This window comes from Microcaecilia unicolor, chromosome 14 (genome assembly GCF_901765095.1).
Source record: "Microcaecilia unicolor chromosome 14, aMicUni1.1, whole genome shotgun sequence".
Taxonomy (NCBI): Eukaryota; Metazoa; Chordata; class Amphibia; order Gymnophiona; family Siphonopidae; genus Microcaecilia; species Microcaecilia unicolor.
The window spans coordinates 40657023-40729111 of record NC_044044.1 but is presented as its reverse complement, the minus strand read 5'-3'; the positions used below and the strand labels follow the sequence as shown (position 1 = coordinate 40729111).

The 72089-nt window shown below is 44.2% G+C and overlaps 1 protein-coding gene across 1 annotated transcript; it reads right to left on the bottom strand.

Annotated features, from left to right (window-relative positions):
* Positions 1-29634: 29634 nt before the first annotated feature.
* Positions 29635-66473, bottom strand: GOLPH3L (golgi phosphoprotein 3 like). The gene is made up of 4 exons (XM_030186999.1): positions 66094-66473; positions 37160-37291; positions 33827-33941; positions 29635-32732 (listed from the first exon to the last, which is right to left on the bottom strand). The coding sequence occupies exons 1-4, from the start codon at positions 66265-66267 to the stop codon at positions 32305-32307; spliced, it is 849 nt and encodes a 282-aa protein (XP_030042859.1). The 5' UTR covers positions 66268-66473; the 3' UTR covers positions 29635-32304.
* Positions 66474-72089: the final 5616 nt, after the last annotated feature.

The window sequence follows — 72089 nt, the reverse complement described above, 5'->3', positions numbered from 1 at the left end:
TTCACACAAGCCCCTGGCTCTGGTGACCTCTGAACTCTGCCTGCTTTCCCCTATGGACCAGCCTCCATCTTGGATGCTGCAGTTACCCTGGTAACTGTAGCTGAGCCGGCTGCTCCTGGAATTGGTCTTATTGATCCCGGAGCTAATAAATGGACAGCCGCAGTTCTCCATCCCCATTGCAACGTACCTCCTTCCTGTGGCTCCTTGATGGATCGTCAGCCTGAACCCCAGGCCCAGGAATAATTGGGATCAGTTGTTAGGAGCTTTGGAGCTCAGGGCTGCTGGGGTTTCTTGTGGAGGAGCAGGCAGAAAATTCCTTGTCTCAGTCATGGAGATTTAGAAGGAGCAGCAGGGGGTGCAAACTGTTGGAGCAATGCTACCCTGCTGAAATTAAAATTGCCACCATGAAACTATTGGAATAACGTAGAGAGGGATATATGTATGGGATCAGGGGAGCAGAAGCCTAGTGCTTAGACTCAAGAAATGATTCAAGAACCATAGAAACTGGAGTTCAAATCCCACCTCCCCCACTGACATTCCTCGTGATCTCGGACAGTTCAGATGATCTCCTCTTGCCTCAGGTACTTATATAGACGCTAAGCTCTTTGTAGTAGGCACATATTGTACCCAAATTCTAATAAACATTATACAAGCTGATGGCTGTTTCTGGCAGGTGTATTTTGGCTGGATGCCTACCGGTAAGTCTTATGTTCCAATGGTGCACGTATCATGGTATCTTCAGACAAAAGGTCTATAGCATCCTCTTAATGCAGAGGTTCTCAATCCACTCCTCAGGGCACACATAGCCAGTCTGGTTTTTAATATATCCACCATGAGGAGTATGCATGAGATACATTTACCCACCCAGCATTCACACATTTCTGATGTGGCTGGCAGGGCTCTCCAAGCCTCACCAGATGAAGACTCCCAGCTTCATCCCCTCCCCTCCCCTCCCTCGCTGACGTACTCGTGTCTCTTGACTTCACCCTCCTACCTTTTAAACCCTTTAGTTCTTTGCCAGCAGTGAGCAGCGACTCATACCCAAGGCTCATGCTGGCCTCGATCATTCCCTCTGATACAACTTCCTGTTTCTGCATAGGCAGGACCAGGTCAGAGGGAAGGCTTGGGGCTGCCACAGGAATGAGTCGCTACTTCTTCCTGGTGAAGAACTGAAGGGTTTAAAAGGTGATGGGGCAAAGGGAGGGAGAATTGAGAGACAGCCAACCACAATCACGTGGAGGGCAGGGTTCTCATACCCACCCACTTTGGGCTCAGGTCAACCCTAAACTGGATGTCTGGCTATGCCCACTAAGGAGCAAATTAAACAACACAGGTGGCCAACATTGAATCCTGAGTAACACCAGTTGCTTGTGGATAAGGAAGAATCCATGAGGACTGGGAAAGTTCTCTCTGACAAATATAAAGTAAACTACCTATGAACATCACCCCGAATACCGAATTCAGACAGTCGGGTCAGTAGAAGATGATGGTTGAGCAAGTCAAAGGTAACTGGCAGGTCTAATGAGAAAATATATCATGGATATACGATTTTGTACTCATTCCAGAAGTACAAAGACTAGGGGACACATGAGGAAGTTATATGGAAATACTTTTAAAACAAATAGGAGGAAATATTTTTTCACTCAACAAATAGTTAAGCTCTGGAACTCTATGCCAGAGGAGGTGATAACAGCGGTTAGCGTATCTAGGTTTTAAAAAGGTTTGGACAAATTCCTGGAGGAAAAGTCCACAGTTTGCTATTGAGACAGACATGGGAAGCAACTGCTTGCCCTGGGATTTGTAGTATGGAGTGTTGCCACGATTTGGATTTCTGCCAGGTACTTGTGACCTGGCTTGGCCACGGTTTGGAAAACAGGATACTGGGCTAGATGGACCATTGGTCTGACTCAGTATGGCTACTCTTATGTTCTTATGATATTCATTATGGATACCCTGAAAACCTGACCAGTGAATCCCGAGTCTGTTCAACTCACAAGAACGTGTATGCAGGCAGAACAGACTGCAGAATCTGTCATGCAATCATATGTGACCACAACAGATCTAAGCTGTGTGTAAGACTGGATGTATCAGGGGCTGTCACCTCACCCTCGAGTCCATCACATAAGCTGATCCTGTCCTGGGCTTGTCTCATTGCATGCAGGGATTTGTAGTTCTGGTTGACCTGAGCTGAGGTGGCAAACCTTAAGGTGTAACATACATTTCTTTAATGTCCCTGTGTTCATACAACAGAAATTAGAGAAGGAGTCACACACCATTGGGAATATTAACTGTCATTCAAATATCAAGTTTCAGAGACATGTCTTCTAAAAAGGACACCCTGGGAGAGTCTGGCTGCATTCCTTCTGGGATTCATTTCTTTCCCATCTTGTCTTCCAGGAAAGCTGAAGAGAAGACTGAATCCTTTAGCAGCAGAAATCTGCAGTGAACTCAATACATCTTAATGATAGGAAGAGCATCACAGCTGTGATCGATTCCTCAGGACTGCAACAGCCAAACGCCTCAGCTCACAGGGAAAGGCACTGGAGGGTCTTAGGCACTTCCACTAATCCTACAGCATCCCTAACAATGCAAGAAGTCCTGGCTGCCAAATACTGAGCTCCCTGCAAATGTCAGAATTCAGAGTGAAGCTAATTTTATCAGCCTGTAGACATTCAAATAGCCACATAACATTGCCCCAAGACTATAAGCCAGGGATATATGCTATGGCTACTTTTAATGTTCCTGAGGATGGAGAGGGGGTGGGGATCAGTACTTATGTGCGTATTTTTAAAATTGGGGTATATTGCGTCAATTTCTGCTTTCACTTATTTCCACGACGTTACTCCTGGCATGGCACAGCACAGCAGCCTTCGGGGCAGCTATGTTATAAAGGTACATTTACTCACAAACATTTTGGATTTTTAAGTGTCATTTCTAGAGCCATAGAAAGCAGGTGGCTGATTCAGATGGAGTGGAGGAGGAATGGACTGGAAGCTCACAGCAAAACAACCTTTTCCTTCTTTCCTAGCTTTCATTTGTGAAAATATGTTACTTTCATTTATGGCTTCTCTCTCTATCGTTATTAGCTAATATTTAGTGATTGTAAACCACTTGGATGAGTTATCAATGAGTGCAATATCAAATATTACATAAGTACATAAGCATCGCCATGCTGGGACAGACCAAGGGTCCATCGAGCCCAGCGCCCAAAGAAGAAGCAATTTGTCCCGCCCCTCCTAGAAATAGTATTATTCTCTCGTCCATTCAATAACATTCTATGGCTTTTTCCTCCAGGAAGCCGTCCAACCCTTTTTTTGAAGTCCGCTAAGTTAACCGCCTTAACCACCTTTTCCGGCAACGAATTCCAGAGTTTAACTATGCGTTGAGTGAAGAAAAATTTCCTCTGATTCGTTTTAAATTTACCACACTGCAGCTTCATCGCATGCCCCCTTGTCCTAGTATTTTTGGAAAGTGTAAACAGACGCTCCACATCGACCCGTTCCATTCCACTCATTATCTTATAGACCTCTATCATATCTCCCCTCAGCCACCAATGTTCAGACGCATGGAGAATGGGGTCATTTGAAACACTTAATTACAAATCATTCAGCAACATTATTCCTTCGAGCAGGTGCTACTGAAATTTTACAGATAACTTGGAACATGTAAGTTGGACATTTCAAGTTATACCTGCTATTTGGGTGGCTTCCTAGACATTTAGGGGCATAGTGATCAACATGGGCTACCATTAAGACATGTTATGTTATGACTAATTTATGATAGTTTAACACAGGCCCCATTTTAAATAATGAGACCTACTTACTAATAGCTGGTGTGAACAGTAAAATAACACATCTTGATTTGATTTATTTATTTGATAAACTGCTTAATACACTAAAGCGTCAAAGTGGTTTACAATAAAAATTTTAAAACAAGTGAAAAAAAAATGACACACACATATATAATACAACCACTAAATGCAAACAAAATATTACATAAAAATTATAAACTTACTTTCTAGGGAGCATAATTATCAACATGGGCTACCATTATTTTACTGTTAACCCTAGTTATTAGTAACTATGGCTCACTGCATAAGCTAAAATAGCATGTGTTAGTGATAAAATAACACATTTTAATGGTAGCCCACACTGATAACTTCCCCCTTAATTAAAGAGAATTTCTCCAGAAATCAAAATCACTGCTGTATGTAAAAAAAAAGTGAGTCAAGTATAGGACAATGAAGCTATTGTGACATTACTGATGAGGTTGGCTGTTATTGGTGGATGAGGCATTATGACTTCACATCTCAGCTCTAGTTACCACAAACTGAAACTCTTCATACTAGGGGGAAGTTATCAATGTGGGCTACCGTTAAGAGGGATTATTTTAACATTAATTCGTGCTATATTAGCACAGGTCCCAATTTATGCAATGAGACCAACTTACTAATAGCTTGGGTTAACAGTAAAATAACACTTCTTAATGAGAACCCACAATGATAATCGTGCTCCTTAGAAAGTAATTTTATAATGGTGTCATGGGTAGAGGCCTACAGAGGCATTTACATAAGTGCTATTTTATAAAGAAAAGTAAGAACCTATTTATAAAATACTAGTATAAGTCACTAAATTGCAGGCACGGACATTTACACCAGCCCTAGAGCTGGGTAATTGTCGTAAGAACATAAGAATAGCCATATGGGGTCAAACCAATGGTCCATTTAACCCAGTATCCCGTTTCCAACAGTGGCCCATTGAAGTCACGAGTACCTGGCAGAAACTCAAATAGTAGCAAGATTCCAGACTACCAATTCCAGGGCAAGCAGTGGCTTCCCCATGTCTATCTTAGAACAGACTATGGACTTTTTCTACGGGAACTTGTCCAAACCTTTTTTAAACCCAGATACACTAACTGCTGATACCACATCCTCTGACAACGAGTTCCAGAACTTAACTATTTGTTCAGCAAAAAATATTTCTTCCTATTTGTTTTAAAAGTATTTCCATGTAACTTCCTCGAGTGTCCCCTAGTCTTTGTACTTTGTTGACAGAATGAAAAATCAATTCACTTCTACCCGTTCTACACCACTCAGGATTTTATAGACCTCAATCATCTCTTTTCCAATTTGAAGAGCCCTAACCTCTTTAGCCTTTCCTCATATGAAAGGAGTTCCATTTACTTATCATATTGGTCACCTTTCTTGCACCGTAGAGCAATACAGAGGCATTATAATATTCTTGGTCTTCTTTTCTATCCCCTTCCTAATAATTCCTAGCATTGTGTTTACTTTTTTGTCCACTGCCACACACTGGGCAGAAGATTTCAGCATATTGTATACAATGACACCTATGTGTTTTTCTTGAGTGTTGACTCGTAAAGTGGACCCTAACATTAGATAACTCTGATTCGGATTTATTCTTCCCAATGTGCATCACTTTGCATTTGTCCACATTAAATTTCATCTGCCATTTGGATGCCCAGTCTTCCACTTTGCTAAGGTCTTCCTGCAATTTTTCCACAATCCTTATATGTTTTAACAACCTTGAATAGTTTTGTGTCAATCTACAAATGTCGTCACCTGAGTCATCATTCCCATTTTCAGATCATTAATAAATATATATTAAATAGCACCAGTCCCAGTACAGATCCCTGCGGCACTCCACTATTCACCCTCCTCCACTGAGAGAATTGGCCATTTAAACCCCGCCCTCTGTTTTCTATCCATCAACCAATTCCTAATCCATAAAGAACGTTGTCTCCTATCACATGGGTTTTTAATTTTTTTCAGGAGTCTCTCATGAGGGACTTTGTCAAATGCTTTCTGAGAATCTAGATACAGTACACCAACTGGCTCACCTTTATCCTCATTTATTCACACAGTAAAATCTCTTCATACAGCACAGAATGTTGCTGTGCAAGTAATTAGAGGACTTTCTAAGTTCACACGTTACTCCTTCACTCATTGCTCTTCATTGGTTACCAGTAGAATATCAAATTCAATATAAAGTATTAATGCTGCTGTTTAAAGTATCGAGCGGTGTGATTTTTCCTATTATTGCTTCTTCATTATATCTTCATCATCCTGTACGATCATCAGTGTCTAATGTTTTAGATGTACTTTCATTTCATTCAATATTTTTGGATGAACACAGAAATTCTATTTTTTTTTATATAAAAGGTCCACAATTGTGGAATGCACTCCTTGATAAAATTCGATCTTTTCAAGACCTGAAGGAGTTTAAATCTATACTAAAGACCTTGCAATTTCAGGAGGCATATCAATGTATGGTAACTCCAATGTATGACTGTATTGATGGTCCAGTGATGATATATTAATGTTTGCTTGAAGGGATAAATTAGATGTTGGTTTGTTGATGGAATGATATGTGCTTTATTGTAATATATTTATTGATGGAGATATACTGATGTTATTTTTGTTTTTAAGAATGATTTTTATTTTGTCTTTATGTTTTATATTTGATGTTTTTGATAATTATGTATGTACAGTGGTGGAAATAAGTATTTGATCCCTTGCTGATTTTGTAAGTTTGCCCACTGACAAAGACATGAGCAGCCCATAATTGAAGGGTAGGTTATTGGTAACAGTGAGAGATAGCACATCACAATTAAATCCGGAAAATCACATTGTGGAAAGTATATGAATTTATTTGCATTCTGCAGAGGGAAATAAGTATTTGATCCCCCACCAACCAGTAAGAGATCTGGCACCTACAGACCAGGTAGATGCTCCAATCAACTCGTTACCTGCATGACAGACAGCTGTCGGCAATGGTCACCTGTATGAAAGACACCTGTCCACAGACTCAGTGAATCAGTCAGACTCTAACCTCTACAAAATGGCAAGAGCAAGGAGCTGTCTAAGGATGTCAGGGACAAGATCATACACCTGCACAAGGCTGGAATGGGCTACAAAACCATCAGTAAGACGCTGGGCGAGAAGGAGACAACTGTTGGTGCCATAGTAAGAAAATGGAAGAAGTACAAAATGACTGTCAATCGACAAAGATCTGGGGCTCCACGCAAAATCTCACCTCGTGGGGTATCCTTGATCATGAGGAAGGTTAGAAATCAGCCTACAACTACAAGGGGGGAACTTGTCAATGATCTCAAGGCAGCTGGGACCACTGTCACCACGAAAACCATTGGTAACACATTACGACATAACGGATTGCAATCCTGCAGTGCCCGCAAGGTCCCCCTGCTCCGGAAGGCACATGTGACGGCCCGTCTGAAGTTTGCCAGTGAACACCTGGATGATGCCGAGAGTGATTGGGAGAAGGTGCTGTGGTCAGATGAGACAAAAATTGAGCTCTTTGGCATGAACTCAACTCGCCGTGTTTGGAGGAAGAGAAATGCTGCCTATGACCCAAAGAACACCGTCCCCACTGTCAAGCATGGAGGTGGAAATGTTATGTTTTGGGGGTGTTTCTCTGCTAAGGGCACAGGACTACTTCACCGCATCAATGGGAGAATGGATGGGCCATGTACCGTACAATTCTGAGTGACAACCTCCTTCCCTCCGCCAGGGCCTAAAAATGGGTCGTGGCTGGGTCTTCCAGCACGACAATGACCCAAACATACAGCCAAGGCAACAAAGGAGTGGCTCAGGAAGAGCACATTAGGGTCATGGAGTGGCCTAGCCAGTCACCAGACCTTAATCCCATTGAAAACTTATGGAGGGAGCTGAAGCTGCGAGTTGCCAAGCGACAGCCCAGAACTCTTAATGATTTAGAGATGATCTGCAAAGAGGAGTGGACCAAAATTCCTCCTGACATGTGTGCAAACCTCATCATCAACTACAGAAGACGTCTGACCGCTGTGCTTGCCAACAAGGGTTTTGCCACCAAGTATTAGGTCTTGTTTGCAAGAGGGATTAAATACTTATTTCCCTCTGCAGAATGCAAATAAATTCATATACTTTCCACAATGTGATTTTCCGGATTTAATTTGTGATGTGCCACTGTTACCAATAACCTACCCTTCAATTATGGGCTGCTCATGTCTTTGTCAGTGGGCAAACTTACAAAATCAGCAAGGGATCAAATACTTATTTCCACCACTGTAACTATATATTCTGCCTAGAATTGGCAAGACACAGCTGAATATAAATGCTGAAAATAAATAAATAAATGAAGCAAATTGGTGAGGCTAAACTTCCCTTGGTTGAATCCATGTTGACTCTGTCCCATTAAGCCATGTTTGTCTATGTGTTCAGTGATTTTATTCTTGATAATAGTTTCCACTATTTTGCCCGGCACTAATGTCAGGCTTACCAGTCTATAATTTCCTGGATCACCTCTAGATCCCTTTAAAAAAATAGGTATTACATTGGCCGCTCTCCAATCTCCAGGTACTATGGATGATTTTAATGACAGGTTACTAACAGCAGATCTGCAATTTCATATTTGAGTTTTTTCAATACCCTGGGGTGTATACCATCTGGTCCAGGTGATTTACTACTCTTTAATTTGCTGACTTGGCTCAGTACATCTTCCAGGTTCACCAAGATTTCTTTCAGTTCTTTGCATCGTCACCCTTGAAAACCATCTCTGGTACAGCTAGATCTCTTACATCCTCTTCAGTAAAGACCGAGGCAAAGAGTTCATTCAGCCTCTCTGCTATAGCCCTATCCTCCCCGAGTGCCCCTTTTACTCCTTGATGATCTAATGGTCCCATGGATTCCCTCGCAGACTTTCTGCTTCTGATATACCTGAAAAAGTTATTACTATGAGTTTTTGCCTTCAAGGGAAGTTTCTCTTCGTATTCTGTTTTGGTCTTCTTTATCAATGTTTTGCATCTAACTTGACAATGCTTATGTTGTTTCTTGTTTTCTTCATTTGGATCTTTTTTTTTTCTATATTTTGAAAGATGTTCTTTTGGCTCTAACAGCCTCTTTCACTTCAACTTTTAACCATACTGGCTATTCTTTGCTCTTTTTTCCACCTTTATTAATGCGTGGAATACCTCTGGTCTGGGCTTCCAAAATGATATTTTTAAACAATGTCCATGCCTGATTTATAGTCCTAACCTTTGCAGCCAAGCCTTTCAGATTTTTTAAACCATTTTCCTCATTTTATCATAGTTACCCTTTCGAAAATTAAATGCTGCTACAGTAGATTTCCTTAGTGACTGCACTCCAGTGATTAAGTCAAATTTGATCATGTTATGATTACTGTTTCCCAGGGGACCCAACACTGTTACCTCTTGCACCAAGTTCTGCATTCCACTAAGGACTAGCTCTAAAATAGCTCCCCCTCTTGTGGGTTCCTGCTCCAAGAAGCAGTCATTTATTACATCTGGGAATTTTACCTCCCTAGCACTCCCTGATGTGGCATTTAACCAGTCAATTTTGGGGTAACTTAAATCACCCATTATTATACTATTGCCAAATTTTGCAGCTTTCCTTCACACATGGAATTTCTATCCGTAATGATTCTACATTGTTTGTTTCATACAAAATTTTTATTTTGTTTGACTCAATCTCCCTCCCATCCCAATTAGATCCATCTTATCACTGTGATATCATTTATACCCTGGTAACACAGTGTCCCATTGATTGTCCTCCTTCCACCAGGTCTCTGACATACCTATTATATCTACCTGTTCATTTAGTGCTATATACTCTAACTCTCCTATCTTATATCTTAGGCTTCTAGCATTTGTACACAGATACTTGAAAGTGTGTCTTTTCCTTGCATCTACAAGCTGCTTAGAAGTTGATAGGGATAATTGTAACCTTTGCTCTTTTCTACCCTTAAACACTCCTGGCTTTCTTTCACTTTTACTGAAGCCTCACTATTGGGATTCCCTAAATGTCCTGTTATAATAGTATCCTTCAAGGATACCTCACTCCGAACCATGCACTCCTGAGCAACTGTCAGCTCCCCCCCCCCCCCCCCCCCCACACCAGTTCTAATTTAAAAGCTGCTTCATCTCCTTTTTAAATTTTAGTGCCAGCAACTTGGTTCCATCCTTTCGGAATAGACTTCCCCTTCCCCAGAATGTTGCTCAGTTCCTAACAAATCTAAATCCCGGTTCCCTGCACCATCGTCTCACCCAAGCATTGAGACTTTGGAGCTCTGCCTGCCTCTTGGGTCCTGAGCATGGAACAAGGAGCATATCTGAAAATGCTACTCTGGAGATTCTGGATTTTAGCTTTTTGCCTAAAGCGCCTAAATTTGGCTTCCAGAGCCTCCCTTCCACATGTTCCTATGTCATTAGTACCCACATGTACCAAGACAACCGGCTCCTCCCCAGCATTGTCTAAAATCTTATCAATGTGTGAAGTCTGCCATCTTCCTACAGGCAGGCAAGTGACCAAGCGATCAGCCACCCAACTATCTACATAGCAAATGATTGAATCTCCAATTAATATGGCCATCCTTACCCTTCCGTCCTGGGCAGAAGCCCCTGGAGTCACACATCAGTGCGAGAGGATAAAATGACAGACACAGCCGGCCTCAAACCAGCGACCTGAGTGCTCCAAGACCTATTCTATTAACTCTGTCAGACCTTCTCTTTTAACTCTCTGTACAATATCTAAAGGAGCTCAGTCCTTTAAGAGATCCTGCTGTACAATAACCCACAGTCCCTGCTATATAATAACCAAAACTACTTGGTCCTTGTGACGTCTTTCCAGGAGCAGGAGAAGAGGCCACTCTCTGCAGTGTTACTTTGCATGTCAACTGGGAAGCATCTCTTCTACACATTCCTCTCTTTGACTCCAGTGGTGAGCTGCTGCTTTTCTCCAGGCTCCCTTCACTCAGCTGCCTCCCGTAGCAGTCACCTAGTACTTTTTGCACAGGGCTTGTTGTGATCTTAGGCAAGTCACTTAACCCTCCACTGCCTCATGTCCAAAATTTAGATTGTGAGACGTCCAGGGCGGGGAAAAGCCTAGTGTACCTGAAAGTAACTCACATTGAACTATCACTGGAAAGATGTCAGCTTTAAAAAAAGATCACCTTGGTCGCCCTGATCAGAAAGGGGGACGGAGGCAGACGTAGTCCAAATGTGCATACACAAATTATTCAGAGACCTGACTGCATGGTTAAATCACCAGGTCCTTTGAGTCACCTGCAAACACATGTGGATATAGCTGTATGCTGAATTCAATCCACTAGACGTGGGCCTTTGAAAGATTCCTCAGATGCCAGAAAAAAACAACAACAACAACGTATATTGAAGTGAAATGGCAGAAGCTAAGATTTAAACTGCTATTTGCACCTGGCTCTTCGTTGTGACTCAGCCTTGCAAGTGGAGATAGGGAAATCCATTGAGCAACCGCCATCCTTGTATTAAACTGATGCAGCTTGTTAGCTGTGTGTCACCATGTTTCATATAACTGTGCACTGAAATTTCAGATTGTTGAACACGTCTCAGGAGTTAAATTAAAGGAGCGAGAAGAAGATCTGCATCAATCCCCTCGTTGTATAAAATTGCTGCACAATCCAATGCTGCATACAGAAGTTATAGAATAGCACCAGTAATAAGTACATAAGTAATGCCACACTGGGAAAAGACCAAAGGTCCATCGAGCCCAGCATCCTGTCCACGACAGCGGCCAATCCAGGCCAAGGGCACCTGGCAAGCTTCCTAAACGTACAAGCATTCTATACGTGTTATTCCCAGAATTGTGGATGTTTCCCAAGTCCATTTAGTAGCGGTTTATGGACTTGTCCTTTAGGAAACCGTCCAACCCCTTTTTAAACTCTGCCAAGCTAACCGCCTTCACCACGTTCTCCGGCAACGAATTCCAGAATTTAATTATGCGTTGGGTGAATTTCTCCAATTTGTTTTAAATTTACTACACTGTAGTTTCATCGCATGCCCCCTAGTCCTAGTATTTTTGGAAAGTGTGAACAGACACTTCACATCCACCTGTTCCACTCCACTCATTATTTTATATAATTAGCGCCAACAGTCATTATTGGTTTTAATTGGAGTTAACTGGTGCTAATTGGCCATGCCCTTTTCATGTCTAATTCCTTTAGCATGCAATTGTGAGGGGGGCGTGGACACGGGCGGGTCAAGGGTACACCTAGCACTTACGCGCACACGTTCTAGAATACTATCAGTTACGTGCCTAACAGAAAGCACTTAGACACGAGGATTTACAGCAGCCATTGAGCTAGTGCGAGTGATCACGCCTAAAGTCAGGTGCATAATGGCAGACTTACGCTAGCGTTCTATAATGACTGATACAGAATCCACACTTAGCACCCAGTATCGATGTGTTGAGAATTCCCCCTAACATTGCCTGACTTTTCAGCTCTGTATGTGGCTATTATTTATTTTAATTTTAAGGACTAGGAGCATATAATGACAGTCTCCTCTCTCTAAGATTCTTATTCATAGTGTAATAATAGGGCACATGGGGGGAGGGCAGCACCTCCTCAAATGCTCCAGGTGCTAATGCTCAACTGGCCTCTCTCCCCCCTCCCCACCAATATGACTTATTAAGCCCTCCCCCCACCCCCCCCAAGTAATCAGAGAACGTACACCAATGCTCTCATTCTCAACTCTACCTCCCCCCTGCACAAAACATCTCCAAAGTGCTGAGATGTGTAGAGAGACAGGGGCACCAGGGTAAAGAAAACTTGAGGATGTCCAGGGGCAGAAGGGAGAACTTCTGGGCATTGTCCCTCATCTCTTAACGGAGCAGACAAAATCCATCAAACACTTTAGCTAATCCCTTGATGGAAAGCCTTTAAAAAAAAAAAAGAAATATATATAGATATATAAATTTTTTTGCATGTTGTTTTTGCTTTATTTCCACCTTTTCTTCCCTGGGATGAATATTGAACAGTGTTTCAAGTGGCTTCAGAAGCATATGCATGTCATATCATCAACCTTTTATCATGCAATCTTCAAACCCCCATGTCTCGGCACCTCGCCTCTTGTGTCTTGTGGAGAGCTCCATTAGTCTACTAAGATTCATTTTTTTCTTTAATCTTGAGAGCAAGCTCAGTGCGCAGGACTCTGCCATTACGCTTCTAATGACATGTTTTCCACCCTGCCGGCAATGCTTTTGTGACTAAGTGGATGGTATGGTGATCCTCAGTACTTACCCACAAGAGTATTAAGTGCTAAATGCCATCCGCCTAATAGATCTATTTTACGATGTAGCACCCCCTCCCCCTCACACTTTTTCCCCCCAGCATTGATGTTAATGAATTACTGAGACCTTGACAGAAGCTGTGACTTTCACCACTTCTAGATTACCAGTTGCTGTGCTCTTGGGGCTTCCGCAGTGTCTCTAGCTATCCACGGAAGGTTCCACGCTCATCACGCTGTGCCACTGCCCAGTTCTTCCAACAGATGATCTCAAGCTTTGAGTTTGCATTATTCTGTGGAGGACTCCAGCCCGTAGCTGAGCTGACAGGATACCACAGTCTGCTTAAATATGCTGCCATCCCTTTATCTCACTTTCCTACTCACGAGAGAAGCCCCCTTCTCCCAGCAGGATTCCACAGCTGCCACCAATGATGGATTAAGAGGGAAGTTAGATTAAGATAAGGGTAAGCAGTACTTACACAAATCATATGACAAGAGCAAGACATGCATGGGGTGTCAATAGCTGATACCAACCAGAGCTCAGGGCTTTCTTAATCCAGTCCTTGCTGCCACCATGGCCTGTATTATAGCTTCCCCACGTTACAGCTGCTTGTTTCAGCTAAGCAAAATATTGGAACAGACTTTCCAGCTCAGGCATCTCTTCTTTCATTTGTACTTTATTTATTTATTTCATTTTATACCACTTGCAAACCCAAAAGCTATCAAAATGGTATACAGTCAGGTATTTTCCCATTCTGATGACCTTAAAGCTTTCAAACAGGTAGAAATAGTGACAGCCAAAGCCAGAAGGATGCTTGGGTGCATAAAGAGAGGCATGACCAACAGGAAAAAGGAGGTGATAGTGCCGTTGTATGTCTCTGGTGAGGCCCCATTTGGAATACTGCATGCAGTTCTGGAGACCGCACCTACGGAAAGATATAAACAGGATGGAGTCTGTCCAGAGGGCGGCTACAAAATTAGTAAGCGGTCTTGAATGCAAAAATTATAGGGACAGGCTCATGAACCTCAACATGTATAAGCTGGAAGAGAGGAGGAAGAGGAAGACATGATAGAAACGTTTAAATATCTCAAGGGCATTTATGTACAGGAAGAGAGCCTTTTTCAAATGAAGGAGAGCTCTGGAATGAGGGGGCATACGACAAAGTTACGAGGGAATAGGCTTAGGAGTAACCTACGGAAGTATTATTTCACAGAAAGGGTGGTGGAGGTGTGGAATGGCCTCCCGGTGGAGGTGGTGGAGTCAAGGACTGTTCCAGAATTTAAAAAGGCATGGGATAAGCATGTGGGATCGCTTAGGAACAGGAAGAATTAGAGGTTACAGAGGATGGGTCATATGGCCTTTATCTGCCGTCATGTTTCTATTCCCAAATGGTTTACAATCTAAGGGGCCCTTGAACTAAGCCTGCGGCAGAGCGAGCACATCTTTTGGGCAAGCGCTGGGCCAGTTTTAGCTGCGCCCGGGACCTTTTTTAAGGGGCCGGAACATGGATGTGTGACAAAATAACCAGCGAGCATCTATTTTCAGCCTGAGACCTTACTGCCAGATACAAAGGAATTTTTCACAGAACAGCAAGGATCTCGCAGTGCTAGCCACCAAAACCCATTCAAACCAGTTTGGTTTGATGAGGAAAGTAAACAAGAAATATGCAATACCTACCTCAAAATTCCTAAAAGTTAGAAGTCAATGCTAAAAGGAAAATTTTGAAAACATGGGGGGAAGAAGTATCCGATAATAGGGAGGCTGTTGATAGCAAGTCCTTCTGGGACAGATTTCTACGGTCTGTGTCCCAAAGTTGGCAGGGAGAGATAGAGATTAAGCATACCAGTGTTTAAACATAAAGAAGTGGAAACTGGGCAGAGTGCCAGATTGAACTCTGGCCACCTTGTTGGGTAGAGTGGATGGACTGTGCAGGTTTTTATCTGCTGACATTTACTATATTACTATGACATGTGGAAGGGACTCAAATGCAAAACAAGCCCAGCGTGAACAATTCCAAATGGTAAAATTACAACTGGACACTATGAAGAGATCAAACCTAAAGATCTCACACGGGATCAAAGAGACACTCAAGAGAAACTAAATTTGCTGGAAAGAGTAATTAAATGTCAAACCCCATTAAACAGCCATAGTACAGGAAATCAACAAATGCCTGCAGTTTTCCTGCCCCTTAGCCTCCTCATACCCCAATCCCACTTCCTTATACCTTTCCCTTATTTCTCTGAATATAGCCACCTCCATTTCCTGCTTATTCAGTTTCTACTGACCCGAACTCCTCTGCATCCCTGGCCCCTAGGTGTGACTGAGCTGTGTGTATCCCGCAGTACATTTGCAAACCTTGCACACACGCTGACCACTAGCACAGGGATCCTCCATCCTTGCAACAGTGAGAAACACTTGCCTGAATTCTCCCATCTCTGGATCTTTCTGTATGAGGAAAGTGATTTCTAACTCCTGAGCTTGTGGCCTCTCTTCTCCAGCCTGTTCCCCTCCCCCTAGCCCATGGCCTTCTGGACAGAGCCCCCATTAACCTTTACCATTTGCTATGTTCAGGAAAAGCTGGGCCCAGGTGGGAAGTCCAGTCTTTGACCCCAGGGACCTGTGGTATTAAATGAGCACCAGGGACCCAGCTGTATGCTGCCTGACTTGCTGACCTCTACAACCTTGTACCAAAAGGACTGAATTGGATAGCGAAGGACCACATTGCGTTTATCTAGGGTTCTGGTAACAGGCAGAAGAGATGAGAACACAGTTCCTAAATCCAAGATTGTGCTATTAAAGTGTGACTAGCAGAGTTTATCGTCTGTTATTTCCTCCTGGAGAGAACATGTCAGCCAGCTGCAATAAAAATTGCACTATATACAGAAATTCAACAGTCAAGGGAAGTCCAAGGAGAGAGCAGTTTCTCCTTAAAACGAAGAAAAAAAAAAAAGCAAGAGGAAATGTATGGAAAATGCTGTAGGGAATACAGTAAGGAATCTGGGAGTTTCTGATCCTTCATTTTGATCCTATCACATACACATCTGGGCTGAACTCTCAGGACTGAGTACCTTTGGTTATTACTACTACTACTTACCATTTCTAAAGCGCTACTAGACGTATGCAGCATTATACAGCAGAACCTGACAGAGACTGAGCATCTGTAAGTCCCTGTCAGTTCCTGGCATATGATAAAAGAGCAGGATATAAGTTTAAAATTGGATTTGATTAGAAAACTAACAGCATGATGTGGGTTAAAATCCTAGAACAGGACTGGAGACCTGACGGGAGCAGAGCAATCTGGATTGATTGGAGGAATCGTGGTTTTGAAAACCTCTTAGACCCAGGTACCTTTGCTCTCTGGATGCTGAGGAACAGGATGGCATTAAGCTGTAGTCTTTTCGAGTGATTTCACAGCTCTCTCAACAGTAACTGGTGAAATAGATGACAAACCAAAGTGCATCAAATTTGCAAAAATTAGAATCACAGGTTGTCTCATATTCAGGTGCTCCTGAAGTCCTTCTTCATGAAATAGGTCGCCTCCTCTCTAAGAGACTCCATCTGCTTTAAGCTTTACATTTAAGCCAAGCTTCTTCTTTTGCTGCGGTTTTGGAAAGTGCTCAGGGTTGTATTATGAACAGGTGTCTAGGTATTGGATTTCACCTGCTGCATGTTAATATGACTTCCAGCTCTGAGGGGAAGAGCCTTGGCTTTGAAAGAGATCAGCAGCAGAGGCAGGGCCCTTTGCCTCATTCCTTCAGGCTGGAAAGGCACAGAGCTTCTGAAGTAGAGCAAGAATACTCAAACAGCCTGGGGTGGGTGTTTATTAAAATGCTTTTCACTGCAGTTCAGCACCAAGTTGCGAACAGCTCCAGGGCCAGACAGCTTTTAACCAGCCTCTTAAGAATTTTTGAGGCATGTTGAAAATTCTAGTCCCTCCACACTTTCAGCACCTGTTCCTGTAAATTGTTCTCTAATGTAAGTGCTTTTGGGGATGGGGAGGGTAGTATTATAATGCTGAGGAAATAACCAATTTTCAGTGATGTTGCCATCTGATTTGCTACTACTACTTATCATTTCTATAGCGCTACTAGACGTACGCAGTGCTATACACTGACCGTGTAAGAGACTGTCTGCCTTGATTAGATTGTAAGTTCTGTTGATCAGGGACTAACAGGACAAATAAGGGATAAGGGAATTCCCACCTTTGACTGTCCACTGCCAGCATTCAACCCGGATACCCAATGCCAATCAAAACATTTAACATGTCTCTGTCTGATGGATTCTACTGCTACACATAATTCAAGATTTTGGCAGCTTACAGCACAAACCTGTGAGCTCCCCTTCCTGTCTTTACCCTACTCTTGATGAACTCAAGAAGGTGGAGAAAAGCCGCTGTGTTAAACATTCACTGGTTGCTACTAATGGCAGAACTCTGCTATCATCACAAGGGATTCAACATTCAGCTCAGCCACTCAGCTGGGAAAATACCCAGTCCCCTTGGCTCTGACCCAGCCGGTGTAGGCAACTGCTTCTGCTGCCAAATTCTGAAAGGGAGCAGAGCGGCACTGCTGTTGCCAAGCCTTGATCCCAACCAAGGCTCCACTATAATGAAGAGCATCCAGCAGCCCCTGAAGTAATTTCATCTTGAGCCATGCCAGCCACCCAGCACTGGCAGGATCTGTGGCACGTTACCCCTCACACAGGCTTCCATGGTGGCAGCAGGCCTCTGTGGAAGGAGGGAGTGGATTGAACAGGGTCTGAGGCAAAATTACTTCAGAGAAGAGTTGCTGCTTTGGGTCCAGTCGCTGTCCAACATAGTAGCATTGCAGAGGCATTAGGAAGAGAAGTAAGGGTCTAGGCCAGGTGATCAGGGGGTATTTCCCCTTTAAATGTGGTGCTGTATGTTTTATCTCTTATTTATTGTTGACACATTTATATATTTTTAATTATATTCCTATTTTTATGTGGATTTACAGACTCCCGACAAAAGGCATAAGTGCTGAAACTTGGCCAAGTCGGGTCAATGATCAATAAGTCTATTTGTGAAAGCCTCGAGTCTGCTCCTTCTCTGGACTACTTCTGCTTTGTGCTGGTCTTTGTGTTGAGTCTGCAGCGTGTTTCACTTCTGTTGGGTTGTGCTGTGACATCAGGAATCTGGCTTTTAAAGTTAACATAACCATGAAATTCCAGCAGTGACATCACTGGAATGACATCGCTGTTGTTCCATACATGGATTTCATCACTGCGGGTCTATATGTTCCTATGATGACATCAGCAGCCTCCCCCCCATCCTGTCAACTCAGCTACAAGCGGCATTTGAGAAAAATCCATGCAACAAATACTTTTTCCAAATGCACAGCTTCATGGTCAGAGGCTGCAGTAGCGTTCTTTAACAAAGTCTTCTCAGCTACCAACTTCTGTTAAGAAGTTTTGATGTTTCTATATTATGATATAGATTGTTTTAGAATATATACAATTTTGCAGAGATGAATTTTTACATGATTATTTATTGGCACCCAGTCGTAATAGCCCCGACAAAAAAAGCACTGACAAAACAGCCTTGTAACAAAATAATCCTTGACATTTCACACCTTGACAAAATAGCCCCTACACAAAACAGCCCCGTAAGAAAAAATAACATCAGAAAAAAGATGATAAACTACTACTGTAATCTTCACTGATAAAGGCTCCTACCAGCATTGCATTGTATAAAACATATAAATAAACACAATTCTATAGCTACCAACTGGTATTCATGATCTGTTCTGCTGTTTAAGGAAACTATTCTTCCATCAACATGCTAATTTTAAAAAAATGCCAATATTGTCATTTTTTTTTGTTACATTTATACCCCGTGCTTTCCCACTCATGGCAGGCTCAATGCAGCTTACATGGGGCAATGGAGGGTTAAGTGACTTGCCCAGAGTCACAAGGAGCTGTCTGTGCCTGAAGTGGGAATCGAACTCAGTTCCCCAGGACCAAAGTCCACCACCCTAACCACTAGGCCACTCCTCCACTTTCATAGTCTTACCAACCATATCCTGTTAGGTAAGGTAAGATTATTAGGAAAAAAATGCAGTGCCATATTCTGGGCAGCCTGATCGGGCCCGTTTGTCGGGGGGTGGGGGGGGGGGGCTAATTTGTCAAGGGCTATATTGTGGGCAGGCCGTTTTGACAGTGGCTGTTATGTCAGGGGCTATGCTGTCGGGAGCTTTTTTGGCCAGGTACCTTATCTATTGCATATTTAGAATGTCTTTTCAGGTTATAATGTTGTTCTTGATCTTTTATAAACCGACCAAATGCACAAGAGTGAAACATAAAACCCCACCGCTGAACCCTTTAAGATTGCCCCTCTGAAACTAGTTTATATTTTTACTCTGGGATATCTGGAATTAACCAGTTAACGGTATTCTGCATAAGGCCTGTAAGGAGAGATGCTGCTCCTTTAAGAAGTGGCCTGCAGTGGCTGCATGGGTATTGATTGCCATTGGGGCAAATGACCTCTGTGAGACCACAGGGGTTAAAGGTCAACAATCCCTTCTGCTGCCCTGCAGGCCCCAGCTCCCAAAAGAGGAAGAGTCTTTCTGGCTGGCTTGGACTGCGGCAGTTGTGCGTGTGTCCACGCATGACGCGTCATCATGTGGAGGCAGGGTAGAGAGATGTCTGTGTGTATTGTGGGGGTAAGGGTAACAAAGAACACACAAAGGAGATAAACAGAAGAAAGGATTGTAGATTTGTGCTTATCTGTTGATAGGTAAGGTCTGGTGTTTTCAGTAATACACAGGTCTGTGCTGAGCTGGAGTTTTATTTGCTGTTAGAATTTTCTTACTGAAAGTTGTGTTTTCTTTTAGCATGGATCTTTCTTGCCTCAACTAGAACATAGTAATTCAAATACGGTTTGAATTTATTTACTTCCTATTTACTTGGATTGTTTTAATTACTCTGCCTGCCTTTCTTTCTATCTCTTTTGAATATGTTTTCTAAAGATTATAAATAAATAATGAAAACAAAAGGTCAGGCGCTTAGCTGGTGGTCTCTCTGTCCCCTATTTACAAATTGCAGGGACACAGGGTTGGGATGCCATCATGCTCCTGGAAGATGGTGCACAATGAAGGAGGCCACCAGAGTGAAATGCGATAGTGAACCTTGAGTAGCTTTCATGTAGGAGACACTGGCCATCTTTGACCACAGAAGGTCACAACCGAGCCTCTAGTCTTTGAGAGAGGAGGGGGAAGGAAGTGATGAAGGAAAGCTAGAACAGTCACAGAGGTGATTGTGCTCCTAGGGTCTAGCAGTGCATGCCAGATCCATCATGTTGGATACTAATGTTTCCATCTGTTGAGCTCGTAAGATAATTGGAGTCACTTGTAGAACCGGATAAAGTACTGGACAGTAATAGCATTAGCAGCAGTCAGGAACTTTAAAGCCCATCTCGTATCCCAACCCACTTTCTGTACAATGCCCAGAAAAACCTCAGTTGCTCTCGCTCTTTCCCATCCTGGCATCCTCTTTGTTTATCCCAGGCCTTGCGCAATTAGTTACTATTTCAGTCTCCATCAGCTTGGCAGAGTTTAAAAAGGGGGTGGATGGTTTCCTAAATGACAAGTCCATAAACCACTACTAAACGGACTTGGAAAAATCCACAATTCCAGGAATAACATGCATAGAATGTTTGTACATTTGGGAAGCTTGCCAGGTGCCCTTGGCCTGGATTGGCTGCTGTCGTGGACAGGATGCTGGGCTCGATGGACCCTTGGTCTTTTCCCAGTGTGGCATTACTTATGTACTTAAGTAGGCTGTTCCATACACCCACACCATTTCCATGAAGACAATGTTGTGTGACATTGCCTCTTGGAGCCTTATACCATGACCTTTACACTGAAGAACGTTCGCTTCTTGTGCATTTAAGCTGTTGAAACACTACTGCCCATACTTTGAGCTAGTGCCGTCCGAGAGGGTAACGTTCAAGTCTATTTCTAGTCTTCTAAAGTCCTCAGAACCTCAGAACTCTTATGACATAATTTAAGATTTCAAAACCAGTGTGTGTCTGTGTTTTAAAACGCCGCATCTACATGTATGTTCCTATATGAGCACATAGGATAGGTAGATACAGGCCTACTACAGTCAGCACCTAAAGACGTGTAAATAGGATTCTGACCCACAGTGGAAAAGCCTGCACTAGGAATGAGAAACTTCCCTGAATATAAACTCAGAGATAGGCTGGGTGGTGTATATTTAATACCATTCTCCCCCCTCCCATTTCCTGCTATTGATCAGTGTGAAGGGAGAGCATAGGCAGTGCACAGAGCGGCCAGTCAGGCTTCTAACCCCTGGGCCACAATCAATAGCAGACACTCTCTCTCCCCCTCTCTTCCTTTGAGGTCTTTCTCAGCTTGGAGCTCATGCTCTGATTGGAGACAGGGAGCCCTGCGAGCCTCTGTGGCTCGACACACTCAGCTTGGAAAACAGGCTGGAAAGGCAACAAAGCAAAGATGGTTTTGGTTTTGTCTTTTTTGGTTTCTGATTTCCTAACGCTTTTCTGCTGTGGCGAATATTGATTACCTTCTCACTACAGAACTCCATGCATGCTTAACATATTCCCAATGTTTCCCCATAGAATACATCACGCATGTAGCAGTTAGAGCCTGCATCTCCCCCTGCAAAATTGCATGCATGTAGCGTATATACCCTATATTTCCCCCCTGCAAAACCCATGCATATATCACATAAACCCTGCATTACCCCCTGCAACATTCCACACATGACACTGTTTGATGATACATTTTCTCTGCCTTCCACTCTATCTAGCTTTGGAGTTTATTGTATGTTAATCCTTGTGGTTTTAGGTGTATTTTATACAGTGTATGAAGAGCTTTTTAAAATTGAGTGGCTATCCCTACTGCATTTTGTGCTTCGTCCCCTCAGGCAGACATGCTGAGATCCCACTTCCTGAGAGATGTGGATCTTTCCTGTGTCAGGCCTACATTTAAACATAGACTCTCGTGTCCGAAACTTGACAACATCCTACTGTAAGGAGTTGAAACTCTGACCCTATTCTGTCATGGATTCCCCCAACCATTAATTTTTTGCTGATAGCACCATAAGACTGGCTGGGCTAAGGTCCGTCCCGCCCCTTCCTAGTGCAAAACATCATGAGAGAACATTAGGCCGGCTTGTCGATTTTTCTCCTTCTTCGTTCCAGTGAATCAATGACATAGTTATTAATAAGTGCGGTGGGAGATGCTCTTTGGGCAGGTTCGCACACATGTTCGTGGCGGGTGACTTAATATCCTCCCAAAGCATGAGGGGTAGCTCTCATAGGTTTTGCCATTGTTCAGGGTAACAACGCTCAGAATCTCCCCCCCACCCCACAGGAAACGAGAGCATCTGGACGCTCTGCTTCAGCTGCTGTCGATCTGCAGAGAATAACTTGTTTTCCCATTCATTTTCCTCTGCGCATCATGTCAGTTATCTCTGTGTGCCGCTCAGATGCGTGCACACTTGTCTGCTTTCTCAGTGGTAGTCTGTGCCACGTTCTATGCATTCGATTTCTACTTTTACTGTAGCCTCCGGCTGGTGTTTGCCCTGATGATAATTAATTACTTTAGTATCTGTCTCAGAAACCTCTCCAAACACCTAATGAAGATATGCTCTGTTCTTGACAGACACAGCATAGTATCACAATGGGAAATACCTGACTTTCCAATGCCCATTATACATCATAGACTGCACGGTTGAGTTAGGATGTGTCATTATAGAGGCAGGGGATCTGCAAGCAACAGGAAATCCAGCAGGCTGCTCCAGAAGGGACTAGATCGGAAACGCTAAGACTGGACAGCAAGACAGCTAGAAAAGCCAGACGGCCAATCCAAGACCTTTGTGACAGAAGGCTTAGGTGGTTGGCACCTAATTAAGATGGAGAGGACTGGGTTTTCTGCCTCTGTTTCCAGCCTGACTCCAGTGATCAATCCCAGTATCTTATCTAAATGAAATGCATTTTTCCATCCAGGTCAAACACATGTCCAATCACCCCCTTCCTCCTCCTCTCCCCTTTGCATGGGATGTTTTCTTTCTTATACTTACGTATATTAAAAAAAAAAAAAAGGAGGGGATGACAACATTCAAATCCAACAGCTGGAAAAAAAGAGCCCTAATACATTATTAAGCAAATTAAATGCCGATCCTTTGCATCAAAGGATCATATGGTAATAACAGGCGGGGTCTCTGGAGATGTTTGGGGGGGGGGGGGGGGCTGGAAGACTTGGTCCTTCTTTTCTGCCGCTGTTGCCATGGGTTGCAGAGTAATTCCGGTTGTATTGACATTTGCCATTGATCGGTGGGCTGGTGCAGGGCTCAGCCATGAGGCAGTGGGTTATTGTTCTTCAGTACCTGACAGACACAGATCAATAGAAGCCCAGCCTTGCCTCTCTTCAGCCGCCTGGCTTTGTTTTCATGCTGTGGCTCTTCTGCCTACTGCTAGAGCCGACCATTTCTAATACATTGCAGATACATACGTGATGCTGTACAGCAGGAAAGTCCCTGCTTCCTGGAGCTTATGATCTCGACACAGCAAATACAAAATTTCAGGTTAAAATTAATAAAAGGCATGAGCAGGAAGAAACAGGCTTTTAGATTTAAAAGCAGGCTCATGAAGGAAGGTTTATAGACAGCTGGGAATGTGACCCACTCATGTTGCCTTTGTTGAAGGGGGGGAGGGAGGAAAGCCCATTTATTTTCCCCAATTTATAAATGTTTTCATGAACATCAAGAATATTGAGGGAGGGAAATGTGGCTCCTGAACAATTTCCAAGACATCAAAGGAAGGTTGAGCCCATCTTGATGTTAAATTCTGTTCCAAGGAAAACTGGAAGCCCACAGATGGTATTGGGGACAAAACCAGGGCAGATTCATCCAGCCACCAATGACTTGCAGGCCTCAGCTAACTCAGGAGGAAAACAGGAGGCCTAAAGGGGAGATAAAACTTTCAGCAGAGCCACTCACTGCTTGAGAAATGCAGAGACTTACATCTCTTTGCCCTGGCCCCTGTCAGAACCAGGATGCTGGGCTTAAAGGACCTTTGGTCTGATTCAGTGAGGCTGTGCTTATGCTTTTCTTTGTTGTCAATCAATTTGATTTTTTTGCCAGTGGCTTCCTGGGAAGACACCGAGTTAACAGGACCAGCCTCAGACATAAGTACATAAGTAATGCCATTCTGGGAAAAGACCAAGGGTCCATCGAGCCCAGCATCCTGTCCACGACAGCGGCCAATCCAGGCCAAGGGCACCTGGCAAGCTTCCCAAACGCACAAACATTCTATACATGTTATTCCTGGAATTGTGGATTTTCCCCAAGTCCATTTAGTAGCGGTTTATGGACTTGTCCTTTAGGAAACTGTCTAACCCCTTTTTAAATTCTGCCAAGCTAACCGCCTTCACCACTTTCTCCGGCAACGAATTCCAGAGTTTAATTATACGTTGGGTGAAGAAAACTTTTCTCCGATTTGTTTTAAATTTACTACACTGTAGTTTCATCGCATGCCCCCTAGTCCTAGTATTTTTGGAAAGCGTGAACAGACGCTTCACATCCACCTGTTCCACTCCACGCATTATTTTATATACCTCTTATCATGTCTCCCCTCAGCCGTCTCTTCTCCAAGCTGAAAAGCCCTAGCCTCCTTAATCTTTCTTCATAGGGAAGTCGTCCCATTCCCGCTATCATTTTAGTCGCCCTTCGCTGCACCTTTTCCAATTCTACTATATCTTTCTTGAGATGCGGCGACCAGAAATGAACACAATACTCAAGGTGCGGTCGCACCATGGAGCGATACAACGGCATTATAACATCCTCACACCTGTTTTCCATACCTTTTCCTAATAATACCCAACATTCTATTCGCTTTCCTAGCCGCAGCAGCACACTGAGCAGAAGGTTTCAGTGTATTATCGACGACGACACCCAGATCCCTTTCTTGGTCCGTAACTCCTAACGTGGAACCTTGCATGACGTAGCTATAATTCGGGTTCTTTTTTCCCACATGCATCACCTTGCACTTGCTCACATTAAACGTCATCTGCCATTTAGCCGCCCAGTCTCCCAGTCTCGTAAGGTCCTCTTGTAATTTTTCACAGTCCTGTCGCGATTTAACAACTTTGAATAACTTTGTGTCATCAGCAAATTTAATTACCTCGCTAGTTACTCCCATCTCTAAATCATTTATAAATATATTAAAAAGCAGCGGTCCTAGCACAGACCCCTGAGGAAGCCCACTAACTACCCTTCTCCATTGTGAATACTGCCCATTTAACCACTCTCTGTTTCCTATCCTTCAAACAGTTTTTAATCCAAAATAGGGCATGTCCTCCTATCCCATGACCCTCCAATTTCATCTGTAGCCTTTCAAGAGGTACCTTGTCAAACGCCTTTTGAAAATCCAGATACACAATATCAACCGGTTCCCCTTTGTCCACGTTTGTTTACTCCTTCAAAGAATTGAAGTAAATTGGTCAGGCAAGACAAAAGCCGTGCTGACTTGGTCTCAGTAATCCATGTCCTCGAATGTGCTCTGTAATTTTGTTTTTAATAATAGCCTCTACCATTTCCCCGGCACTGACGTCAGACTCACCAGTCTATAATTCCTGGATATCCCCGGAGCCTTTTTTTAAAAATCGGCATTACATTGGCCACCCTCCAATCTTCCGGTACCACGCTCGATTTTAAGGATAGGTTGCATATCATTAGCAGTAGCTCCGCAAGCTCATTTTTCAGTTCTATCAGTACTCTAGAATGAAAACCATCCGGTCCAGGAGATTTGCTACTCTTCAGTTTGCTGAACTGCCCCATTACGTCCTCCAGGTTTACCGTGAAGTCAGTAAGTTTCTCCGACTTGTCCGCTTGAAAAACTATTTCTGACACCGGTATCCCACCCAAATCTTCCTCGGTGAAGACCGAAGCAAAGAATTCATTCAGTCTCTCCGCTACGTCTTTGTCTTCCTTGATCGCCCCTTTTACCCCTCGGTCATCCAGCAGCCCAACCGATTCTTTTGCCGGCTTCCTGCTTTTAATATACCGAAAATTTTTTTTACTATGTTTTTTTTGCCTCTAATGCTATCTTTTTTTTCGTAATCCCTCTTGGCCTTCTTTATCTGCGCCTTGCATTTGCTTTGACAGGCTTGGGTTTTTGCATTCAGTGGGTTCTTCCGCTCCCGGACTTTGTGTTTTTACTTGCTGGTCCATCATGGTTGTTGAGCTTCAGCCATGTCTAGCCAGACCTCGACATGTCTTCCCCCCACCCCCCCCCAAAAAAAAAATTGGCTCTGCAGCCCCTGGTTTGGCTCTTGCAACATGAGCAGAAGAGCAGGGCAGGCAATGTGGCGGAGAGTCAGAACCCAGCGCTGGACAAATACTTCAGCTGGCAAGGATTGGGCACCCCCACCAGCTAAACAAGGGGTCCCTGAGCCAATTTGGGGGGGGGGGGGCCCTGTAACCTCCCATAGCTAGGCCAATGGTTCCTCTTATTATTTTTTTATGTTTTTAATAGTTTGATGCAGTACTGAATTATTTTGCATTGAGCATGTTTTTTTAATGGAAAAGTGGTTCTATAAATCGAATACATCAATCAGTCAATAAATGTAAAGTCTTCTAGTGTTGCACTCTGGGACTCAGATTGTCTAAGAGAAGGCAGGTCCTTGCAATAGCAAGGTGAGGAAGGGGAAGGGTCTTTTTTATTATTATTTTTTTTTCAGAGAATCATTTTCTTTGTGCTTTTGGGATTAACTTGAGAATACCGAGTGTCATGAAATATAACACTAAGGTCCCTAAATATTTAACAAAGAACTCAAGTTCACCAGAGCCTGTCTAGCGTAGTTCTAGGTAAGAAACATCTGTATTTTATCCATTTCCCCACCCCCAGAAAGAAAAAAATGCACAGCTTGCTGAAGGCTGACCAGCTGACCCTCCAAACCCAGCTCCCCAGAACCCACTGCTCAGGAGGCCTCATTAGTAGGAGCAGGGAGCCCGAGGCTCTGTACAGTCAGCACAGCAGCCTGGAGTTCACATGCAAGCCACATTCATATCAAGGTGCTTTCACTAGCTCTGTGCATTCTGTGAAACCCCCAGTTTCCATTAAAAAAAAAGTTAGCATGGGGCATCCTAGCCTGCCCCCTCCCCTAAGCTATCCATCTTACCCTCTCTAAACATGTGCCTCCCCCCCCCCCCCATTTCTCACTAGCTTAAAAGCTTGGCCCTCCCAGTGAATGCTGGCACTTTTAAGACCTCTCCTTTCAATTCAGAACTATTAAAAGTTCTCTCCTTCTAGGAAAACCTGCTCTTAACGACATTCTAAACACTGGGGATTTTTTTTTTTTTTGGGGGGGGGGGCATTGTTTAGGGATCAGTGAGTGACCTTGGCTGAAGGCAGCACAACAGAAGTGACTTGGAGAACAGAGAAAACACGCATGGGGCCAAGAATGGCAAACCCAAACGGGCTCATGAGTTCATACTCACCTCCGGAGATAAGACAAAAATGTTTTACTTGCCCAAACCTAGAAAGGCTTCTTAAAATCAACAGCCAAGCAGCCTTTAGCTGTTTATGGTGTCAGCCAAACATTTGGCTGGGTGGAGCAGGGAGAAAGGTAGGCCAGGTTGCATCTAGGCTACACCTAAAACCATGATTAACATGTTAATTACAAAACATTGTGATTAATAATGAACTGAAGACCCTCCCCTACCCACGCACATGCTCAGACTGGCATTGCTCCCTCTCCGCCTGCTTTACCTTTTCAGTAAGTCTTTGCCCGGCAGTGACAACCGTATTAAAACACTGCCTCGGCCTGCAACCAGGTCTTTCCTTCGGAAGCATTCCACCCCCTTCTAATGCAACTTCCTGTTTTCAGAGGTGGGTGGGATGGGTCAGAGGGAAAGGCAGAGTTTGGATACAACTGCCACTGCAGTGAGAAGACTTGCTGGAGGTGGGAGGTAAACTGGGAGAGGAAAGAGATGCCAGATTGTGAGGGCAAGGGACGGCATGGCAAGAGGACTGCAGGAGAGGAGGCATGGGACATTTGAGAGAGAGAAAGGGTGAAGGTGGGGGGGGGGGGCACATACAAGAGAGGGAGAGACAGAGAAAGGGTGATAGTGATGTGTACAGAGGAGACAGAGAATAGGCTCAGGCCCCCACCTGTTCAATGGCTGGTGGCGTAGCTGAAGCCCTGCCAGCCAAAGAAATCCACTGCCTGAATCACCCCCTTCCTCCTCGTACTGCCTCAGGAACAAGAAGTCAGCGGGGTGCCTCCATCACCAACCCTTGCACTTCTCAAGCATGCTCAGGAAGTATCAGCATTAGCAGCTAGAGGCACCCCTGACTTCCTCGCTCCTGTCGACTGGCAGAGCTTCGGCCTCCCCACCAGCAAAGGTATGATACCAAATGTGAGGGAGGGAGGAAATGCGTGCCCCCCCCCCCCCCCCATGGACTGCTGGCTATGCCCCAACTTTTATCATACAATTAATCGCGATTAAAATTTTTAATTGAAATACAGCCCTAGTTGCATCATTTCAGATCCAGCTCTTCCATCACTGCAATGTGGATACAAAGATCTGATTTTCGAGCCTGTAAGGGGGCAAACCACAGGCTGAATCAGCTTCTCTGGTTGGACCTGGACCAGGAGCAATGATCTGCTACCTCAATTTGGAGGTGATTTTACCACTAAATAAATTGACAGCTTAGACAAGGGCCAGCCCAGGTCACACAGCAGGAGCTGGCTGAGCAGAGTAAGCAAACCCGGTCCCTGATGCTCACTCTCAACTGTTCACCTTTTTTTTTTTTAACCTCTTATGCATTTGATGAAAAAATACTCCCAAAACTGTTTTATTTAGACACAGCAGAGTTCTAACCCCCTCCCACCCCCACTGGAAAGGCTGCTAGACTAGACCATAGTTTTAAATACCACACTGTAAAACAGGGAGATGCAACATGCAGATGCCTGGCACCTGGAGTAAACAGTGGTGGAGACAGATCTCATATGCAGAACACAGGGGCAGGTGTGGAAAGAGGGCCACTAGAAGGCCCCCAAGGAATGTGAGGGAAAGTGGCTTCTCGCTGCACGCCAAAGCATTGGAGGCCTTGATGCTTAACAGATCCTCACATTTCAAAAACCAAAACCATCCCCATCATCACAAAATCAGACTAGACCCCGGTTTCCTGCTTTTGCTTTAGGTGAACAACTTTCTGCAGACAGGGGAGTGGTACAGTATCAAAAAAGACTGATTCAATCCCTGCTTTGAGTCTTGCCTTCTCAAGCACAGGACCAGGCAGCAGGAACTGATCAGCTGTGACTTTGTAAGGCCTGCCCATTCTACGAGATGTCAGGGGCGCAGCATCAGACCTACAGCCTCATGGCTCCAGCTGTGGCATCCTAGGACAGAAGGCATAGGGAGTGCTGGAGCAAAACGCTTCCAGTTGCTCCTCTCTAAGCCAGGAAACAACTTTTTTTCCCGCAATCCAAGTACAATTCTTTTTAATATGCAGGCCAGGTCTGGGGTAAAAACAGCAACAATTGAAATAAAGACTTTAAAAAGAAACTTTTATTCTTTTGGTACAGAGAAGTGAGCACTGACAACTAGAAGCCCTGTCAGATCTCAAGTTCAGAAAATGCAACTGGGGAAAAAAAAAAACCCCAACCCAACAGTATTTAAAACAGCAAATTAATTCACATAACTTCCCAGTTAATAACCATCAATATTTCATTCCAGACATTCATTAAAAGTCCGTAACGTTAGCTTAATGGAGGACTCCAGAACCACGATCTTGCTATTAATACCTAATGGATGTTGTAAGTGGATGTTGCCGTTCGCTGGAAAGCTACATGAATTAGAAGCAGCTCTCGCTTGCTCTCAGTGAACAAGAAACCCTCCACCCAGACGAGGGGAAGCTCGCCAAGTCAGTAGTGACAAAGGAGAACTGCTGAAGGGTTTCTTTCGGTAGCAGTCACCTTGGCCCCACTTTTCACATTTTATCATAGGGAATAAAAGAACAGCTCCCAGAAAAAAAGGGCTTCTCTTCCGCTGAAGTTTCCAAAAATAACTGGTCCATTTCCTCCCAAAAGCTCACTGAAGACTATGCCCAGTCTTGAATGCACTATGTACAACTGTCCTGCCAAGTGACATTATAATAGTCATGTTATAATGGTCAGGCAGGACCTGGAGGCGACACTGCAGGTCACAATGATCCCAAGTCGCTGCGTCGTACAGCATCCAAGCCCTCGCTGCAGACTGAGTGCTGGGCTCTAACATGCACAGCCCAAGTGAGGCCGGAAATGTTTAAAAATTAGCCAGCTGTCACATGTGGGGCACAATGCATTGTTCAGAACATATAAAGAGGAGGAGCTGTGTGACCGCTGCTCAGAGACATCACAAATCAGAAGTGGGATCTGAACACACAGCTTTGTGACCAAGCTGCTCCATCTTGGCAAGGCCCCACTGCTCACCTCTGCAGTCCTTCAGCATATAAAACCATCCCCCGCTCACAAGTCAGGCTTTAAAGAGGTGCAGCGGTCTGAGGACCTTGCTTTTAATAAGTGCTTCTTAATTACCTAGAAAGAAATATTCATAAAACCAGCAAAGGACTGAGTTGCATTGCTACCCCTGGGTCCACCAAAGACATGTTGGCCAGTCAGTTATGAGGAACCACAGCACCACCTTGTGGCTGATCTGATATGTAGACTCTCCACAGAAGGCAGTACAGGCCTCTAGGGTATATAAAAAAAAAACCACAACTAGACGGAAAACACGCATACATTTACAAAATAAAAACTTCAGGAGACCACCACACAAATTGAGCCGTCAGATCATTCCACAGCTAGAGAGCAACTGTGAACCCCAAAGCAAACCTGCATTTGGCAAGAATTTGGCACATGAAAAGCAGCACGGTTTGAAAATCTGCTCCGAGACTCAAGCACCAGTTTTGAAGTACACTCTGTACACTCCTGCTGCTCCCCCCACCTCATTTTGTTTTGTCTTTTTTTGGAGGGGAGGGAGAGGGTTGGTAGGTTGACTGACTGCAGAAATACACAGCAAATACTTCTCTTTGGCCAGTGCATACTTCATCCCTCCCTCTTCACGTAGCTCTCTCCCTCCCCCGGCCCAGTCTGTGAATGGAGTTTTCAAATACTGGCCAGAACAGACACTCGAAAGGAGCTCTAATCCTTTTCTATATTGCCACATATCATAAGCGGACGGGCTCTCTCCTCTTGTATAGCTACAGTGTTTTGACAGCACCTTTTCTTGTATTAACTGATAACATATGCGACAAGGTCAAGGAAACCTAGCTCACCGTCTAACCATAACCACACAAGTTCCCCAATGCCCGTCTTCGACTGACAAACAGATTCTGAAAATTCCACCACGTTAAAAAAGAAAAGCGGGGATTAAACATCCGAGTCACTCTCAAAGGTATGCGTTACAAGTAGGAAGACGCCCTTGTATAAGCAGGACTTAAGGAAGATCTTTTGGGAGCAGCCATCACATGCAGATCATACAGGCAGTAGTGTCCCCAGCAGCAGCACATGGATACAAGCAGCCACCACACACGCGTGTGCGTGTGTATATATACAAAAAAGGGTAACTTGAAAGGCACAACTCTACGAGTGAAATTTAATTTTGGAAGGTGGATTACACCCTTCGCTCTCAGTCATTTCTTTAAAAAAGAAAAAAAAAAAAAAAGCCGCTCCCCACACTGAAACCAAGGAATTAAAATGCAGCCCAGGAAGGATACACGGTCAAGCACCGTGAGAGTCGCAGCTTTTTCCAGACTGCTTTGAAAAGTTGTTTTTTTTTGTTTTTTTTTACAGAGCCTCTGGGGAGAAGGAGAAAACCAGAGCAGGGCCTTGAAAGCTGAGTAACCTGTAAGGTGTACAGATATATGCACGTATATGAACCATCCATTAGAACATGTCATTTCAGACTGAATTATTACGATATTTATAGGAATGTATGGATTTCCTAAAGCGATCAAGCGGCTCAGAGACGTTGATGAGTAAGTTACTGTCTCTGCTTGCCTTCATTTTCCAGGGTGTTGGGAACAAACAGATTCAGAAATTGTCTGCAGGTATCTGGTTCAATCGACACAAGCAGGGTGCAAATCCTCCTGGGATTCATTCAGGCTGGGCCTAGGACATGTTCCTGCTTTTACATCGTCTGTACAGTCCCCAGTTCCCTCCCCAAGTCATTCTCCATTAGGACTTATTAAAAGCTGCCAGCACAGCCCAGATCATCTCCGTAGCACTGGGCTTGTAGGCTTCCACCTCTGGGTCCCGCTCCAGCAGTTCCTTTGACCTGTTTGTGGCCACATCGTACTTGTCATCGGCAAGCGAGGCGAAGATGTTCTCCAGGATGTCAGAGTAGTGAGCCAGGACCAAGAGCGCTAGGGTCCGTTTGTCCATGCGGTGGGGGTCCTTCACCCACCTATCCAGAACACTGTCCTGCATTTTGCGGACCAGTCGCTGCTTCTCGGTGGTGTTCGTGACCGGGTGCGTGGTCATGTCGAAGAGCAGAAAGTTCTGCTTCTCCGTGGTTAGGATACCCTTCTCCACTAGGTTCTTGGCAACGCGCTCCCGGACATTACGAAGCTGGTACTGGAGCTTAAAAGGGTTCCAGGTTTCACCTGAGGGAAGAAGATGAGAGTTGGTGGTTATAACAGCAATACGTTGAGGGGGGGGGGGGTGAAGTATGTTTGGCTTCTTAGCCAGTGCTTCTACACACCTCCCAGACAGCTGAGGGGAGATATGATAGAGGTGTACAAAACAATGAGTGGAGTGGAAAGGGTAGACGTGAAGCGTCTGTTTACTCTTTCCAAAAATACTAGGACTAGGGGGCATTCAATGAAACTACGAAGTAGTAAATTTAAAACGAATCAGAGAAAATTCTTCACTCAACGTATAATTAAACTCTGGAATTTGTTGCCAGAGAATGTGGTAAAGGCGGTTAGCTTAGTGGGGTTCAAAAAAAAGGTTTGGACAGCTTCCTAAAGGAGAAGTCCATATACCATTATTAAAATGGATTTGGGGAAAATCCACTGCTTATTTGTAGGATAAGCAGCATAAAACGTTTCGTACTTTTTCGGGATCTTGCCAGGTGCTTGTGCCCTGGACTGGCCATTGTTGCTGGGCTTGATGGACCTTTGGTCTGTGTCAGTATGTCAATACTTATAACATCCCAGGGGTATACTTCAGAGACTTGTGATGTACGCAGATACTTTATAAAAAGTACATCTGACCGCCACAAGCTACACTGCATAACGCTGGGCAGGGGAGAAGGATACATCACAGTTCCAATCTGCAGCTGGACAAAAGCAGCCAGCACCTTACCCCAACTGGCTGGGAACAGGGTGTGTTTCTAGCATGACCCAAGATGCTAACATTAGTCAGAGTTACAACCTGTGATTAAGTACTACATAAAAAGGTCACCCTGGCCTGGTGTTTTAGAACTAACTTCTGAGCAGTTTTTTCCAGAACATGTTTGGGATTATCCAGGTGATGGAATCTGAAGAGATGGCATTTGGCTCTTATGTAATGATACAATGCCAAGACCCTGGACGAGAGAATAGAGCCATCCATGTCTGGGTACCATCTGCTATGGAAGTGCTGGGGGGTTACAGCACTCGTTGCATTGTTGGGTTTATTTTAAGCTGATATTTCTTTCTGGCCCGATTTCCATATTTGGTGACTGAAAGGAGCACACTGACGGCCGTTCTCTTACCTGTCAGTAATTCTATCCAGGTCTGCACGGTCTGGGCGGGATCTGTGGCTTTCATATGTTTAAGAGTCTCATCTAATAAAACGTCACCTGTTGGGGTGTCCGACTTCAGCAGTACCTTTGTGAAAAGGAAAGGGGAGAGGTGAATGCTGCACCCAAAGCCTCTACTTAAATCACATCTCTCAAAAGCCTGCCTGTCCTGCAGAGCTGGTTTCTGGCTCCACCTTACAAGGAAATTCCAGTGTGTAAGCAGGTCAGACTACTTGGACCCAGTCCACGGAGCCTCATGTTACAAGAGGGAGGAGGAAGTCACTGGTTCCCTTATCTGAATACACGTAAGACCAGTTTGGTCCATGCCCCTCCCCGAAACATCACCTTCAACCACCCAGGGTCTGAGAAGCGAAAGGCACATTTACAGTTTTGATATATAAACATCTTCCACTATCCGCTGCAGTCTTTAAAAACACAATTCAAAAAGCATTTGTGTTTGTGTCACTGATCTTAGAACAAGGACAGAAATAATGAACAATAAGACACCACAAAGTCTTCACACCCCTTGACTCGACTACTGGTGCACGAGGGGCTTCCACCAAGTATTAAGTTAAATGCTTACTGACTCTGCACTGCAGAACTGTAGTTGTTACTCCTCAAGCTAATTCAGGCTGGCTGCGGATGACAGTCCTTGAAGTTTCTACTGGATTCAGAGATGGGCCACTCGAGGACATTCTCGAGGATTGGAGGAGTAGCCCAGTGATTAGTGCAGTGGACTTTGATCCTGGGACACTGAGTTCGATTCCCACTGCAGCTCCTTGTGACTCTGGGCAAGTCACTTAACCCTCCATTGCCCCTGAATATATGTAAACCGCTTTGAATGTAGTTGCAAAAACCTCAGAAAGGCGGTATATCAAGTCCCATTTCCCTTTCCCTCCTCTTCAAATTACACCACTCCACTGGTTGCTTTTGCTTTCTGATTAGATTCCTGTCCTGCTGAAAGGCAACTTTTCCCCAGTCCCAGGACCAAGCTTATACACTAAACCACCTGTATCTTCTTATCTTTACAAACCTCCCTGTCCCCCACAACATAAAAGTTCCCACCAAGTCAGTTCTGGCATGGTGATATGCTGTGTATGTTTAAAATGCCACACAGCGCACAAAACCTTCACCCACATACCTACAGGCTCTCTGCAGTGGTTCCCAAACCAGGTCCTGGAGGCGCCCCAGGCTAGTCAGGTTTTCAGGATATCCACAATGATTATTCATGAGGCAGTGCAGGCAGATCTTGTTCATGAATATTCATTGTGGATATCCTGAACACCTGAGTGGCTGGGGTGCCTCCAGGACCAGGTTTGGCTTCCTTCTTCCCCATCCCTTTAACAATCAGAGGCCTAGCTGAGACTAAGAATGCTGATGTCAAGATTACTCTACAAATGTGAATCTTGACATTGCTGAACAATCAACGGCTTCCTTAGTCTCAGCTAGGCCTCACTGCAACCTTCCTCAGCAGTTTTTCAAAAGCAGGGGTTCTCACGACACACTAAGCCAGTCTCATTTTCAAGATATGACCCACAATAAATATACATGAGATAGATTTGCATATAATGGAGGCAGTGCATGCAAACTTACCTCCTGTATATTCGTTGTGGGTATCCTGAAAACCTACTGGCTGATAACCCTTGTCTAAGTGGTGCCAAAATGTGATTGGACAGTACCCAACTTTTCTTATAGCCATGCCCCAATCTCTACCCTTTAAACTGTTAGCACGTTTAGATCTTTCCTTCAAATTCAGTTCACGCAACAGAGCTTGTGATTCTTCATCCAGAAATGTTTTGGGCTCTATTTAACTTCTGTGCCTTGGTGAGGCAGATTTTAGAATCGGAGCTAATTTGGGTTTGCTATGCACGAAAGACATGAAGACTTATGCAATCGAGACTTTAGTTTCCTAATTACTTCTCAACGTTTCTATAATCGTTCTCTCATGCTGAAAAAGCATAGAGCTTGCTGTGCAAAGCACAGTCTTACTTTAATGCATTTTAACTGGATATTTAAGCAACAGAATCTAAATTTGGAGGCAGCTCGAAGCATTTTACTGTTACTAGCAGCATGATCTAACAGGCAGCAGAAGGGGAACTGGTGCATTAAACGTACATCTTTTACACCACCAGGCATGCTTAATATGAAATGGTCCAATCGCATTTTTCCTACATCTTAATGAAGGCAAGCTAGTTTGAAGTGGAGGCACTGGGCTAACAACCAGGGAAGCCCGGTTCTTTGACCTTGGGCAAGTCACTTAACCATCCACTGCTGTGAGTCCAACTCTATCAGATGTAGCTATTCAAGGCGAGTTACATCCTAAGGGCTGGAAATTCAGTCTGCAGTAGTCAAGAGGTTTTTAAGCCACTGCAGGCTGAAGCAAACCTGGATATTGAATGTCGGGCCTCGTCCAGACTCTGGCTTTGAATACCCAGGTCAGTGTGGAATTGGCCCATGCCGATATTCAACATGGTGCCCAGTTAGCTCGGTGGATGAGGGTCAGGATAGCCTTTTTCTTGTCATAACTTTAGCGGGTTAGCAGACTGATTATCACCACTAAAAGTGTCAGCTCTGCCCCTAGACTAAAACAACTAATTAATTCTGGATCATAAAGATGCCACTGCTGCCTTAAGAACCCATAGACCCATCCAGCAGGTGACAACAATCTCTCCATTACTGCTTCCACATTTTCTTGTTTTAAAATAATCAATCCAGCAAGATCAGGTTTGCATTAAAAAGAGTCTTTGATCAAGATGGACAGAGGAATTGACCAAAAGCCCAGAATATGGACTTTTGGCCAACACTGCAGGGCCCCCAGATTCCTGCAGTCTCTTGCTGAGCTAGGGAAATGTAGACCTTCCTTTGACATTGGCTTCTGGGTCTCCCTAAAATAGATGCATCTCTATTCTACAGGAAATATTCCTGAGGTGATCCACAGACTGGTAAGGAGAAACCAGGACAAGCCATCTTAGTCTTAACAGCTAAATTATCCTCCACAGCCTGAAAAATCACAGTTGGTCATATGGATCACTGCTACTACAGCTGGCAAAAGACACAGGCCTTCATACAGTGAGTAATCTAATCCAGACAAAGAGCGCCTGTGAAACATGTCAGCCTCTTTGTCTTATCTGTTATCTAAAGAACAGAAAGTTAAATACACTGCTCACCCAGCTTCATCTAACAAACACAACCAGGAGAAACAGATCCTGTGGCTCTCTAGGATAGAAGGAGCAGAACGTCTTGGTATTATTCATAGTATGGGCATCCTTGAGCACCCTTGGGGGAATATATGCATTTGCGCCTTACCTTTCTGTCAGTCAGCCTTTTTTTACGCAGGGTAGCAGCTTCCAACTGCACCCGACCTCGTAATGCCAGTTCGATCAGGATGCCGCCCCTCAGCCCCGACGAGATGCAGTCATTCCAGAAGGAAGTGTAGCCCTGAGAGGACAGAAAGTATTTATGGTTATTTGATCACTTGTCTTTTGCTGGAAACACCAAGGTAGAAGACAATGTTGATACAGACCAAATGCAACCGTCAAGCTTATGCTTAAATATAGAGCTAACAAGACCCCCTGAAAATGATGCTCACTGAGGCAGTGCCCAAATTCAGATGCCCATTAATTTACCAATTTGAGACACTGGTGCATCTAAACAGAGGAAAGAACTCATTTCATAATGAGCATCTTCTCCATCAATCACCAATGGCCACAGTTGGTTGGGTAGAGCCCTGGGATTATCCACTTCTCTGTTCATTTGCACTAGGCAGGGTGCTGTGCTAACGCTGGCCCGACTCCAAGGGGGGAGGGGCAGGTGCTGCTTGTCACAATTTACATCACATCAGGCAAAAATCACTTGTGGATTTCTAATAACTCAACAGTGTTGAAAGGCACGGTCTACAACTCAACAGGCAGAGTCAGAGGATGACTGAAGTAGAACAGCTAGATTCAGGAGAGATTTTGTTCTTTTTCCACAAATGCACTTTTTCCTAATACTCTTTGCAGCCTTATGGTGTCAAAATTCTTCATTTTGCAGATGTGATGGTCATGACTCACCTGAAACCTTCCAGTTGGCTTTACTTCTTTTTCCAGTTATTTTTTGGCATCTTTAGTGTTGAAGAAACGCAAGAGTACAGTACTACAATAGCCACTGAGCAGAAAGAATAGTTTATTAAAACTTGCTATACCACCTAAGCTAACTTGCAGAACTAGGCAGGTCTACAAAACTAAAGTAGGAAAAAAAAAAAAGGAAAGGATCTTGCATACATTCTAAAGAGACCAGATTCATTCAAAGCAATTAAAAAAAAACAGTAGAAGGATAAGGGAAAACAGTGAATACAAGTGCAATAATTCTTGCATAAATCAAGTAGTATCGAATGCTTGGTGAAAAGCATCAGTCATATCGTATTGAAAGCTTGGCAAAAAAGCTGCCAAGCTTCTACCTAAGACAGCTATTGAACAGTATGACACCCTATGTATCGGTTGGTTTTGGAGCCTTCCTATCCCTTTTCTTTTAGGCCTGTGTACGTGCAAATGTATACAGTCGCTCAAAGGGGTAACATGCCGTGCCCAGGGCAGTCACTCTTCTTGCAAATAATTGGGCTTTCACTGCTCAGTCCTACCCCCATTCAGGTGGCGAGAAGGCGACTGCATCTCCATGACTCTTCAAGCATCATCTCTTTACAGAGAAATTGCCGATGCAACACTTCTCGAGCCCTCGTTCTTTGGAAGCCAGACGCCACCCACTATATTTGATTCACATTAAGTCAATCAATTGCCAACATGGTTGTCTACTGCTTCAGATCACTACAGATCTACGCTGGATTCCCAGTTACAATAAGAAATACAAAGAAAGAGGTCCCATATTGTCAGGCCAAATCAAACCAGATGCTATTGTGGCTAATCCAGATGGTGTCCTAATGGAGGTACAGTGACACAAGTCTGATTTTATTTTGTAATAGTGAGGGAAGAGAGTGTGCCAGCAACTAGAAAAGCACCAAAGATTAAAATGCGGGTTGAAAAAAAAATCTACAATAACGTCAGGCTAAATGCGTATAGGCTACTCCACAATATGGAACTTTTAGCTACACTCCAATATGGGATTTGCGTTACAAGACGTATGAGGAGAGACTTGCTGACCTGAACATGTATATCCTGGAGGAAAGGAGAAACAGGAGTGATATGATACAGACGTTCAAATATTTGAAAGGTATTAATCCGTAAACGAACCTTTTCCGTAGATGGGAAGGCGGTAGAACTAGAGGACATGAAATGAGATTAAAAGGGGGCAGACTCAAGAAAAATGTCAGGAAGTTATTTTTCACAGAAAGAGTGGTGGATACTTGGAATGCCCTCTCGTGGTAGGTGGTGGAGATGAAAACGGTAACAAAATTCAAAAATGCATGGGATAAACAAAGGAATCCTGTTCAGAAGGAATGGATCCTCAGAAGCTTAGTAGAGATTGGCTGGCAGAGCCGGTGGTGGGAGGCGGGGCAGACTTCTACAGTCTGTGCCCTGAAAATGGCAGATGCAAATCAAGGTCAGGTATACACATAAAGTAACACATATGAGTTTATCTTGTTGGGCAGACTGGATGGACCGTACAGGTTTTTCTCTGTCGTCATCTACTATGTTAAGATTGTATTTTCAAACTGTGTTAATTTCAATGAAAACAGTTCCTGCAGAAATAGAAGGGTATCTGTGAGGGGTTTCAAAATGAAAGTGGGTTATGTCTCCGTTCATTCTGCAAAGTATTCGCACAAAAAAAGTACCTACAGACTTTGTCCTAATGTAGATGAGTTGAAATCACCCTAAAACATCTTAAAAAGGAACCTTAAAAAAAAATCAACTCATTTTAATAACGTTTCAGCTAAATGCTTCCTACCTCAGGGGATCACTCCTGCTTTTAAACAATTAAAACACAAGAGAACAAAAGTATTCAAAATACTGAAAAGCCCAAGCACAAATCTTCAGGAAAATGCTTATAAAAAGTCACCCATATTGACAGTAGGAGGTTGACGTCAGCAGGAGCTTGCTTCTAATGGTGTCGCCACACGGTTATGTGAAGGAAACCTATAGGTGCATCCCGCCAGTTAAGCCCTAGGGGGCCGGGGGCTCCAACCTGGACATCATTTCCCTCTTATTGTAGCTGATGTGGCTGCAACAAAATCCTAAGGTTGCTTGGACTCATAAGTACATAAGTATTGCCATACTGGGAAAGACCAAATGTCCATTGAGCCCAGCAGCCTGTTTCCAACAGTGGCCAATCCAGGTCACAAATACCCGGCAACATCCCAAAAATGTACAAAACATTTTATACTGTTTATCCCAGAAATAGTGGATTTTCCCCAAGTCCATTTAATAACGGTCTATGGACTTTTCCTTTAGGAAGCCGTCCAAACCTTTTTAAAACTCCGCTAAGCTAACCGCCTTTACCTCATTCTCTGGCAACGAATTCCAGATTTTAATTACACGTTGAGTTAAGAAAATTTTTCTCTGATTCGTTTTAAATTTACTACATTGTAGCTTCATCGCATGCCCCCTAGTCCTAGTATTTTTGGAAAGGTAAACAGACACTTCACCATCTACCCGTTCAACTCCACTCATTATTTTATAGACCTCTATCATAGCTCCCCCCTCAGCCGCCTTTTCTCCAAGCTGAGGAGCCCTAGCCGCTTTAGCCTTTCCTCATAGGGAAGTCGTCCCATCCCCTTTATCATTTTCGTCGCCCTTCTCTGCACCTTTTCTAATTTCACTATATCTTTTTTGAGAAGCGGCGACCAAACTTGAAAACAATATTCGAGGTACGGTCGCACCATGGAGCAATACAAAGGCATTAGAACATCCTCATTTTTGTTTTCCATTCCTTTCCTAATAATACCTAACATTCTATTTGCTTTCTTAGCCGCAGCAGCACACTGAGCAGAAAGTTTCAACATATCATCAACGACGACATCTAGATCCCTTTCTTGGTCCGTGACTCCTCACGTGGAACCTTGCAAGACAGCTATAATTCGGGTTTCTCTTTCCCACATGCATCACTTTGCACTTGCTCACATTAAACGTCATCTGTCATTTAGACGTCCAGTCTACCAGTCTCGTAAGGTCCGCTTGTAATTTTTCACAATCCTTCCGAGATTTAACGACTTTGAATAACTTTATGTCATCAGCAAATTTAATTACCCCACTAGTTACTCAATTACCTCACTAGTTACTCCCATCTCTAGGTCATTTATAAATATGTTAAAAAGCAGCAGTCCCAGCACAGACCCCTGGGGAACCCCACTAACTACCCTTCTTCATTGAGAACACTGACCATTTAACCCTACTCTCTGCTTTCTATCTTTTAACCAGTTTTTAATCCACAATAGAACACTACCTCCTATTCCATGACTCTCCAATTTCCTCTGGAGTCTTACATGAGGTACTTTGTCAAACGCCTTCTGAAAATCCAGATACACAATATCAGCCGGCTCCCCTTTATCCACATGTTTGTTCACCCCTTCAACTGTTTTTTTTACAAGAATGTTCAGACATCCTGGCAGGGCTGCAAATCGCTTTTTCCACTGGCCCACAAAAGGCTACACCTCCAAGGGATAAGCTCTCAGGATGCAGCTCAGAGGATACATGGGCAGGTCTTGCATTCGACATGGTAAACCACAACATACTACTAAGACTACTAGGCCACTTCGGGATTGCAGGAAATGTACTTAACTGGATCAAAGGTTTCCTAACCACTAGAACCTATCAAGTAAAATCAAATTCAAACATATCACCACCGTGGAAAGCAGTCTGCAGAGTACCCCAGGGATCCCCATTATCACCAATATTCTTCAAAATGATGATGATTCCAGATTCCACTGGCATAGTCCTTATCCAATCGAGGCCTCAACCCATTCATTTACGCAGATGATGTCATCATCTACATCTCCTTCAGACATGATCTGACAGAAATGACCAATAAAATCAACGATGGCCTGAACATCATGGACTCCTGGGCAAACTCATTCCAACTGAAAGTGAACACTGAAAAAACACATTGCCTCATCCTCTCCTCTCAACGTAACAAGTATAAACCCACAACCATAAATACCCCAGGACACACCCTCCCCACCTCAGACAGCTTGAAAATGCTCGGCGTCACACTCAACCGCAACCTTACTCTCGAGAGTCAACTCTGTAACAAAGAAAATGTTCTATTCAATGTGGAAGCTCAAACGATTAAAACCTTTCGATACCTAATACAATCAATGGTTCTAAGCCATGCAGATTATTGCAACGGAATCTACGCGGGTTGCAAAGAACTCATAAAAAAAACTCCAGACCGCCCAAAATACAGGAGCCAGGCTGATGTTCAGCAAAAACGCTTCGAAAGCGCCAAACTTCTTCGTGAAAAGTTGCATTGGCTCCCAATCAAAGAACGGATCATCTTCAAAATCTACACCTTAGTCCACAAAATCATATACGGCGTTGTCCCAGGATACATGACAGACCTTGTTTCTTATTGGTAGATCAATAAAGTCAGACTGTCAAGATGCTACTTAAACCTACACTACCCAAATTGCAAAGGACTGAAATACAAAACAACTTACGCACCCGGCTTCTCCTACATAAAGCGCACAACTATGGAATGGCCTCCCAAAAGCCCTGAAAACAATCCACGACCACCTGAACTTCAGCAAATCACTAAAAACCAGCTTCTTCAAACAGGTCTACCCCAATGACCCCACGTAAACCTCTTCACCCTGAGCAACACAGCATGACTTTGACCGTACTGGACAACACGCAATCTTCATCCCTCCCGACCCTCCACATATAACTCATAAGATCACTTTTCAACCTTGTACTTGTTATTAACCGACTGGGCAAACGCCTTTGACGATACTATGTAAGACACACTGAGCCTGCAAATAGGTGGGAAAATGTGGGGTACAAATGCAACAAATAAAATTGACTCGGCTATTGCCATTTTGAATATTCTTACTGCATTCTTTGCCATCTTCTTTTCATTTCATATTGTTTTGAAGTTATCCCCCGAAGCAGGCCTTTAGTCAAAACATAACCATATTGCATCAATGTATTGTGTTCAATTCTGGTCGCCGCATTTCAAGAAAGATATAGTAGAATTGGAAAAGGTGCAGTAAAGGGCGACGAAAATGATAGGGGGGAATGGGACGACTTCCCTATGAAGAAAGACTAAGGAGGCTAGGGCTTTTCAGCTTGGAGAAGAGACGGCTGAGGGGAGACACGATAGAGGTATATAAAATAATGAGTGGAGTGGAACAGGTGGATATGAAGCGTCTGTTCACGCTTTCCAAAAATACTAGGACTAGGGGGCATGCAATGAAACTACAGTGTAATAAATTTAAAACAAATCGGAAAAACTTTTTCTTCACCCAACGCGTAATTAAACTCTGGAATTCGTATGCAGTCAGTTCTGTCACATCCTTCGCTCCCTCCGGCTGCTCCTCTGCGGGAAGCAAGGGCCGGGAGGAAGGACCCGCAGCCAGAGAAGACTTACCCGATGGTTCCCCGGATGGACGCCGGTCTCGAGTGCAGTCAGGGCCGAGCCAGTGTCCCTTGCAGCAATGGCCAGCCTTTCTGAGGCCGCGGCTGAGAGCCAGGACCCGTCGCAGAAGTGGCCGCCCATCGCGGCTTCCTGGCTATCAGTCACCGGCTGCGGAGTCCGCGCTTGCACCAGCAGGGAAGATGGCGCCAAGACGCAATGGCCGGCGTTTTCTCCACGTTCGGGCGCAAGAACCCGAAGCTCCGCCTCAGAGGAATCAGATTGGGATGCCAGTACTGTAGTCCCGCCTGGAAGGCCGGACGGAACCAACCAGAGGGATTTCTTCAGTAGCCGAGTTCCGATTGGCCGGCCATGTCTGCTGTGGCTGGGCGGTTAAATGCTGACAGTATTTAAGGAGCGGGGCTGGAACAGGACATTGCTTCAGGTTCTGTTTCCCGAGGCCAGTCTTCCTGTGTTCCTGTTCTCAGTGCGTTCCCTTGCTCTCCTGGTTTGACCTTTGGACTGTTACTGGACTACTCTGATAGCTGCCTGCCCTGACTTGTTGCCTGGTTTTGGACGACTCTGATAGCCACCTACCTTGACCTGTTGCCTGTTTCTGGACTACTCTGATTTCCACCTGCCCTCCCCGCTCCCGGTGCTGGGTCAGTCCGTCAATCCCGCGGTTCCGGAAGTCCCGTTGGCAGCCTGCAGCTGGGGGCTCAACCCCCGGTGAACGGCGGTCGCCGCGGGTGAAGACTTGGGGTTGCACGGCTGTCCTCTGAGGTCCTTCGGGGCCTTGTGGGACCTAAGGGCTCACCCTCCTCCCAGACAAGACAAGTTCCCTGTTTTTGTTTCAGTCATTTGGCTGAAGAGTTGTCTGTGGCTACTGTTCTTATTCACAAGCTTTCTTGTGGCTACACCCAGTGTCTCCGCTTGGCGGAGGACTAAAATATGATGACCGTAGTCTCATAATCTGGATTTCCTCAATCCCCTCCCTCTGGGAACTGGTGATAAGTACAGAAGGTCCCCCCTCCCCCTAAATAAGCAGAGGTTATTTTAAATCAAGGTGGCAAACAAAAATCACAGCTAAACAGTTTTGTTCAAGGAAAACAGAAGCCCCAACTAGCACCACACTGTGTATACGAAACCTCATATATAACTAAACAGACTTTGATGTTCAGGCACCATCTCTTTCTGTCCCCTGCAAATCTAAGAGACGAAAAACCAGCTGGTAACCGGATGTCTAGTGCTCACATTACGTCTGTACAACAGGCATCTTTCCTGCCTAACTTACGAGTTTTACTAGTTTGTCATGTGTGTTTGCTCAGTTTAACTGCCCAGTTTCCATCCAGTAGATGGAACAATAGCTGGAAAGTTCACCTGCCAACATCCTCTGCTGCTAAACAATTCCTGCTTTCATAGCTTGCCTAACCCAGGAACAGCATGTGCCCCACTTTGACATTAGTTAGGAAACCTCAGGTGTGCACTGTGGCATAGGACAGGAAGCCAGCCTTTGAAAAAAATGCTCCTCCATCCTCATTGTTTCATTTGATAGATACATGTCCTTGTAACGTAATACGCTAGAAAAACCCAAGATTCGTATAGTAAATGATGGCAGATAAAGACCTGAACAGTCCATCCAGTCTGCCCAACAAGATAAATTCATTTTACATGGTATGTGATACTTTATACCCGAGTTTGATTTGTCCTTGCCATTCTCAGGGTACAGACCGTAGAAGTCTGCCCAGCACTCTTCTTGTACTAAAAGTTCTGAAGCTAACGTCGAAGCCCCTTAAATTTACACTCCAGCCCATCCCTATCCAGTTACGATCAGGGCGTAGACCGTAGAAGTCTGCCCAGCACTGGTTTTGCTTCCCAATTACCGGCGTCACCACCCAATCTCCGCTAAGATTCAGTGGAACTATTCCTTCTAAACAGGTTCCTTTGTGTTTATCCCAGGCATTTTTGAATCCCATTACTGTTTTCATCTTCACCACCTCCCGCGGGAGGGCATTCCATGTATCTACCACCCTTTCCATGAAAAAACTATTTCCTGACATTACTCCCGAGTCTGTTCTTTGTCACAGACATTTTTTTTTTTTTTTTTTTTTTTAAACTCATCTTTATTAACATAAAGTACAAAAGCCGGGCACAGATCATGGAAAAAGAAATATAACAAGTACAAAATTGGCCCGTCTTATCTTATACAAGTACCAAGATTTCAACATTTTCAACATTTTCTCCCCTCCCCCCCCCTCCCATTTCTACCCCACCCTCCCCCCTCTCCCTCGTCAGGAATTTAAGATTCTGCTGCGGGCTACTGAAGTCAATGTGTCCCAAAAGGGTGCCCAGGCTGTACAAAATAGGTTTCCCTTAGTCCCTGCCAAGTCTGCAATCCCGCTGCGTTCAAATGAGCACATATAGATCATGAATGAACGCCATTGGGCTATGGTGGGGGTGTCCGATGTCATCCATTGTTGTAAGATTGTTTTTTTCCCCATCAATACAGATCTATGTAAGAAGGCACGTAAGCCTGGCTTAGATTGTCCGTGTATAGTATAGACTCCAAATAATTGAGGAGGAGTATGTCGCCATCTCACCTGCCACATAGCCGAGATGTGTGACGCCAAGGCTATCCAGAATTGTTGAATAGCGGGGCAAGACCAGAACATGTGACTCAAATGGGCATTTTCCTTCCCACATCTGCGACAGCGGTCTGATTCACACAATGTGGCCCGGAATGCCCTCCTGGGAGAGATGTGTAGGCGAAAAACAAACTTGTACTGAATTTCCCACCAGCTAACATTTTCAGTCAATTTATAGGTTCCAGCCAAGATAGTCTTAATGGTCTCCGGGGTTATTTGTGTAGACAATTCCACTGTCCATTGCTGTGCCACCCGGTCGAAATCTGAAGAGTGCAGATGGTCTCTCAAATGTGCATGAAAGTACTTTAAGGGGATCCGTAGTCGTGCATCAAGACCAAACATTGAATTAAAACATTCATACACTTCCATGGATAAGTCTTTCTTGGGCAGAGAGTGCACGTAGTGTTGAAGTTGTAAAAATGCAAATGTATCAGTTCTGTGTAAATGAAACTCTCTGGTGATTTCAGGAAGCCTTTTTATCTCGCCCTTATCTGTTATCACCTGATGCAGAAAGGAGATTCCCTTGGCCTCCCATTCACGGAATGTTCTAGAGGTGTCTCCCACTGGGAATTCCGGATTACCCCGTAATGATAGTAAAGGAGAGATCGATTTGTTAAGACTAAAGAACTTACATAACCATCTCCAAGCCTGGCGTAGTGGACAGAGCACAGGGCCCGCCATTCCCAAACTCGAGGGTGGTCTCTGACCCTGGTGTAGCCAATTTGAAAAGTGTAGAGAACCCAACCAGCTAGTCTCTGTCGCTGCGAGGGAGAAGTGGTTAGTGGACCTAAACCAGTCCGATATGTGGCGCATGTTACTTGCCACAGAGAACAAGCGAAGATCCAACAATCCCAGTCCCCCTTTAATTCTTGGAAGGATGGCTCTGTTTATGGTCATGCGCGCCCGTTTCCCTTGCCACAAAAATAAGTTTAACTTTGCCTTCAACCATTTTTCATCCCTAACGGACAAAAACATAGGTAGGGTTTGGAAAGCATATAGCCACACAGGGAAAAGGACCATGTTATAGAGTGCTACTCTACCCATCAATGAAACTGGGAGGTCCTGCCAGCCCTGGAGGGACCGGGCCACCCGCCTCTTCAGGTGTACCATATTTCGTGAGTATAGTGAGTGCAAGTCCATGGGGATCCTTACCCCCAAGTAAGTCACCTCTTCCTGTGCCCACTGTAAGGGGAAAGGGCCCTCCCAATTCAACTGAATCTCTGCTTTGGATGGGAGTGCTGTGGATTTCTGCAAATTCAAACTAAGACCTGAATATAATCCAAACTCGTCAATGGCAGCCAGGACTCTGGGGAGAGACCGCTGGGGATGGGTCAAAGTTAACAGAATATCGTCCGCAAAGGATAAGACCTTTACCCGTTGACCCGGTAGAGGCACCCCACATATATCTGGGTCTTTCTCTAAAGTACGTAGCAATGGCTCTACATATAGTAAAAATAATAGAGGAGAGAGGGGGCATCCCTGTCTGGTACCAGCTTTGATCTGCAGTGGAGGGGACCTTGTTTCGTTAATTAGAAGTCTGGCTACAGGCTCTCTATACAGTACTTTAATTGCTTCTAGAAACCAGCCTCCTATTCCCACGTATGCTAGTACCTGGAATAAATAGTCCCACCGCACTCTGTCGAACGCCTTCTCGGCATCCAAGCTGACTAGCAACAGGTCAATGTCTTCGGCATGGCAATGCGCAATTGTCAAAAGTACTTTACGTACATTGAGCACTGAGTTTCTATCCCTCATAAATCCCACTTGATGTTCCCCAATCAGTGCATTCATACAGGGGGCTAACCGATCAGCTAGGATCCGGGCCAAGATTTTAAGGTCCACATTAATAAGGGAGATGGGTCTGTATGATTCCACTCTATCACTCGGTTTGCCCGGTTTTGGAATTAAAGTAATTAAAGCTTCGTTGCTCCCCAAGGGTAGCTCTCCTCGTTCTATCACTTCTTCCAAGTAGTCAATGAAAGTGCTTATAAACTGAGGGGGCAAAGTTTTATAGTATTCAGCTGAAAACCCATCTGGGCCCGGGGCAGAGCCCAGGGGGAGAGACTTCAGCACCTTCTGGACCTCCTGTGCCCGCAACGGTTCCATGAGGACTCTCTGGGCCAAAGGGGAAAGGCGGGGTAACCCTGCATCTACTAGGTAGTCCTCCACTGCCATATCTGTAAAGTCTCCCTCGCCTGAGTATAATCTAGAAAAATAGTCATGGAACACCTGAGCAATCCCTTCTGTAGAATAGATCTTGTCTCCCTGGGGGGTCAATATTGATGCTACCAATTTTCTCTGACTACGTGCCCTCGCCATTTGTGCTAACAGTTTTCCGGGTCTATTCCCATATCTACGGTAATTAAATCCTCTTACTGTTAGTCTCCTTTGAGTTTGCTCATGGATTAAGGAATTCAGAGCAACTCTAGTGGAGGACAGTAGATCACTCGCTTCCGAAGAGGGGTTCTGCAAGTATTGTGCCTTTACTGAACGTAGGGTGCGTTCTAGTCTAATTATTCCCGCAGCTAATCTTTTTGCTCTAGCACTCATATAGGCAATGATGGCCCCCCGCAAAACTGCTTTCGAGGCTTCCCATAGAATTATTGGGGAGTCACAGGAGTCTTGATTGTTTAGAATGTATTGTTCCCACTGAGCCTTTATATATTCATTGAATGTTTTATCTTTATGTAAATAAGCGGGATATCTCCAATAGTATGATTGTTCCCCGGGAGCATTAAACTGCAATTCTGTCCATATCAGGGAGTGGTCAGTGATTTCCATAGGGCCTATCTCAGCCTGAGTAATTTGAGAGAACAAGGAGCGTTGCACCAGAATGTAATCCAGCCTAGACCACGAATGGTGAACCCTAGACTGGTGAGTAAAATCTATTGTGGAGGGATGAAACAGTCTCCATGGATCTACTAAATTTAGGGACTGGCACAGAGCCGAAAGCCCCCTCTCTCCCCTTCTCTCACTTCGCAGGGTTCCCCTGGATCTATCCACCTCTGGGTCCAATACCTGATTGAAATCTCCCGCCCACACCCAGGGTGCATCAGAGTATCGCAGGCCCAGGGAAACCAGAGATTGAAAAAACAGGGGTGAATATACATTTGGTCCATACACCGCACACAAATACAACTGTTGTCCGAACATTGTCAAGCGGATCAGGACCACTCTACCCTCCCGATCTTTATATATCAGTTTGGGCTGGCACAGGACTCCCCTTCTAATCAAGATCGCTACACCACTTCTTTTTGCTCCCGATGATGAGTAAAAGCACTCTCCCACCCATTGCTGTTTTAGCTTCTCATGTTCTTTGTCACTCAACTTCGTCTCCTGGAGACATGCAATTGAGACCTTGTGACGCTTCAACTGGGCTAAAATCTTGGTCCGTTTAATCGGGGAAGAAATCCCAGATACATTCCAAGACATCAGCCTCACTGGGACCCTATGGGGTTAAGTTAGTCTGTGAATTTTGTTGGCGTTTCACCGTAAGGGAACCCCAGGAGGCCCAGCCCCTCCCCCCGGGGAATATTGTACTCCAATAGTTAGAAATGTTGACTACAGCCTGCCCTTTTATTATCCTTTGTGTACTTCCTGACAAGAATCCCGCCCCTCCCTCCCTCCCATGTTCCCCACCCCCCTCCCTCTTTCTTCCCTTCTCCCCCTTCTCTTTTATCCATCCAAGAATCATATTCTCCTGTCTAGCAGTTGAATAAGGGTCACTTCCATGCTAGAGGCCCCCCCGTCCCTCCACACCAACAATCACAATGTCTCAGTCTTTATAAAGTCTCAGCTCTCACCCTCTGCCAGTACCTTCGCTTTACTCCAATTGCATTCATGAGATGGCTTTCAGGTCTCAGTCGCGGCCTCCAAACCATTATCTGATGCAGTGTCTAGGTTTTGGACAAAGGTGTGCGCTTCATCCGCATTATTAAATGCTTTCCACCCATTACCTTGTTTGATTTTCAACACTGCGGGGTAAAGAAGCATAAATTTGATTTTCTGCCCATGTAACTTCTGGCATATAGGGTTAAATAGCTTCCTTCGTTCCTGCAATGCCATGGAGTAATCCTGGAATATGCGGATCAGCTTTCCATCATATTTAGTTGAGTCCCTCCTCTGCCGATATCCACGCAGGATTTCCTCCTTATGTATGTAGTTATGGATTTTAACAAGGACTACTCGTGGGGCCTGGCGGCCATCTTGAAGGCGCCCCACACGATGAGCCCGTTCGAGGCATAGTGGGCCCATGCTGTCTGAGAGCGCAAACTCTCTCTTCAGCCACTGCTCTAACTCCGTGGCTAGGAATCTGTCTCCAATTGATTCTGGGAGCCCTACGATTCGTAGGTTTGCTCGGCGCGATCTATTCTCTAGATCATCAATTTTCACTAGTAGTTGTTCGATCGTGCCATTTTGTTTTTTCACCTGCGCCGCATTAGATATGCACGTGTCCTCCAACTCCGAGACCCGGCGCTCGAGTTCTCCTGTGCGGCCCGTGGTATCCGCCTGCGAGGCCGTCAGCGTAGCGATCTGAGACGCCAATTGTTCAAACTTTGGAGCCAGTGCTAACCCCACCGCCTCCGTAAGTTGTTTTAATTGCTTCGGGGTAAAAGTAGCATTATCGCTCTTGGCGTGTTCGTCATCGCCGTTCAGCGCTTTGGTTTTTTCTTTTTCCCTCTTCGCGCCTCTAGCGGGTAGGCTTTTGGTTTGCGGTTCCACAAATTTATCCATTAGGAGTTCTTGTTGGTCCGCTTTCAATTTAAGACCGAAATTCTGAGTTTTAATCAGGTAGTTGGTGAAGATTAACGGAGGAGCCTCAGAGAGCACAGAAAACACGTCCTGAGCCCTCTAGTGCATCACGTGACCTCTGTCACAGACATTTTAACAACAAGGTTTTCCTCCATGAAACCAGATGTTGTAGAGCTTATGTGCAACTATGGTAAGCCCCAATGTCTCAAGCAAAAGTCTTAAACTGAACCCTGGGCTATAGAAACCACAGCTGAATTTTTTCATGGTTTTAAATTGTGCATGTGTTGGAAGGGGGGGGGGGGGTGAAAGCAGAGATGGATGGGTAAGACCCTGAGGTTTTTGCCATAATATGCTTGTAGGCCTGTAAGTTTGGTAGTTTCATTCATCCCTGGGACGAGGTGCTGCTCAGCCTTCCTGTACCTAGCCAAAGCCTCAGTCATGCAACCGGATCAGGATACTGTCTGATCCTTTGTTAGCTGTGCAAACCTCTGAACAGGAGCCTGTTCACATTGCATGTGATCAGGATAAATTCAACAATAGCACCACTGATAGTTTTTTGCTACTAACCATAAAGTAAATAAACTAACACAAGGTTTTAACACATGCAGGGGTCCACCCTGCTCATAAAGGTAATCCCCCAGATTAAATACAGTGCAACTTTGTGCACGCATATCCAGTCCTATTCTGGATTTCTGTGCACAATTTAGTTAACAAGCCAATCAGTGCTGATAATTGTCACTTAACAAGTAATTGACACTAATTGGCATTACAATTTTCACACAAAAAACTGTCTAAGCTACTTAACGTGATGCGCGTAAATTCTAAGTCATACAGTTGAAAAGGGGGCATGGCCATGGGTGTGGAATGGGCGTTTCTAAAATCTATGTGCGTTATAGAATACACCCAGTCCGCACGTTTAGGAGCGCGGACGGGTGTTTGGCATATTCTATAAACCGCGTGGAAATTTAGGCATACTTTAAAGAATATGATGCCTAGGCATATTTCCTTTCAGCGCCCATTTGTTTCAGGCAGTCCAATATGTCCAAGCTTAAGATGGGGAAACAGCTGCCACATATGTAACACTCTCTGCCAGGAGTAACAGTACAAGCGGGTCTCAGACCTCCAACATCTATTTTTCCGAGGCGCATTATTGCATTAACGTAATTTGTAAACATGGTCCACTGCATAAAATGAAAGCTGCAGCACATTTTTCACCTTAGTGCGTGCTAGCAACAAATTCCTGCAGTAGTACCTTTTAGTAATTACTAGGAAAAAAAGCCTGTTTCATGAAAAAATGAAATGGGCGCTAGCAAGGGTATCATGTAAGCGTGTTCTCGTCTCTCTCCTCTGTCCTCCCCTCCATACACGAGGCCGCAGCGATGGCAGGCTCAGCTCGCGTCGCCTCCAGCCTTCCCTTTCAGTGTCCTGCCCTCCTCTGACGTCATTTCGTCTTTCCACGAGGGTGGGACACAGAGGGAAGGGTACGCTGGAGGCGATCTGACGTAAGCTCATCTGCATACGGTTATGAACACAGCAAGTCAGCCATCCAGGGACGCAGATGAACAAATTATTATAGAGAGAGATATCCTGTTGTCTGGAATGAAGGAAAAACATGTTTTGTACGGATTATTAAGAACAAAATTACAGAGCATATTCAAAAGCATGGATTAATGAGACAAAGTCAACATGGATTTAGTGAAGGGAAAATCTTGCCTCACCAATCTACTACATTTCTTTGAAGGGGTGAACAAACATGTGGATAAAGGTGAGCCAGTTGTCAAACGCCTTCTGAAAATCCAGATACACAATATCAAAGTACCTCATGAAAGACTCCAGAGGAAATTGGAGAGTCATGGGATAAGAGGTAGTGTTTGTTCTATTCTCTAGCATACACTGATGTTACATTTATCCAGTCAATATCAGGGTAATTGAAGTCACCCATTACTATTGTGTTCCCCAGTTTGTTAGACTCCCTAATTTCTGGATTTTCAGAAGGCGTTTGACAAAGTACCTCATGAAAGACTCCAAAGGAAATTGGAGAGTCATGGGATAGGAGGTAGTGTTCTACTGTGGATTAAAAACTGGTTAAAAGCTAGAAAACAGAGAGTAGGGTTAAATGGTCAGTATTCTCAATGGAGAAGGGTAGTTAGTGGAGTTCCCCAGGGCTCTGTGCTGGGACTGCTGCTTTTTAACATATTTATAAATGACCTAGAGATGAGAGTAACTAGTGAGGTAATTAAATTTGCTGACGACACAAAGTTATTCAAAGTCGTTAAATCGCGGGAGGATTGTGAAAAATTACAAGAGGACCTTACGAGACTGCACTTGCTCACATTAAACGTCATCTGCCATTTAGACGCCCAGTCTCCCAAAGTAATGCATGTGGGAAAGAGGAACCCGAATTATAGCTACGTCATGCAAGGTTCCATGTTAGGAGTCACAGACCAAGAAAGGGATCTAGGCGTCGTCGTTGATGATACGTTGAAACCTTCTGCTCAGTGTGCTGCTGTGGCTAAGAAAGCAAATAGAATGTTAGGTATTATTAGGAAAGGAATGGAAAACAAAAATGAGGATGTTATAATGCCTTTGTATTGCTCCATGGTGTTCAATTCTGGTTGCTGCATCTCAAAAAAGATATAGTGGAATTAGAAAAGGTGTAGAGAAGGGCGTCGAAAATGATAAAGGGGATGGGAGGACTTCCCTATGAGGAAAGGCTAAAGCGGCTAGGGCTCTTCAGCTTGGAGAAAAAATGGCTGAGGGGAGATATGATAGAGGTCTATAAAATAATGAGTGGAGTTGAACGGGTAGATGTGAAGCATCTGTTTACGCTTTCCAAAAATACTAGGACTAGGGGGCATGCGATGAAGCTACAATGTAGTAAATTTAAAACGAATAGGAGAAAATATTTCTTCACTCAACATGTAATTAAACTCTGGAATTCGTTACTAGAGAATGTGGTAAAGGCGGTTAGCTTAGCGGAGTTTGAGAAAGGTTTGGATGGCTTCCTAAAGGAAAAGTCCATAGACCATTATTAAATAGACTAGGGGAAAATTCACTATTTCTGGGATGAACAGTATAAAATGTTTTGTACTTTTTTGGGATCTTGCCAGGTATTTGTGACCTGGATTGGCCACTGTTGGAAACAGGATGCTGGGCTTGATGGACCTTTGGTCTTTCCCAGTATGGCAATACTTATGTACTCTAGGTAAAGCACGAATATGAAGTCTGTCTTGCTCCTGGTTTGTCCCAAAATAAACTGTCTATTGTAATATAGTGCCTTTCAATAAAAAGGTACTGAAGCACTTGTAAGGACGGCATTCTTTTCCTGGGGGTCATATGTAAACCAATCCTTTTAGTAGTAGTCAACAGCTGAAAAGGGGATTCTCCATGGATAGCTAGTATCCAAACAGTCACACATACGGCGACATCACCGCCTTTGTGTATCACTACCAGAATGTCGAAGTTCAAAAATAAACAAGGAATCCCCATGCACCCTTGCACCAGACATCCCTCCTGTTATAGCCCAGTCTTTGTCTATCCACTGGTTGCGTTTGGTCAGATTTCACTACTGTTTATGCACCTTGCTATTTTTCGTTTTCAAACATGAAATTGGAATTTAGAGATATGTGTTACCTGTTAACGAAAGACAGCTCTTATGGATTTTCATACATAACATATTGGGCCCAGGACTGTGTTTTATGTGCTGAAATGTTCCCGAGAACAAGAAAGTACATATTAAGGGAGTTTTTGGAGGTGCAGAAAACGTGCTTCTGGAGAGCTTAAACTACTGAAAAAGTCACTGAGAAACCCAAAGCAGATTCCTCAAAACGTTTGGAGTGTACCAGTAGCGTTAATCATTCATCTGCTCAAAGTAAAGATGGCAAATCAAAAATGAAAAACTGTGAAGTGAGTCTAAAGTCGGGTGAAGGGCCAGGCGTGAAGCAGTCCATTGGAAAACATGCAGCTGCTGACTTCATTAGCTCTGCTCCCAAAGAGGTGAGGTCTCACAGGGCAAGGGTATCCCCAGTGCTATTGCTAGGCACAAGGCACATCTACTCTCGTACGCAGACTCGCTCAGCACAGACAGGAAGGAGTTCTACGCAAGTACGTCATTGGAGTCTCCCTCACATCAGCACCATGGTTATCTGCTTCCTCTGCACCAACAGCAGTGTCTGTGGATAAGGATGCAGATGTGATTACAGAGCCAGGAGATACGTGTCACAGGGAAAAGGGAGGCTGTCTTCTTCCTTTACTCCCTTCATATTTTCAAAAGGAACTGTGGAGAGAATTTCTGAGACAAGTTAGATACAAGCAAAAAAAAAAAAAATACAGATCTCTAAAACTAGTTTAAACAAAAGAGAAGGGACAGATTCTCCTTCATCTCAACCACCAATTTCACTGCCAATGCCAAGTATATCGTTTCTTCTGGATTGTCTTCTGGCACCAATGAACTTTCAGAGGCTCAAGAATTTTGGGGGATGTGGGATATAAATGTCACAAATAAATAAGTATAATTCACTAGAGGAAGACATATAAAACTCAACATTTTTGTAAAAAATTGCTAGCTTTCTAGATTTGCCAAGCCAGGACAAGACAAGATCCCCGTTCGAAGTTGCTGAGGTACTTTGACTCCCCCCTCTCCCCCCCACAGGAGGAAATTTCACTACTGGTTCATGAGGTGCACCTGGATTTACATGGAAGGATTTGGAAGAGACTGTTGTAATCAAAGTGATGGGGTATGATAAGCTGCAGCTCTCCCATCTCTCTAGTACCCGAGTCTGCTCTGAGGAAGTACAGAAGTTCCAATACTCCACCAGGAAAGACCTAGCTGCTGGATTTTATTGGGAAGAAGGTTATCCAAATTCTGTGCTTGCTGGCAGAATATTGCTATATCAGTTTTGCTTAAGCGAAAGAGGTCAAGCATCTTCAACAACAGTACAGAAACCTTTGTCTCTGTTGAGATTTGGAAGATTGTGCTAAGCATCTAATTCGTACTGCATATGACACCTATATTCGAGGAGTGTCTCAAAGCTTCAGGACTCCAAGGATGTTTATGAATATATCGCTGATGCCCTGAGTAATGGGGAAGATTTGTTTGGACAGAAAGTGAAGGAGACTCTCAATAATCAAGGTCAATAACTTAACTATATGGTCTTTAGCGGCTGATAATATTGAGAACTATAGGTAAAGGCCATGTGTCAGCAATCTTATCCTTACAAACATCCAAATCAATCAGTGGAGGTGGTATCAGCCTTACGAGACTCAACTTAGGAGACTGAGAGCACAGTATAGTAGGCCAAGTTGTCCAGTACCAGCAATCTCAAAGGAGTAAGGCAAAGGTCTCAAAAAGCGACAGGTCATGCTTGTTAAACAGATTCTGGATTTTGACAATTCCTGGGGGATGGAGCTGCCTGTCAAAGGTCAACTGTCTCATTTCCAAAGGAGTTAGGAAGATGTGATGACGGACAAGTGTCCTGAGAATAATGAGGCGTGGATACAGGTTGCGTCTCATTTCTATTCCATCATTTCGCTGTAAATTTCGTCTAGGGGCCCCTTCTTTGGAACAGAGACGAATTCTGATGGAAGTAATCTCTTTGCTCAGTTCGAATGTGATAGAAGAGGTCCCTCATCAGGAAGGAGACAGAGGGTTTTATTTGAGACATTTTCTAATCCCCCCCAAAAAACAGATGGTCTCTGTCCCATTTTGGACGTCCCGCTACAGGTATGCAACACTGTTTTCTCTCTCATTCCTTACCCAAAACACCCTGTGCTCACAGCAGGCTCTGAAGACTACAAGACTCCTCACCTATTTCCTTTCCATTCAAGATTAAGAGACTCATTTTCCCCTCTCTTCTACAGCTATAGACAAGGTGCAAGGTAAGGAAAGCCTCAGAATTGGGCACCACGACAGGTGAGGGCCTTGCTTAGATTTATACAGGTACAATATGTTTTTTGCTGCCTGTGTGTTGCACTAGTTACATTGCCACTTTCTGAAAGCTGAAATTGTGTGAAGTGGGAGCAGTAGCTCCATGGTCAGAGCAGTAGAAGAACCAAGGGAGCCAGAATTCAAACCCCGATTCTGCTACTGATGCTCCTTGTAACCTTGGGCAAGTTGCTTCACCTTTCATTGCCCCAGGATGAAAAAAGAAAAAAAAGACTTCAAGGCGTCCGGGAATGAGAAACTTGTACTGTCCCTGTACGTAATCTGCCTTCTTAGATGGCAGCATATCAGCAAAACTTATTGGATTTGGACTTTTTGATTTCATTATTTGGCTTTCCAAATCTAACAGCAAGAGTGAGAGAAAAGAAAGTCAGACAGAAAGGGCCAGTCACATTAAGCCCAGCACTCCTCTTTCCATAGTTGAGGAAAAACTATTAAGCGACCATAATTTCTGCACTTCTTTTCTATACAAGAACAGCATGTGGAACTGTGCTAGGGGTGAGAGCTGCAGCTCTTTCGCAGGAGAAAGTTTAAGCAAAGGAAAAGGTGAGCTGCACTTCATTGTTTTAACAGCAGCAGGATCAAGTCTTCACCCTGCCTCCATTATACGTTTTACCCCACACCTGTATTCCTCATTCAGTTCTAAGGTTTCCCCTTGCTGCTCCCAGACCCACAACTGATCCATACTGCATGCCTTTAATCAGCTCATCCTTTGAGATTCAACCTCTCAAAACTATGTCAGTCTCAACAAACGCACCACAGTGCGCCATCAAATCATACACCTGGCAGAACAAATAGAGGGTAATTCTGTAATGAACAGGTGCTTTACTTTTGGTTTTGGAGGGGGGAGCAGGATCTTTATTGCTTATTACAGGTTATAAAGTTTCCGATCAGAAAGCAACCAAAAGCTACTTATTGGTATCGGACGAGCAGGAACGTAAAAATAGAAACTGCACTTTTCCTTCCAAAATGCCCATGCTGAACACATTATCTCCTCCTTGCCCTCAGTAAAGTAACTAGTTGGTTGGCAGAAATTTGGCGAGTGATAAAACATCCATTTAATGTGACGTGTAAAGTTACAATAAAAAGCTCCTTTAAAAGGAGGTGCATGGGGCTGATATGAAAGGTCATTGATGGGTAAGAAAAATCACAAAAGTGAAACTCAAGCCTATACACAAAGGACTTCTTAAGCCCTCCAGGAACAGTGAAAATACCTCATTTACCTGAAGGTAACTAAATCTAAATAAATAATTGGTGGAAGAATTCAGGAAACTTAAGGGTCAGGCTGAGCCAAGAGGAAGTGGGGCCACCGCCTCTTTACAAATTCTGATTGTCAGCATTGCCCAGAGGCAACTCCTAGATCCCGACACCTTTCCAGGACATAAATATAAAAAAAAGTTAATCATTAGCTGTCAAACCAACTAAAAGAGCCCACAGAAAGGCAAACCAGGATCTGCTGCTGTATGGACAGGGTGAGATCCTGAGCCAGGATCTATCTATGATAGAGCCAGGAGAACCCACCAAGAAAAGGAAAAAAATCCTTTACTAAACTAGGCCCTGATGAACGTATAGATAAAAAAAGGATGTGAACACCGACAGGAACATCAAAACACAAACCACAGGGCTGCTGCACTGTATCACGTGTATGTGCCTATGTCTGGGATTTCCACTAGCTCCTTCGCTCCCCGCATAAGGGCCCATCTGTTCACTGTGAAGCTTACGGGCTTGCTATTCAGCCTAACTGCCATTGGTGTTATGCTCACAAATTCAATGCTAGGTCATTTTCGGGTTTGTGGAGCCAGCTACAGCATAGCTGCTTCCGTGCTAATATTCAACATTAACTGGCTAAGTGGCATGGCATAAAGACAGGATTGACTTCAAAGATTTTTTTCATCTTCTGGGTAAAGCCTGGCACCACAGGAAATCAACGTCACAATGACTTTCATGTAACACCAGATCACTTGTTACATACCTTTCTGGTTGAACATTTACCAAATGTTTCGTGCTGTGCAGGTGCAGAGGCTGTAAATAGCGCAAGAATCAAGCTTTGTCAATTTAAGACATTTTCTATTCATTATTTTTCTTTACAGTGCCTTTTTAAAAGGGCAATAGAGGAACCTTAAGTAGTATTGCAACTGTGGGACTCCCAGCACTTGGTTCCAAACTCTCTGGTCTTTAAAACTCATCAAAGGTGGCCAAGTGACTTGAAAAGGGCCAGAACCACTTGGCGACCGTATTGAAAACTAGGATCCAGAGTCAAAGAGCTCCATCACCAACCTTTTGCCATTCCACCTGATGTCTTCTCAGGTACAAAGAATTCCTTCAGCACACAACAGGGCAATGACAAAACTGCCTAAGTTCTTAGTTTGCACCCTTACTCCTCCTATCCAGCAAGAAAAACTTGCTGCACAGACCCAGAGGAATGACAGAGTGACAACATAACTATGTGCAGAGTCTACAGCTAAGAAATGTTTTAGCCACCCAACAAATAAAGTGACATTACAACATATCAAAGGAAGGACAAATCTGTTTCTAAACAACAGGAACTGCAGCAGTTTCTCTGAAAGTTGAAAACACAAGACAACTCCCACAGTTAACACTGTTTTTTTTTATTGACACAAGATTAGCAGAGAAAAACCATTGCACTAGGTAGGAAGAATATAAGCAGCCTAGAGAGAGAAGGCGATTTTCAGATGCAAGCAGCATAAGAAGGGAAGCCACTGTTTATCTTCTCAAACTATATAAACAATAAGAATGGATCTACTCCTTGGGGATCCTTGCTGGTACATGTAACCTGAATAAGCCATTGTTTGCAACTTTAGATCTACTGAGCCCAACATATGTGTTTAATGGTGAAGGATGCCACTGCAAATTCTTCCTGCTTCCTAGTCTGGTATGTGAAGACTATCAACTATGTCCTTTCTTCTGGGGAACAGCCATTCGATAAGGTCCAGGCACTGGAAGCAGTCTGTTTTCTGGGGCTCTCTCTAGGGCCACAGTACACACATCTTCACCTACTGGGCTTGTTCCCAAGTTAAAAAAATGTTTAAACCTTCCCCTAACCCATTTTAGTAATAGTTGCTTAGTGCATTGTTTGCTAATCTAAAAAAAAAAAATCCAACTCACTAGAGATCACAAGAGAATACAAATTGAAAACAAGCTATCAAGAGCTTACTAATAGTGGAGTGGCCTAGTGGTTAGAGCACCAGTCTTGCAATCCAGAGGTGGCCGGTTCAAATCCCGCTGCTGCTGCTCCTTGTGATCTTGGGCAAGTCACTTAACCCTCCATTGCCTCAGGTACAAACTTAGATTGTGAGTCCTCCTGGGACAGAGAAATATCCAGAGTACCTGAATGGAACTCACCTTGAGCTACTACTGAAAAAGGTGTGAGCAAAATCTAAATAACTAAATATTTGAGATTCTACATGGAATGATAATGTTGCTATTCCACTAGCAACATTCCACGTAGAAGGCTGCGCAGGCTTCTGTTTCTCTGAGTCTGACGTAGGACATCAGACTCACAGAAACAGAAGCCTGGGCGGCCAGATTGGTGATCTGCAAGGGCCGACTTCTAGTGGAATAGCAACATTCCATATAGAATGTCAAATAGAAGCAACAGTCCATGTAGAATCTGAAATAGGCTGGGATTCTGGAATCTTGTTATTCTTTGGGGTTCTACATGGAATGTTGCTACTTTTTAAGATTCTGCATGGAATCTTGTTAATGGGACTTGATGTACCGCCTTTCTGAGGTTTTTGCAACTACATTCAAAGCGGTTTACATATATTCAGGTACTTATTTTGTACCAGGGGCAATGGAGGGTTAAGTGACTTCCCAGGGTCACAAGGAGCTGCAGTGGGAATCGAACTCAGTTCCTCAGGATCAAAGTCCACTGCACTAACCACTGGGCTACTCTTCCACTAGCGACATTCCATGTAGAATCTGAAATAGGGAAAGGGAACTGGGACTTCGGAGAGTTTAGCAACTACATTCAAAGCGGTTTACATATATTCAGGTACTTATTTTGTACCAGGGGCAATGGAGGGTTAAGTGACTTCCCAGGGTCACAAGGAGCTGCAGTGGGAATCGAACTCAGTTCCTCAGGATCAAAGTCCACTGCACTAACCACTGGGCTACTCTTCCACTAGCGACATTCCATGTAGAATCTGAAATAGGGAAAGGGAACTGGGACTTCGGAGAGTTTAGCAACTACATTGAAAGCGGTTTACATATATTCAGGTACTTATTTTGTACCAGGGGCAATGGAGGGTTAAGTGACTTGCCCAGAGTCACAAGGAGCTGCAGTGGGAATTGAGCTCAGTTCCCCAGGATCAAAGTCCACTGCACTAACCACTAGGCTACTCCTCCACTGGCAGCAGTCCATGTAGAAGCCTGCACTTGCTGTGCAGGGTTCTGTTTCTGTGAGTCTGACGTCCTGCACTCAGACTCACAGAAACAGAAGCCTGCGCAGCGTTCTACATGGAATGTTGCTAGTGGAATAGCAACATTCCATGTAGAATCTCCAATAGTAGCAACATTCCATGTAGAATCTCCAATAGTAGCAACATTCCATCTAGAATCTGGGAAAGGGAACTGGGACTTCGGAGAGTTTAGCAACTACATTCAAAGCGGTTTACATATATACAGGTACTTATTTTGTACCAGGGGCAATGGAGGGTTAAGTGACTTGCCCAGAGTCACAAGGAGCTGCAGTGGGCATTGAACCCAGTTCCCCACTAGGCTACTCCTCCACTAGCAACATTCCCTGTAGAATCTGAAATAGGGAAAGGGAACTGGGACTTCGGAGAGTTTAGCAACTATGTTCAAAGCGGTTTACATATATTCAGGTACTTATTTTGTACCAGGGGCAATGGAGGGTTAAGTGACTTCCCAGGGTCACAAGGAGCTGCAGTGGGAATCGAACTCAGTTCCTCAGGATCAAAGTCCACTGCACTAACCACTGGGCTACTCTTCCACTAGCGACATTCCATGTAGAATCTGAAATAGGGAAAGGGAACTGGGACTTCGGAGAGTTTAGCAACTATGTTCAAAGCGGTTTACATATATTCAGGTACTTATTTTGTACCAGGGGCAATGGAGGGTTAAGTGACTTCCCAGGGTCACAAGGAGCTGCAGTGGGAATCGAACTCAGTTCCTCAGGATCAAAGTCCACTGCACTAACCACTGGGCTACTCTTCCACTAGCGACATTCCATGTAGAATCTGAAATAGGGAAAGGGAACTGGGACTTCGGAGAGTTTAGCAACTATGTTCAAAGCGGTTTACATATATTCAGGTACTTATTTTGTACCAGGGGCAATGGAGGGTTAAGTGACTTCCCAGGGTCACAAGGAGCTGCAGTGGGAATCGAACTCAGTTCCTCAGGATCAAAGTCCACTGCACTAACCACTGGGCTACTCTTCCACTAGCGACATTCCATGTAGAATCTGAAATAGGGAAAGGGAACTGGGACTTCGGAGAGTTTAGCAACTATGTTCAAAGCGGTTTACATATATTCAGGTACTTATTTTGTACCAGGGGCAATGGAGGGTTAAGTGACTTCCCAGGGTCACAAGGAGCTGCAGTGGGAATCGAACTCAGTTCCTCAGGATCAAAGTCCACTGCACTAACCACTGGGCTACTCTTCCACTAGCGACATTCCATGTAGAATCTGAAATAGGGAAAGGGAACTGGGACTTCGGAGAGTTTAGCAACTATGTTCAAAGCGGTTTACATATATTCAGGTACTTATTTTGTACCAGGGGCAATGGAGGGTTAAGTGACTTCCCAGGGTCACAAGGAGCTGCAGTGGGAATCGAACTCAGTTCCTCAGGATCAAAGTCCACTGCACTAACCACTGGGCTACTCTTCCACTAGCGACATTCCATGTAGAATCTGAAATAGGGAAAGGGAACTGGGACTTCGGAGAGTTTAGCAACTATGTTCAAAGCGGTTTACATATATTCAGGTACTTATTTTGTACCAGGGGCAATGGAGGGTTAAGTGACTTCCCAGGGTCACAAGGAGCTGCAGTGGGAATCGAACTCAGTTCCTCAGGATCAAAGTCCACTGCACTAACCACTGGGCTACTCTTCCACTAGCGACATTCCATGTAGAATCTGAAATAGGGAAAGGGAACTGGGACTTCGGAGAGTTTAGCAACTATGTTCAAAGCGGTTTACATATATTCAGGTACTTATTTTGTACCAGGGGCAATGGAGGGTTAAGTGACTTCCCAGGGTCACAAGGAGCTGCAGTGGGAATCGAACTCAGTTCCTCAGGATCAAAGTCCACTGCACTAACCACTGGGCTACTCTTCCACTAGCGACATTCCATGTAGAATCTGAAATAGGGAAAGGGAACTGGGACTTCGGAGAGTTTAGCAACTATGTTCAAAGCGGTTTACATATATTCAGGTACTTATTTTGTACCAGGGGCAATGGAGGGTTAAGTGACTTCCCAGGGTCACAAGGAGCTGCAGTGGGAATCGAACTCAGTTCCTCAGGATCAAAGTCCACTGCACTAACCACTGGGCTACTCTTCCACTAGCGACATTCCATGTAGAATCTGAAATAGGGAAAGGGAACTGGGACTTCGGAGAGTTTAGCAACTATGTTCAAAGCGGTTTACATATATTCAGGTACTTATTTTGTACCAGGGGCAATGGAGGGTTAAGTGACTTCCCAGGGTCACAAGGAGCTGCAGTGGGAATCGAACTCAGTTCCTCAGGATCAAAGTCCACTGCACTAACCACTGGGCTACTCTTCCACTAGCGACATTCCATGTAGAATCTGAAATAGGGAAAGGGAACTGGGACTTCGGAGAGTTTAGCAACTATGTTCAAAGCGGTTTACATATATTCAGGTACTTATTTTGTACCAGGGGCAATGGAGGGTTAAGTGACTTCCCAGGGTCACAAGGAGCTGCAGTGGGAATCGAACCCAGTTCCCTAGAATCAGAGTCCACTGCACTAACCACTAGGCTACTCCTCCACTAGCAGCAGTCCATGTAGAAGCCTGCCCTTGCTGCGCAGGCTTCTGTTTCTGTGAGTCTGACGTCCTGCACTCAGACTCACAGAAACAGAAGCCTGCGCAGCCTTCTACATGGAATGTTGCTAGTGGAATAGCAACATTCCATGTAGAATCTCCAATAGTGGCAACATTCCATGTAGAATCTCCAATAGTGGCAACATTCCATGTAGAATCTCCAATAGTGGCAACATTCCATCTAGAATCTGAAATAGGGAAAGGGAAGTGGGACTTGGGAGAGTTTAGCAACTACATTCAAAGTGGTTTACATTTATTCAGGTACTTATTTTGTACCAGGGGCAATGGAGGGTTAAGTGACTTGCCCAGAGTCACAAGGAGCTGCAGTGGGCATTGAACCCAGTTCCCCACTAGGCTACTCCTCCACTAGCAACATTCCATGTAGAAACTCCAATAGTGGCAACATTCCATGTAGAATCTGAACTAGGGAAAGGGAACTGGGACTTCGGAGAGTTTAGCAACTATGTTCAAAGCGGTTTACATATATTCAGGTACTTATTTTGTACCAGGGGCAATGGAGGGTTAAGTGACTTCCCAGGGTCACAAGGAGCTGCAGTGGGAATCGAACTCAGTTCCTCAGGATCAAAGTCCACTGCACTAACCACTGGGCTACTCTTCCACTAGCGACATTCCATGTAGAATCTGAAATAGGGAAAGGGAACTGGGACTTCGGAGAGTTTAGCAACTATGTTCAAAGCGGTTTACATATATTCAGGTACTTATTTTGTACCAGGGGCAATGGAGGGTTAAGTGACTTCCCAGGGTCACAAGGAGCTGCAGTGGGAATCGAACTCAGTTCCTCAGGATCAAAGTCCACTGCACTAACCACTGGGCTACTCTTCCACTAGCGACATTCCATGTAGAATCTGAAATAGGGAAAGGGAACTGGGACTTCGGAGAGTTTAGCAACTATGTTCAAAGCGGTTTACATATATTCAGGTACTTATTTTGTACCAGGGGCAATGGAGGGTTAAGTGACTTCCCAGGGTCACAAGGAGCTGCAGTGGGAATCGAACTCAGTTCCTCAGGATCAAAGTCCACTGCACTAACCACTGGGCTACTCTTCCACTAGCGACATTCCATGTAGAATCTGAAATAGGGAAAGGGAACTGGGACTTCGGAGAGTTTAGCAACTATGTTCAAAGCGGTTTACATATATTCAGGTACTTATTTTGTACCAGGGGCAATGGAGGGTTAAGTGACTTCCCAGGGTCACAAGGAGCTGCAGTGGGAATCGAACTCAGTTCCTCAGGATCAAAGTCCACTGCACTAACCACTGGGCTACTCTTCCACTAGCGACATTCCATGTAGAATCTGAAATAGGGAAAGGGAACTGGGACTTCGGAGAGTTTAGCAACTATGTTCAAAGCGGTTTACATATATTCAGGTACTTATTTTGTACCAGGGGCAATGGAGGGTTAAGTGACTTCCCAGGGTCACAAGGAGCTGCAGTGGGAATCGAACTCAGTTCCTCAGGATCAAAGTCCACTGCACTAACCACTGGGCTACTCTTCCACTAGCGACATTCCATGTAGAATCTGAAATAGGGAAAGGGAACTGGGACTTCGGAGAGTTTAGCAACTATGTTCAAAGCGGTTTACATATATTCAGGTACTTATTTTGTACCAGGGGCAATGGAGGGTTAAGTGACTTCCCAGGGTCACAAGGAGCTGCAGTGGGAATCGAACTCAGTTCCTCAGGATCAAAGTCCACTGCACTAACCACTGGGCTACTCTTCCACTAGCGACATTCCATGTAGAATCTGAAATAGGGAAAGGGAACTGGGACTTCGGAGAGTTTAGCAACTATGTTCAAAGCGGTTTACATATATTCAGGTACTTATTTTGTACCAGGGGCAATGGAGGGTTAAGTGACTTCCCAGGGTCACAAGGAGCTGCAGTGGGAATCGAACTCAGTTCCTCAGGATCAAAGTCCACTGCACTAACCACTGGGCTACTCTTCCACTAGCGACATTCCATGTAGAATCTGAAATAGGGAAAGGGAACTGGGACTTCGGAGAGTTTAGCAACTATGTTCAAAGCGGTTTACATATATTCAGGTACTTATTTTGTACCAGGGGCAATGGAGGGTTAAGTGACTTCCCAGGGTCACAAGGAGCTGCAGTGGGAATCGAACCCAGTTCCCTAGAATCAGAGTCCACTGCACTAACCACTAGGCTACTCCTCCACTAGCGACATTCCATGTAGAAACTCCAATAGTGGCAACATTCCATGTAGAATCTGAACTAGGGAAAGGGAAGTGGGACTTCCGAGGTTTCCACATATTCAGGTACTTATTAAGCGACTTGCCCAGAGTCCCAAGGACCTGGGGGTTAGGGGGCGGGCTGCCTTCTCACCTCTTTATCCTTCAGGCCCAGCAGCAGCACCTCTTCCATCAGGGTCAGGCGTATGGCCTTGCAGTCGCCGCTGTCCTGGTCCTCGTCCTCCTGCTCGTCCGGGGCCTCCGCCTCCACCTTCTTCTCCTGGGAGACGTCGGCCTGCCGAAGCCGCCGGGTCAGGGTGGTGCTCATCCTTCGGCACGACTGTCTAACGAAGGCGCGGGCCTGGTGTCCGCCTCCCCCCTCGCTCTCGCTCCGCCGCTACAGCCTCGGCCTCGCAATAAACTTCGGGCCCGGAAACTTTCTCCACTTCCTGGAGAGGAGCGGCAACCGCCCGCGTCGCCTAGGCAACCGGCGGCGCGCGTGCAACCAGCGCTCCTCAGGTGGGGAGCGCGCCGCCAATCGGAGCTCGAAAGGCGGTGTAGACTGAACCCCCCCCGGGCGAGGGCAGAAACCTTTCGTTCGAAAACGACAGGTGAGCGCACCAATAGGGCGTCGGAAATGTCCGAGAACGGGCCAATGAGCGAGTGCAGGGTAGCGTTTACCTGCAAGGAAAGGGGGCGGAGCTGACAGCCGAGAAGGAGGGCTATGGAATAATGAATGAGTCAGGCATCATTTGTTGGTAGTTGAGAATGGCAGCATCTCGACAATGCTTGGAGGACAAGGACACATACTTTTTGATACAGAGCATGTATTTTGTATTAGGGATAGAGAGGTGTGGTAGCCACTCTTAAAGGTTATCAATAGAAATCAAACAAAATAAAACATGGAAAAGAAAATAAGATGATACCTTTTTTATTGGACATAACTTAATACATTTCTTGATTAGCTTTCGAAGGTTGCCCTTCTTCTACATGGAATCTTGCTAGTCTTTGAGATTCTACTTGGAATGTTGCTACTCTTTGGGGTTCTACATGGAATCTTGCTACTCTTTGGGATTCTACATGGAATGTTGCTACTCTTTGGGGTTCTACATGTTAAATAGAGAGGTGTGGTAGCCCTGTTAGTCCACTCTTAAGGTTATCAATAGAAATCAAACAAAATAAAACATGGAAAAGAAAATAAGATGATACCTTTTTTATTGCACATAACTTAATACATTTCTTGATTAGCTTTCGAAGGTTGCCCTTCTTTGTCAGATCGGAAATAAGCAAATGTGTTAGTGCATAGTATATATAAGTGAAGCTTCAAAGCATTTCAATGACAGTCTTTCAAGGTGGGGGTGGGTAGGAGGTATGCATGGGGACATCAAAGCATTTCATTTCATTGATAGGCTAACAGGATGGGTGTGGGTAGTTGAGAGGAGAGTGATAAACAGACAAATACAACTTTATCGTTTATAATGGGCTAGAAAACCCAGATCCTTGTTAAGTCCTGTCTGTTGGGTGTCAAAATATTCAATCATTCTGACTTCAAAGGTCTTACGTTCCTGTATTGTTTTAAAGTTACCTTTCAGGATTCTTACTGTGAAATCACAGGTGCAGTGTCCTGGTCCTGTAAAGTGTTGGCCCGCAGGGGTGTTATGGTATTATGGATACAAATCTAGAAAAGAAACATTATATAAAGGGCAACCCCAATATTGAGAAAATTCCTTTTATGTATCCAAGGAGGGGTTATTTCTATTGGGCTTAGCACCCCCAATAATTTTGAAAAGTTGCCTCCTATGATAAAGGGCATGCATACTAGTATAGTAACATAGTAAATGACGGCAGATAAAGACCTGAATAGTCTGCCCAACAAGATAAACTCATTTTACATGGTATGAGATACTTTATATGTATACCCGACTTTGATTTGGCCCTGCCTTTCTCAGGGCACAGACTGTAGAAGTCTGCCCAGCACTGTTCTTGAACTTTCCATATCTATTCACTTAGAATCAGGGCGTAGACCATAGAAGTCTGCCCAGCACTGGTTTTGCCACCCAATCTCTGCTAAGATTCCATACAGCCATTCCTTCTAAACAGGATTCCTTTGTGTTTCTCCCACGCATGTTTGAATTCCATTACCGTTTTCATCTCCACCACCTCCCACAGGAGGGCATTCCACATATCTACCACCCTTTCCATTAAAAAATACTTCCTGACATTACTCCTGAGTCTACCTCCCTTCAACCTCAATTCATGTCCTCAAGTTCTACCACCTTCCCATCTGTGGAAAAGGTTTGTTTGTGGTTTAATGCCTTTCAAATATTTGAATGTCTGTATAATGTCACCCCTATTTCTCCTTTCCTCAAGGTATACATGTTCAGGTCGGCAAGTTTCTCCTCATACAGTTTGCAACGCAAATCCCATACCATTTTTGTAGCTTTTCTTTGTCAATACATTTCTTTTATTTTTCAGTGAAGTACATTTTAAGAATGAATTTATTACAGAGAAATTCACACTAAAGGAGCTTTAAAGAAAATATAGATAGTGAGTGTAAGCTGCCCGGCATCAGAAGCAGGGGCTGTGGAAACTGACCAGCTGAGAAGCAGGTCATATACTGAGGAGGCTCCAGGGAAAGGACAGAGAGCATACCCGAGAGTGGACCAGGGCAGATGCCTATTCAGGCTGGAGGTGGATGAGAGAAACCGCACCTTTGGGGAGGAAGGATGGACAGGGAGGTCCAGTCCCGGATAGTCCGGCAGCTGGGGAAAAGCTTGGTGGGATGCTTGTCTGGCAAGGGAGCAGACAAGCTGCAGCCTGAGTTGTCCTGCTGGGTGGGGTGGACTAGAGAGTTAAGAGCCAAGGGAACACTGAATGAAGACTGAACCTGAGGGATTACCCCTGAGGGAATGAGAGTGAATGACTGTTTAAACTCTACCTGTTGCTGAAAGTTCCTGTTGATTTTGTTATTGGCATAAGCACGCAACTATGGAATGCACTACCAAACGTCATGAAAACAATGCAGACCTAACAAACTTCAGGAAATCATTAAAAACCAATTTGTTCAAAAAGGCATACCATAACGATCCAACCTAAACACCTGAACTTGCAACACAACGAAACTTATACCAGAACTGGACAAAACTTAACTCTTTCTCCCTGACTACCTAATTTACTCTGTCACTTATGAACTTTAACGCAATACCACTATGTATGTCTTGTCAAGTCTCTCGAGACTTGTATAGCTGTTTCTTAAGAGTTATTTAGCTATAAGTCTCAATATCTTGAAGTATAAACCCCTAGCACATCAACACACCTAAATCTCTTGTCTTTTCTGAAGTTCCTTTATTGAATAACATAGATGATTACTCACAGTTAGATGTTCATAAGCACAAAGGAACCCTGTAGTTTGTGAGCTGTATCAGTCAGGAGAGAAGGTAGAAGTTTAACCAGGATCAGCTCGTTGCAGAGATAAGAAAAGTAGTTTCACAGATAGAGGCAGCTCGGAGTTAGGTGTTTGGAAGTGCAGTACCCTCTTTTATGAGGGTATTTTCAGGGTGAAAAAACTAGTGCTTTTCCAGAGCTACAACAGGATCATTGCTTTGTCCTGGAGCAAAATGGATACTGTCCTCATGGACAGGGGGACGGAGCCAGAAGCTCATACAGACTCAGAGAAGAAGGAGTAGAAAGGCCAATAGGTTCAAAGCCTGCCCTCGAGTGGCAAGGGCGGCTCTAGGGGGCAGCCCCTGATTGGAGGAAAAGGTCATACCTGGCTGACCTCTCAGGACAGAGATAGTAAGAATGGCCAGGAAGTGCTGGCACATAAACAAAGAAACCAAGCTTGGCTGAGACAGAGGAGTGATCTAAGCAGCATCACAACCAGTAGTAACAGATCTTATACAGACAGGCAAGTGGGGTTGCGTTATCTGTGAACTACATTACACACAATGCATTGCTCACACACATATCTTAGAAGTGAAGACTGCAGCAGTCAAGATCTTTAGAAGTAAGAATAGCAGTGAAGGCATTAACACATTTTAGGGTCACACTATAACTAGTGCCAGGCTGTCAGGGGACAGAACATGTCTCATACCGGAATTGGCGATCGCCATCATGGTACTATGTAAGCCACATTGAGCCTGCAAATAGGTGGGAAAATGTGGGATACAAATGCAACAAATAAGTAAATAAAATTAGTAAAGTTCACAGTTTATTAAAAAGAACCTGTGGAGTACGAGTGGATTCTTTTCCTTGACTGTGTTAAAGCTGAAAAAGGTGGTGGCAACCCCCCCTCCCCAGCCTACAGGGATTTAGTCCAGCCCTCAGCCCTGGCCTGCGCCCCACTCAATAGAGACATTATGTTTTGTACACCCTGGTCCAGGTGCCTAAACTGAAGAGTTTAGCTAGCATCCTGGACTAATTGAGCAGGACCAGGGTTATATGAGCAAAGATGACTTTACTCTGGTACTTCATACACACATAAACTTAAAATTATGTACATAAACAGCACTTTTTATCCATATTTATTTCTAAGAACAAGCTCATTTTATTTTGCAAACTTCAAGCAGTACAACATTTATAGTCAAAACGATAAATGTAGGTACAATGTCTGTCACACAAAAATTAAGCAAATTACAAACATAGCATATTGTACACTCAGTAGGGAGAGACATGCAGCTAGGGATCACACTGAAGGGTTTTAAAATACATTGTAGATCTCATATAACACTGCATTGGGGTCTAAGATATTTGGCCACAATATAAGTGAATGTGTGTTATATTGGGTTTACTGTAATATGTAATACTAAAAACAAAACAAAAATAAACACCAAAAACCAGGGTCCAACACTTGACTGCATCTTATCAAGCTGTGTTTATATGGAGTCTACAGTGTGGTTCAAAGTGATATAATGGGTACAAAATCAAACGTCAGCAAGCTGCATTTGGCTAATTCTGATTTTCTTTCACATATATCAACCTATCTATCACAGACAAATGTTCGAGGCCCACTGTAAATAAGCATCTTTCTTTCTCCATCCTTAGGAGAACTTATAGGAGTTTAATTTTATTCATTTAAGCGAAAGGTAAGAAGAATATGTCTGATTAAAAGGCATTTTATAGCACATCACGGTGCTGCAGTATTCCTGGGTTCTCGATAGAGTTCACATAAGTCGGAGCAAAGATACAGTATAAGCACTCTCGGAGCTGCCAAGTTACCCAGTTCCAGCAAGGAGACTTTTTGGCCAGTCCCGATGTTAAATTACATGCTAAAGTCCCTGATTCTACCTATTGCAATCAGTGCTGCAGATCCCATGATGCATCAGAACGAGGTTGGCAGAAATCCAGGACTGGCCTCAAATCTCCCTCCTGGAACTGGGTAATTTGGAAGCTCTGCACTCTAAAGGCATCGCACACAGCTAATGGCCACTGATGTGCCCAAAGATCAGCAACACAAGAGCTGGGGGATAAAATGGGAGAACAAGATCAAGGTACAAAGCATGTAAACTAGAACAAAACATGTCAACAGAATCTCTGCTGTTACTTAGGATAGTGTTAGTGGAGGACACATAGAGGAGTTGTTTCCAAATCTGCGTCATTTTCCATATATATTGAAACATATCAATGAAAAAATATCATGGGTAGGATTAACAGTGTCTAAACCTCCAAATAAACTACTGGGGTGACAGAACTGTTTGAAAAGGGAGTACAAACCACTATATCCCAAAAGCTTTTTTCAAAAGAGGAATTAGTTAACTTTCTGGAAAATTTAGGCCAAGGGTACTTCCTCAACAAGAGATGCATGTTTCCAAATGATATACTGTTAGCACTGCTAGATTTCAATGTCACATTTCAATTTGGTTGAATTTTTTGGAGAGATTGCTAATATCCTGGCAGAAGCTCATTGTTTCTGGCCCAGAAAAAGGCAGATGATTGCTACCTGCAGCTAGTGGAATTCCCCTTTGAGATACTGCAGCAGTTCGAAAACTGAGTCAGGAAACTTCAGGCGCACGTTAAAAAACTGAGTATCATTTAGGAAACTGGAGTGGAAAGCAAGGCACTTAAAACAGATTTACTATAGTTTTCAAATTTCTTGTCAACATATTGCAGTTTGTGAATATTTATAGCTTGAAACAGCCTAAGGAAGCTACC

Bases quoted from the DNA above. Each gene is read 5' to 3' on its own strand.
- GOLPH3L (XM_030186999.1), bottom strand. From the start codon at position 66,267: ATGAGCACCACCCTGACCCGGCGGCTTCGGCAGGCCGACGTCTCCCAG. The intron at 37,292-66,093 runs GTGAGAAGGCAG...CTGTCCTCTCAG, and splicing joins TGGGCCTGAAGGATAAAGAG to GGCTACACTTCCTTCTGGAA. The intron at 32,733-33,826 runs GTAAGAGAACGG...TTCTTCCCTCAG, and splicing joins CTGGATAGAATTACTGACAG to GTGAAACCTGGAACCCTTTT.